Raw genomic sequence first — 72,089 nt, forward strand, 5'->3', positions numbered from 1 at the left:
ATTTCTTTGTAATCATTTACTTATATTTGGAAAAGTTTGGAGCAATTCCAGTGAGCTCAAAATCTCTATCTTGATGTTTTCCAAAGCCATGTCTGACGCTCGTTTAAAAGACAGTTCCAGACAAACAAAAGTGGTCTAATCTAACAACACACAGACACACACATTTTTGTGTCTCCTTTAAACACTCTGAGTTTTGGTTTACGTGCGCAACTTTGCCAAAACGTACTTGGAGTCCTGTGTTTAAGATAGCAAGATGAGATTTACAGTGTGAGTTACAGAGGCACCCCTTCCTATTAAGAACACATGCATTCTGCTTATTTATAAAAGAACTATCTTCTCAAAAAGAACGTGCTGGTGTGAAATACATTCACATGTCAATAGAAATAGAATTGTAAATAAACACGAAGGCTAGAAAAGCAGTTCTAAAAAATACAGACAAAAAATAAGATAATATCAAGCACATTCAGGATTGGTGCTGCTCTCTGTAGGACCCCAAATGAACCCTCAGTGTCATTAAAACTGACACTGTTTTAATTTTGGATGTTCCACGACATGAATGTACAGGAGGGGAAAAAAGGTCACAGCACACAAAGCAGTAAAACCTCATCCAACCTCATATGAGTTACTAAATTCAATTCAAATTCAAAAATTGCAGCCTGCGCTGTGAGGTATTACTCGGTGGGTTCCATAAAGACATAAAGAGGAACCCCCCACAAATAAGCATCTGGTATATAAACTGAAAACTGGACAGACACATGTCCGGATGAAGGAGGTAAAAATGAGATCAAAATTCTGTGAGTAATGAATATATGAAAGAACTTTTTCAACATTTCTGCAGCTGGAAAAAGACACGTAAATCTGCCAACTTAAATAAAGTGTCCAGGGTTGTGAGGTGTGCGCATAGATGTCAAAGCGAAAACCAGAAGATGTCCAGTGTGTGCTTCGTTTCTCATTTTATTTCTTTGTTGAATAGTTTGCTCGTTTAAAACATCTTTTCTCTATTCCTTGCTTATGGTTCTGTGAACTAAACTGGCTGCTGTAAACTGCATCACAGGGCACTTCCCGTGACACGCTGAGCATTTCTTTTTCCACTCCCCTGTTTTGACTTCTGATGCATTTTCCTTGTTACAATTACAGCTTACTGGACGTGGATATTCATACTAGTATCACCCTGTGTGCTTCTACTCCTTTATATCTGTATATATCTGTACATTTACCCCGTTACTCTTCACAAGCACCTGTACGCCATTGTGTCAATTCTGGCACAAAGAATGAAAGAAAATGTCTTTATTATGGCAATAATGTTGCCTCAGCATATTATTATTATTATTATTATTATTATTATTATTATTAATTCGCTTTTTGTCATTGTTCTTTGTTTTTTTTGTTTTTTTTGCCTTTTGTACTTGCAGGTTCTTCACATCACACATTGGACAATGAGACACAGCAGCAGTGACCAAAGCACAATGAGGTCAGCAGGTGGAACCAAGTGAGGGAATCTGTAAAAGGGAAGTAAAGAGTAAAGTCTTTCATTTTATTTATTTTGAATTTTTTATTTTGCAAAATCAGCTGGTAATGTTCTCATGGTGTGAGGATGTAATCCTCACCTTCGACACGTACACAGACACACTTGCTGCGTTTATCTTGCATGCCCTTCTTTTTCATTCATCTTCTTCTCTTGTTCTCCGTCTGTTATTGTGGATCAAAACGCATGACGATCATTTCAAGAAGGAAACTGATTCGGCTTAAGCAAACTTTTCTTTTACTCTCTTTTGTTAAATACTGGACTATTTAACAAAGGCACAAGGGGCACATTTAACGTGTTGACAATCAAATATTCATAATGTGTTTATAACATGCCAATACACAGTCCTGTGTAGGGTGCCGGTTTTTTCCAACCCACACTGCCATGCATACACCGTCAGATCACCACACATATGAGTGTTCAGATTATTGCACAATGTTATGATGATTGTGTGATTGTTCCCTGATTTTTGGTAAACTTTTTAAACCTGCCTTAATCAGGATTGAATTCTGAGGTCACACACAGGCTGAAAGAAGCAGGAAATGACCCCCCCCCCCCCCCCCCCCCCCCCCCACCCTACACACACACACACACACTTAAAGCATCTCATGAAGTCATGAGCTCCTGGTTTAGAAGAATATGTCCAACTCTCCCTATCAGCACCTCCCCTCCCAGCATCTCTTAAATCAGCTTACCTGCTGACACAAAAGTAAGAGTACATAGGCCCAAAATATACACACACTGGTTAGAAGGCAGTCTTTTGTCATTGTGTTTTGATGGAGGTTTGGGGAAAGCACAGGGACAAGGCAGAAATACTTAAAAAGGTCTTTTCAACAGTGAAGGACACTATACTTAAAAAAAGTCTTTCACAAACCAACTAAATAATTTAAGGAAAACAGAGGGATTCTGAAATTTTATACTGGAAAATATACAAAAATGTAGATTAATGATGTGGTGTGTGTGTGTTCCTCTCTTTTCCTACAGGGCTGTACTGCATGCGTCATTGCTGACATATGGGACCGCAAATGAGAAGCTGATTTGTAGTTTTAAATGTGTTAAACACGTCTGCGTCAAGCTCCACAGGAGATATCCCATGGAAATAATGTTTGTAAGCGTATTAAGTGATGCCAGCTTTTTTGTTTTGCAGTGCTTTTCCTGCTTAGACGTAAAATCACTGTTAATTCATGACAGCGGGCAGAATGAAATTTTCGTTACGAGTTAATGTGCGTCTGTGCTGTAGTGCTGGCTTTTCAGACGTAAGAGTGGATGTCTGCATGCCTGGATTCGAGACACTGCCGTTATGTGCAAGCGTGCAGTGAAGAAAACGTGCAAAGTTTCCCACAGCATCCTGAGATTTATACGATCACTTTGTTGAGATTTTGCATATACACTGTTATGTAAATGTCACTAAATACTTGAAAGCTACACGCACGTGTTCTGCACCTACGTTTGTGTATCAGGCAGAAAGTCTTCAGATAAACACAACAAGATTTTCATAGAAGCTATACAATGTTACAGTTTGCAGAGAAACTCACTTAGCATGGAGTAAGTTAAAATAAAAATAAGAGAAGTGAGCATTTCCAAAAAATAAATATGTCAATAAATAGATACACTCCCTTGTAAAGGGTGCCATAATAAATGCATTCAAATACGAGTTACCTTGAACACAAAACATTTAACTCAGGTGTAGATTTTTTCCATGATAACAGACTTCTGTTTCCCTTAATGTAACAACAGGTAAGATAAGACACACATAGCATGTGGACAAACTGTATCCAGTTATTACTGAGGTGTGTGTGTGTGTGTGTGTGTGTTTTGCTATACAATTCCGTTTTCTTCTTCAAGATTCTTTGCTCTGCTATGTAATTAATTTCTTTTAAAATTAATATTACATTTAGGCTCCGTCTCTTTCTTTCTTGTTTTCTCTTTCAGGTGTTTAAAAAGTCAGCGATATGTAAAACTTAAACAGATTTCCCGACTGTGATTTCATTTTCTCCTTTTCCCTTAATATACACCGAATTTCAATTTTGTGGTACATCATTAACTGTGTGTATTATTATCATTATTATTGTCTTTAAATAAAGTTATTTCAAGTCTTTATGCAGCAACATGGATGATTAATAAAAGCCTTGATCCTGCATCGTGTGTCCTCATTGAGTTTGCATGTTTGATTTGAGGAGATAAGCCTTTGTGTTCACATGTTGTAAAGAATTAGGAATTCACACATCAATGTGATTCTTTGCTGTAAAGACGCACATGGAACTACACATTAATAAAAGCCAGTGGACATGACGTATTGCAGAGTGTGTGTGTGTGTGCATGTGTAAGCTGAATCTGACAGACGTAAAGATTCAGAATAAAATCTATACTGATCTCCTGAAAAAATCCTCGAAAAGAAAAAAAGGAAAACGTAAAAGTTGATGAAAGAATGCGATGTTTGTGTGTTGTACAAAAACTAGTCAGTGTCTTAGAGTGCACGGACACAAATCTCATCATCTTGTCACACTTTTCTGTATCAAAAATAACAAACACAATGACACGTCTCTCAACATGTGGTGTTAAATTACTATGGTCCAGCACATTGTGTTATTAAAAGAAGTCCGTGTGCTTCTTATAAACATATTTTACTCATCGGGAGCTTAAAAAAATAATGAAAGAAAAAAGTCAGATATATTTCTCGATTATTTATCAGCGCTGCAGGTTTGACTTTCACTTTTTACCCACTCACTATCATGCCAGCCGTACTCACCATCAGACTCACGGTCACCACTTTAGGCACTTTACATGCGGGATGCTGGGTTAATCTAACTTTCATTCAGACTCCTTTGAAAGCTTAAAGCCAACAGTTCAGATCCATGTTTACAGTTGCTGCATTTCTATTTTTAGATGTCATGCTCTTATATAACGCTCACACTCACATTATGGACCACTCATGTCTGCTCCACTTGGCTGAACTGTGTACTCCGTATGTGTGTGTCTGTATATTAAGTTTGATTCAATTACACACATCATGTCTATGAAACAAAGAGGAGTTACAATCAGAATAATCACAGCAATAAAACAAATAATCAAACCATTTGTTTTTTTTGTTTTTTTTTTAAAAAAAAAAAGCAGAGTTAAGACTAAATATCTATCACAAGTGGATTTGTGGACACACATCTTTGAAATTAAAACACAGGATTCTGCATGGTGTCAATTTATTATTTACACCTCCATCTGGGATGCTAAAAAGTCAGTTCCCACAAATTAAAAACAATTGTTTTTCAAAATGTTTTGGGTGGAAATGTTGTAAAAGAGTTTTGTTTTGTTTTGTTTTTTACAAGATTGCTTACTATATTTCAAAAACATTACACGTATGTTTGCTAAACCCAGAACACTCCAAAAAAATGTAAGTTCTACTATTGCCATTAAATTGCCTTTCAAAACACTAAGGTGTAGACAAAAGCAAGCATAATGATAAAATGTAAATATTTTTATAAAGGAAAACAGGGAGAAAAAACATACACACACTTGGGGTGTAAAATTGAAATGGGTATTTGATATTGCATTTTCAGTCTACAGTATTTCAAACAATATGTAAGCACAGGTAAAAAGAATGTGTGTTTTCATTGACCACTGAAAACTGATCAAATCACTGTCCTCATTAAAGCTTTCTACGGTGTAATCAAGACACCGTGTTGAGCACTTTTGAAATTGCTGCCAGTGGACATAACAGTATATACAGTACATGTATATATGCAGTCTTAGGATGGGAGAACATTAAACATTAACATTTACAATACAAGCATTTTTCCCCACAAGAGATTAGAAACATAACTGGCACATTTAGTGTACTACGAGAAAATACATGAAATACAGAAAAGAATATGAAAACAAGAAAAAGAAAAGATGGACAAATTTGAGCAATTAATAGAACAATGCAAGCAGGTTCAGCTTCATCCTGAAAAAATAAATGTTTGTTTAAAGTGACACTTGGAGAAAAGGTATGTGCAAACGCATATACAGCTATTACACAAACAGAGAAAACACGTGAAATAACACAAGCATGGTATGGCTTGGAATACTTATTAAACCCCGATTGTACTATTAGTGTTATTATTTGTGGGAAGAAAAAAATATTCAGTATTTTTAACCAAAGAAGACAAAGCACACTAAGGGCAAATAAGAGGTAGAGTTAGGGCACTATAACGCTTACAATATTAAGGGATGAAACGTAAAAAAAAAAGAGTACGATTATAAATATTAGAAGGACGTAAAAGTAGAAACTGATATGATGTTACCAAGTTAGTAAATCCTTAAACCGTAATGCTTCATAGAGTGAAAACGGTCCCTTTTGAAATGTGATTCTTTTTTTTTTTTAAATTAAAGTTGTTACTTTACGCCAACATAACAGGTAGGAAGTTAAGATGTGATATAGAAGAATTTAACGCGTATATTTTGCAAAACATTGCAGCCGCATGACGGTCGTTTTGGGTCCAGCCTGTGCTGGAACAGTAGGTGGTAGTAACGAGTAGATTTGTTGCGCTGGGGGTTTTAAAAGCATTAAAAGAAGAAGAAGAGAACGGGCCAATCACAGGCCGTCAAACACTGATGCGGAAGTGTCCAACAGAGGAGGGGTTCTGGCTGACGCATGTATGTGCACTTTGAGCACTTTGTCATCACGTTAATATAGATACAATAAATTCAGGCACTAGTATAGATACGCAGTTCAGACACAGAAGTGTGTAGTGCAGCTATGTCGTTCAGCGGAGAAGCCGTGTTTCGGGCCGTGGAGGCACCGCTGTTCTGGCTCGGTGCTCTGACCGCGGCCTGGTTGTCTCTGTGCACCGTGTACCGACTGCTGTCCGGGTTCAGGGTGTGGGTGCTGGGCAACGGACGGCTCCTGTCACCCGCCAAACTAGGAAAGTGGGCAGGTGAGAAACTAATTGGGGAGACTACCAGCCAGTTTTATTCATTCAAGTAGTAATGGTACAATATAAAGGGACCTCTCCTGTTGTCCTGTCGGTTGTATTAAGTAGCTATTCTTTGTCTGAACAACCCCCCCTATATATATATATATTTAATATATATATATATATATATATATATATATATATAAATGTGCAAAATTATAGTTTTTTGTTTTTGATATGTAAACAGAATTAAACAGTAGAGCTTTAATCTTTTTTCTGTTTAACTTTGTTACAGTGTTATTCTGTAGTATAAGTATTATAAGTCACTTCCATAATAAATTATTTTATAACTCAGTGCTGTTTGACACATTAGTTGGTAACATTGCAGGGAATGTATTGTCATCATTATTACAGCTTATGTGTCAGCTTATTTGACCATCGTTTGAAATCAAAGAGGAAAGACGAAAAAACACCCCCTCCCCACACACACACATTTTATTGATTGGTCTGATGTCATGATACCTGGTCTATCTTTTTGATTTTGGATTGAAATGATATCTGATCCATATATGGATTCTGTGTATCTCTAATTCCAGGGTTGAATTTCTTTAAGGTCTCACATGTGCTAACAAATCTTATTTGACTGAGATTATCAGAACACCAGCTACAGCTAACAAACCGATGAACAGTGAGAGTAACTCCACTGAGGCAGAACACATGGCTTGTATTAGATGAGGTCCTATGCAAAAGCCCTGCTACTGCCCCTATAAAAAGCAATTTATATTTGCCAGTGCCACTATCCCGAGTCAGGTCAGGTCTTTGTTTGTTAGTCTGAGAGTCTGACCACTATTTTTGTCTTTTTTTTCTCTTGTATCATCCTTCGGTGTCTTAGGGAGAATATTTAGCACAAATGACCTAAAGTATGGCAAGTACCATTGCCTGATGTCCATGAAAAATGAACATTTTTCTCACCAGATTTGGTGCCGTGCAACTTTGGCCTTTTAATAAAACGTAGCTGGTGCCTTTCACTGTAAGATACAATCCAAATTCAAAGCAGGTGAAGGTTTTTGCATTTTATAGATGCAATTTAACATTTTTAATCACACCTCGTGTCTCTGTAGTTTATTTGTTTCTTAGGGTAAACTGGATTGCACTGGGCTGTAATGGTGCACCTAACATAATACAGAATGTACAGTGGACTACAAGCACACACGGTGCTCTCTAATGGACTCTCCTATTCTTTAAACCACTGGGAACGACTCATGCTGGGGTTGTTGCGGTGTGTCACAGCTGTGGCTGCTCTGTTTAATGTTTCACTCTGGTGGGGTGATTGTGACGTATCCAGTCGTCCCATATTGCTTCAGCATATACTCGTTACACACTAAGACTTCTTTAGTAAAGCAGCAGAAAAGCCTTTGATGCCTTTTTTGTTTAAAAGAAATACATAGTGTTGAAGGGATGATCAGCCCTTTTGTCATCACTTGTAAAACAGTTGCAAGTCTTATCATTGGATTATGGCTCGAGGGGATTATCAAGTCAGATTGAATGCTGTCCATCTGTCCTACCTGCTTACTGATTGAACCTTGAAATTTGAACAGACTGGCCTGCCTGGATTGCTTCGGTGTTGGCAAGTCTGGTGTACAAAGTTCACACCAACATCAGAGTTGGTAGCTCACAAATCTTAGAAGTTTTTTACACAATGATTTGTTTAGGCACCCCAGAAGAGCCCAGGACCTGTAGGGCCTGTCAGTAAAAAAAAACTACATAGTAAATGAAAATCCAAACCTGAAATTAAAATGCTTATAAGGCATCATAGAAGTGTTATCAATGCCTTTCCAATCTCTATTTGCTGATTATACAATCTTTTGATTGCATATTTATATTGTATATTTCTCTTTTTGTCTTGGACACGTTCTCCTGACTCCTTTACCATTTCCAACAATTCAAGATTCAACGCTAAAATCAGAGGACTCTACATCTTTCTCAGCCTTTGCAGCTCCAGTCACATCAGTGTGTTAGAGAGGAGCCAAATGTTCGGGGGATGTGAACCGACGACGCCTTTGATCTTTTTTTTTTTGTGCACGGCTAAAAATGGAAACGCAGAAGGGGAGGGAGGATATTTTTGGATTCCAGATGCAAAATGATTCAGAATATGCAATGAGGCAAAGGGAGCCCGTTAGCCTCGGCTACTACTTTCATTCACAAACTTTGTCTCACTGAAGTGGACTTGATTGAGAGGATGGCCTGATTATATAACGGGACTACAGCCATTCATAAGTTAGCTTTACATGAGACGCAGGATCCTCGTGATTCTGGTTCAGCGGTGCCTGCATTTCACTGGTGTGTGAGAGAGAGAGCAGGAGACTGTGAGGGAGAGAGAAAAGGGAAGCTGTGATGGTATTACACATCCTAATCATACGTTATCTGAGACAATGACTTATAAGAAATACAGCTGCCTTGATGCATTTTGTGACACTTGCTCAGCATTTTATTAGGAAGGTAACACTGGAGCGAGATAAGGATCAGAGATTTCAAGAAAAAAAAAGAAGCTATTTCTCAAACATTGCTTCAGATGACATAGTTGTGACACGTGTGACATACCAATACTGGATACAGTTTTGTTTCCACCCTAAACTTTTGATGGTTGCAGACTTTTATACAGTGCCGTTGATTTCACAGACGGCACAGTTTTGGCGATTGGCAAACTGCTTATAGGTTTACCTCACTCCGATGTGCCGGCATCAGATTCTGCTCCACATCAGTGCGATTCAATTCACAATTTGTGCAGATTTGCAACTTGCACATTTGCACTACAAGCCACCTGTCTTGCTTGATGAATCCAGCAGAACGCCTTTGGGTATACTGCTGGATTCATCAAGCAACTGGGGAGGTTCCTGAAGTCTGCTGAACTAATTCTCAGCTGTATGAAAAACATTTAGACTTTTGTTTTGCATTATGGTGCGTTACCCTGCTGGAAATAGCCATAAAAACATGGGGAAATCATGACAATAAGGGGTCACTACTCCACATTTAATCAATAGTTAATTATCTTTGCCTCACTTCGGCAGTGTTTATTGTCTTGTCTCTCTCCCATAACCCCCAATTGGTTGCGGCAGATGGCCCTCCCTCCCTGTGCCTGCTTCTGCTGGAGGTGTCTTCCTGTTAAAAGGGAGCTTTTCCTTCCCATTGTTGCCAAGTGCTTGCTCATAGGCAGTCATTTGATTGTTGGGGTTTTCTCTGTGTTGTTGTAGGGTCTTTACTAATGGTAAATGGCCTGTATTTGTATAGCGCTTTACTAGTCCCTAAGGACCCCAAGCGCTTTACACATTCAGTCATCCACCCATTCACACACTGGTGATGGCAAGCTACATTGTAGCCACAGCCACCCTGGGTCGCACTGACAGAGGCGAGGCACTGGACACTGGCGCCACCGGACTCTCTGACCACCACCAGTAGGCAACGGGTGAAGTGTCTTGCCCAAGGACACAACGACACAACATTCAACCTTCCGATTACAAGGCGAACTCCCAACTCTTGAGCCACGATCGCCCCAATATCAATTGCCCTGATGTGACTGCTTTTGCACTATATAAATAAAATTGAATTGAATTAATTGAAAAGGGATATACATGGTCAGTAACTATTCTGAACTTGATTGTGTGATTCATACTTTAATTGACTGGTTTTCTGGCCACAAAAGGTGCTAAGAAAACGCTGTTTCACCTCTAGCAGCATCCTGGACAGTCGAGTCCATGAGTTCATGCGTCATTTTAACCCTGCTTTCTGTATGATAACTTTTTATCCTCTGGTCCCAATTTCAGCACAAGATGGTTGACTTTCAAAATGCTGAAGTTGAGGCGTTAAAATAAGAGTGGTTGGTAAAATTCTCATTTTGTTTAACTTTTCTGTGAAAACAGTTTTGTTAAAAAAACAAAAACCAAAAAACAGTTATTGTCCTGATATCTTGTAAGGTGTCATCAAATCCTGCGCCCCAATGTTGTTCACATAGTAGCACTATCATTGGAACACCTAGCCAGTCTAACCTAGATTTGCCAGAGACGGCAGTTCCTAAAATAGATCTTGTTTTATTTGAGTGAAGGGAACATGCACTCAGCTGTAAAATGTTTTTCCTTTTTTTCCCCTGTTCTGACTGCAAATCACTTCATTCTTAAAACAACTAAAAATAACCCAGCCTACGTTTTCCTCATCATTGTGCCTCCAGACTCCCCCTGCACTCTCCTCTCCTTTTCCCTGTGCTATTTTTAGTTGCCCTCAGGATCCCCTGTACTCGTGTTTGTCATTTTCTCTTCTCTTTTGCTCCTCCACTCCTCCCTTCTGTTTGGCTCTGCTACAGCCCTAGAGGATGCTTGGCATCCCGGCATCATCTGCACTCAAGACAATCACACAAAGAGGAAAATGAGGAAAATGGGCACAGCAAAGGGCAGATAGATGGATGAGCAAAAGAACAAATGAAGAGTAGTGTTAAAATAAACTCTTTTAAGGTGGCATTTGTATTAGACATTCCAGAAAGAGCACAGAGAGCATTTGAACATGTACAAATTGAAAATTGCTGCAGCCATTGTGCATAAGTCGCTGTGTTAAAATCAAGAATTCATCCTGTTTTAAAAATGGGTTGAATTTCAATGGTCCTTGCTTCTGGTAAAACGGTAACTAGAAAATCCAAAATCTGTAACTTGTGTCTCACAGGGTGATGTCAGCAACTCGTCTTAAATCTTAAGGTACACTGAGCATAGCTTATTATTAGGACATTGTAATAAAGGTAATATATGGAGAGAATTTCAAAAAATTAACTGATGACTTGGTTTTAAAAAGGATTTGGACTAAATGTGTGTATCACAGAGTCTTGCGTTGGTGCATTCCATGATGTTGTCCGACATATAAGATGTCCTTAGAGCAAGAGTATACATACTGGGGACATTAAAGTTTTAAAATATTTAAATTCTTTCTGCACTCTTTATTTTACCTTGTGCCACCTGTACCACCAGAAGGAGGCAGTAAAGACCATAGAATATCTTCCAGACCACCATGACCTGTTGGACCACCAGTCCAACATGATCGAAAAATCAGGTCGAATATCCCTTTGTTGTGCGTTGTTCTTGGATCAACATTTTAATCAATCAACTATTCATCGAGGATCAACATTGCATCAGACCACTCACGCTGTTATGATGTCATAGCTTTGCAACATGGGAAAACACCTGCTGATGTCCACTCAGGAAGAAATCCAAAAAAGGGGCCGGTTAGGATTGGGGGTTGGGATGTGATCGCGGTTAGGGTTACAGGGCTATAGGTAGGGTGCGTCCATGTTGCAAAACTATAACTTTACTACAATGTAATTGGTCACTTGCAGTCTTGAACCTGGACCAACATTCGTTTTGTTGATCCAGGAACTATACCAACATGATGATATCAGTTTGAGCAAAAAAGACAGGGCCAAACTCCACAGTTTTGCTGATTGCCACTTACAGCTGTTTTTAAGGCAAGACGAACTAAATAGATCCCCATGCTATGGGGCTGAAATGTTTTAAATTGAGACTTTTAACATGTAGTGTTCAAAACCAATGGGTACCATTATGATGTAACATTAGCTACATACACCCATTTTTATGCAGTGCATGGTTACTAACAGGTGTTGTAACCAGGATTGCTAGATGTGAAAAATATACAAAAGGGGATTATGCACCTCAGATCCCTCTTTAACTGTGGACTGTTGAAAGTGCAATTGGGTGGAAGATGGTTAGTTTTGTTGACCTATAATTTTTGTCTCAGTTTTTGTCAATAACCTTTATCTTTTGTCTGACAAAAACAAGTCAATAACTAAATACAAACTAATGCACGAGGACAAAAACTCTGATGAAGTCTATTGACACTTTCATCAACAAATGAAAACAGGATGAAAATATTCTAGAGAGATAAAACTTAGAACTAATTAAGTTGTGTAGTAAAGCCGAAAAAGTTTGGAAGTAATCCAGTGAGAAGAAATTAGTTGTGCGGCGAGTTAGATGCCCACATTTGATATGCCCCCAACAAACAGGGAGTGGGTTCAGCTAGGTCCTATGCTTCTGGGAGAAGAAGAAGAGTTGACATATTTTGCATTTGATGTCAAGGGAAATAAAACCCTTTGTAAACCGTGTGGAGCAACCAGTAAAAACATACCAAACTTTTACACTTGATATGATATTTAAATAACTAAAACTGAAAGAACTTTGATGCCTAAATTATGTCTAAAACTAAATGATGTTTTAGTCAAAAGACTGTGACTAAAACTAAATCAAAATCTGCCATCAAAGTGAACACTGGTGGAACACACTGGAGGAACAGTCAGACAGTTCCCAGTGGAGCAGTACTTAAGCTTAAAATGGTCAACCCCCCTTTTTTAATCTTTAACTCGTACGCTAAATCATCAGTGTGCATTCTCGTGAGTAGTTTGAGTACTGGAATTGCAACGAGGAACAGAACATGACTCATTCTTTAGTTTAAAACATTTCCTTTCCACAAACCTTTGTTGACTATTGCTTTTTGATGGTACCGTGCATATCTTTTGTTGACTATGAATGGTCCCAGGTAGTGAAGTTTGTTCTGAACAGACTGCACTTACGTCGGTGCACCTTGCATGTAGTATTTAATGAGCCTAAGCGTCCTAAAAGCCCTAGTAGCAGACCCTAGAGGCCGAACTGCTCAGTGCACCCAACCACACTGATGTGGTTTGACCTAACCCACACAGCAGCATTCCCATCTTAAGTGCACTTTACTTTCAGAAGTCTAATGCAAAAAAAAAAAAAAGTAAAAAGGGACTAAATGTAAAAAATAATAAGAATATAAAATATAATGGACAGTTTCTGAAAACACAACGATATTTTACACAAAGATGAGGCAAGTATTCCTCTCTAAGTAGGGCCTGGCAGGTCATTCAGGGACATATTGTAACATTTCGACTCACCACGCAACTCCCCATCCGCTTTTTTGTTATATTTAGCCAGAGGTGTGATGAATGGTTCCTTCTGAAAGATGGGAATTGCTAAAAATAGGATCCTGCTGCCGCTGCTGTTTGTGCCAGGCAGTTCCAGGGCATCTGCTCGCTCGACTGCCACTGATGACAGAGAGGACCTCTTTCCCCTCACCCTCCCTCACTCTCTTTTTGTCCTCCTTAGTCACCTCAGCTGCTCCCTGTCAACCGTGTCCTTCACTGCATCTGTCTACACCCTCATTTAACTCTTTGGCTTTAAAAGTAAATTCCTTTTATTGTGCTCAAGCTTTTTGCGCTGGGTCATAATTAGCCTTTCTACACAGCAATTTCTTGACATCACTTGTCAGTTAAGTATTGTGTCATGCTTCGAAGTAGATCTCTGTGCTGATAAAGTTCCTGTAGGTGGCACTCTTTAGCTGTTCATCTGTGGTGGCTAGCACCGCTCAGGTTTTCTGCAGTATGTTTTTTTGCTTCTACGTTTTGACAAACGAAGACAAAACAAGTCTAAAGTGGAAGAGGCAAAATGGCTTCAGGTCCTCAAACTCACAGTGTGCATCTAAAGTATCTCTGATTGTGAAGTGGTCACTCGCTGGAATCCTTCACAACAGGACAGTCCTCTAGTACTTTTGAATGTGTAAATTCCTTTTTTACGTAGTGTTATAATTTCAGCTCCTTAGTACCAATAAATGAAACATTACTGCTACAATAAGCGACCTTGCTGTAAAGTGCTGTTTAATAGCATGGCTATACATGTCTGGCAACAGTTCGAGGAAAGCCCCTTCCTGCCTAAGCTTGACGTTGACCCCTTAGATGTATCTAGGCTCATTAAGAAATAGTTTTTTTTTTTTTTTTTTGTTTTAAGCCAACTTGACTGACCTGCTCTTAGCCTCCAGAATCCCTGGGATGAACACAAAAGCTGAGTGTGAGCACCAGTTGGTTGACCGCCCTGCACCGATGATCTTGTGGTGGAAATGGAGCAAATCCTAGGATCTAAGTTCCGAAATCTCCCTCAGCTTTGGAGGTTGTTAGAGAAGTGGATTAACCTCATTACTTGGCCCTGGGATGACATCAGTTACATTCATGCCCATATATTTGGCTACATAGCACATGTCTTCTTTGGTCTGTTTAAATGTGTTTTGCTTGCAACGCTCTGTTATAACAGAAGTCAAAGCTACGGCCCGTAGAGATTAATGTGATTAAGTCGTAATGGGTCAGTCTGTGATATATTTTCAATATGTTTTTCATATGTTTATCCAGTGAAATTGAGCATAACGGAAAGGCTGTATATTTTTACATGTGTACAAAGGATCTTATTAAGGTATGAGTAATTGTAATATAGTTTCCTTGCTAATTAAGTCTCTCTCTGTTTGTAGTTGTGACAGGAGCCACAGATGGGATTGGGAAAGCATATGCAGAAGAGGTAAGAGTCTCCCAGAGGTGTTGAGTTATGAACTTGTACTTGAAAATAGTATGTGCCTGTAATAGTAGATCTATAAACATGTAACACCTGATGGTGAGTACAGTTAAAAAGATATATTTAAAAAAATTGTTAAATTTTTATACAGAAAGTAACACATGGAGAGCCACACAAATGAGACAAAAGCATGGTCACTGAAATTTATTTATTTAGGAAAATGACCCAATATGATGCATGTGAGTTGCAAAGATTGATCTGTAACTGGTGTGACCATCTTGCACAGCAATAACTGCAACTAAATGTTGAGAGCCGGGGTGTGAAACACCAGGCTGGGGGGCCAGAATCGGCCTGGCAAAGACCCCAATCTGATCGACTATATGGCTTTGGAAAATGGGAAGAAAGAAACTTTAGGATTCTGTATTTTCAAGTTCTACAGCTTTTCCTTCTGATAAAGACCTCCTCCATCGTTAGTCATATTACACCAGAGTAATTCAGTAATAAATAAAACAATTAGATTACAGAAAAGTTCCTTTTTTTCAGTATCTACTATAGAAGTGTTTTTTTTAGTTTTTTTTTTACAATGAGTAGTTAAACTTCATTAGACTAATAGGCCACTTAAGATCAAGGTGGGTTGTATGTGGCCCACGGTGTAATATGAGTTTAGAGTAACTGCTGATCAGTCCTTCACATCACTTTGGATGAGTGAGTTGAGTTAAATGTTCAAAACATATTGAACTCGAGGACAGGTATCCTCACATGAAGCACTCGCTTCAGGCCATTCCACGATATCTTTTGATGAGTGAGACCTCGGCCATTCAAAACATATTTATTCCTCTTGTTCGTTTTTTCTTTTTTTTGTTTTTTTGTAGAATGACTAGTTTTCAGGACATCTTTTTATCTTGATGCACTGTGACCCAGTTTCTCTTGAGATTCCATTTACGGATGTCCTTGAATTGCACTTTCGAATTTGCTGCTGTATTTAAAATTTCACTGTTCCATTAATGACGGCAAGCTGTCGTGGCCCACATGCAGCAAAACAGGCCTAATCCGTGACGTTTCAGAGATGGAATAAGGTCCTGACGCTCGATTGCAGCAATTTTCCCTTCCTCTAAACCAAACGCCTCTCGTATACACAATGAAGTTTTTCTTTGCTCTTAGCTGCCCACAGAGCTCTGTTCAAACAGCCTTCTGGCTTGCTAGTGTGATCTTTAGCAAACTGGCTCTGGGCAGCAGCGTTGGTTTTTGGAGTGCAGTGACTTTCCTCTTGTGACCCTGCCATCCACGCCATTGTTGTTTAGTGTTAAGGCACACACTGGGTCTATTTGTTGGCGGACCACTGCTGTGAACAAAAGCAGTGTTCTTGATTTGAAGTCTGGTTCAAAGTGAATCAATGGAGTCCAAACACTTATTGTCTGTTTTGCATCAAGTTTTTGAGATACTACCTCACCTCAGAGACATGTGATATAGAATCATTTTCAACAAGAATCTCTTATATTTTCCATTAAATTTATTTACTTGAGTTTCCATTTTTAGAAACCAAATGACAAAAATAAAATCTACAAACTTTGCTTTTTAAAAGCTTTTTCATCTGCATTTGGTTCACAAGGTTGCATTTTCAGTTTACAATATTAATTTGGTATTAATTCAAAGTAATAACTTTGATGTCGTCATAATATTGCAGAATAGCCTAGTGCCAAAATGTAAAAGCCGATCAAAGAAGCAGTTGAATGTTGATCATAAGTATGGATGTAAGTGCAGTGCGCAGGTGTTTTACTTTGTTGACATATTTCATTTTTGTATTTGCAGCTCGCCCGTAAAGGATTTGCCATTGTGCTGATCAGCCGCTCTCAGGAGAAGCTGGATGATGTATCCAAGGATATTGGTGAGATATGCACATGTTTATATTATTTCAAAATCGTTTCACCCCTGTAAAATTTTGGACATTGTTAAATATTCCTCTCCTTAATGCATCGGTCACCCTGATTGGTGCAATGTCTGTGTGCCTTGGTGATTTGTGAGAATTGCTGCAGGAAGTAGTTAGGTGTATTGCAGCCAGTGAGTCTGCACCCTGCTTATCAGAATGATTTGAAGTAAACAAAAAAGCAGCTAAGGACAATATCTCACACCGATTCAGCTGAAATTATCTTCAGTTTATGTGTGAAAACATCTTTAGAGTCAAATTAAACCCTACCTGTGTTCCAGAGGCACCAGACTAATTTAGTTCATGTGTATGACCGCGACTTTTAGAGCCTCTTTTGTCCCGAATCTGAAATCTTACAGCTTGCATAATAATACACTAGGGCTCAGTAACAAAAGAATAAATTATACTGCACTGAATTTAGTGTTTTAGCACAAGTGATCTCTTACTGAGTAGCCCTTTGCTGGACTCTTATGCTTTTGGTTATGAGGCAGTAAAATCTTTTACTGGAGCTGAAAGTGAATATGTCCAGTTAAATGAAAGCGTCCTCTTAAGGGAGGGATAACATCACTGATGATTAATTTAGGGTTTAATACTTTGTTCCCCTTCCTTCCCTTTCGAAATGACTATTTAATAGTCATTTTTGCCATTCCTGAATGCTATTTGTGAGTATTGTTTTCTGGTATCTTTCATTGTGACTCAGATATACTAAATTAAAATGCATACTTCTGTCCTCAGCCAGTAAATGTGGTGTGGAGACAAAAACGATTCAAGCAGACTTCAGTGCTGTTGACATCTACTCTAAGATTGAAGGAGGACTCACAGGACTGGAGATTGGAGTACTGGGTAAGACTGCAGGAGGTGCTGAGGCCGGTTCCCTTTTCATGAGTGTTAATCAGCCTGTCACACGATATGTCAAATCTTATCTCAACCACATCTGACAAACAAGGAGTGCTGTGAAATCTACTCATTCAGAAGGGTTAATTTATAAGCCTTTTACTGCCCCCTGAAGACTGAAATGAGGAATAACAGACTCAACCCTGCATTCATAAAATACTTAATCTCTTTGAATAATTTGGCAATTCTGAAATTTTTTCTCTTGTTAACAGTGAACAATGTTGGGATCTCCTACCCTTACCCTGAGTTCTTCCTCAGCGTCCCCAATCTCGACACTGTAAGTTCCAAGTTTTCTGATTATTGTATTTCACATTCAAATTATAGTTAGTATGAAAATACATGAATGTTTGCCCTTTAAGGTTCTCCAGCGACTGCATATTCCACAGCATATATCGGCCCTCTGCTCCATTTCTGTAAACTGCTGTAGCGTTGAAGAAAATCTAAATTTTTTATTACTATTTAAAGTTAAGTAGATTAGGTCGCTTCACCTGCATTAGACAGCAGTCCAGTTTCCGTCAGTCTCACTCTCCTTAAATGGAGATCGGTATAGGTGGGACAGTTTTACACTCAGAGCAGTATTCTGCCTCTTAAAAGTGTTAAGTAGAAGAAAGGAAATTTGTTATTCATGAAGTCTTTAAGCTTTGTAAGTCATAAAATCAGTAATGGCTGTTGCTCAGGAATTTCTAGCTGAAAGCAGGTGTAAAAGAATTTGTAGAAGAATGCGCGTGGTATTTCTTCCATGTGAATGTTTTACTGTTACAGAATACATTTTTTTTACGATTCCACCCTATCATGTTATCATTTACAGCAGTGGCTCCTAAGTGATTTGCTGCACAACTTGGGATTTTGTGTCAGCCATGCAGTGCTTTTTGTAAAACAAATCGATTACATCACTGCTATCTTAGCCACTCAGGCATATTCTATAGCCTAACAAAAAATGAGAGGGATCCCAGGTATGCAGTTCCATTAACCCTTTAAAGCCGGTCGGAGCGGGCACGCTCCATTTTGCGTAACTATTTTTAAATCCCGGTAGCACTGCAACCACGTAAGCTAGCGCAATAATTTTTTTTTCATATGAAACCAGAGGAGTTGTACTTACATCTTATGCCATCAGCTTGTCCTAGGTCACAGTTTCCTTCCACATATAGCTTTGCAAAAACTGCATAAAAAGCACTTGCAGCAACAAAAACATAATATTCCAGAAACACACTTTGCCGATCTGATCAGCTGTTCGTAACACTTCCTACGTTGGAATAGACGTCAGCGCGAACTATTGCATGTCCGCCATTACCTGCCCGAAACCGGAAGTGACATCATTTTCACGGAAATGTAGTTTTTTACCTTCAGGGCCTATACAAGCATATACTGGTGTTTTTAAAGGTTATGTTTGACTTTATGACTTTCTGTATAGTTTCTGGGAGGCTTAGAACTCAAATCACACTGCTGGAAATAGTTTATTTTGATGCACATGCTGTTTTTTTTTCAAATTTGCATTATAATATTTATTTAAATTTTTCCTGCAGTGTATAAAAATTGGTGTATTTCAAAAATAAAACTATGAAGACACTCAAAATAAATTTTCTGGGGTGGGAAACTATTTTGTACAACTTTTTTGTATTTACAGTTTTGGGGGATAAGCCTCTTAAATTTCTCTAACTAAAAATATATGTTAAAAAAACAAAAACGATTTTCAATTTTTTTGTAGTCTATTGCACTTTTTTGCAATTTATGTAATTACTATGCACTTAATGCAGACATATTATTAAAATCTGGGCTATAATGGTTGTATTGATGCATAGCAACTTGAAATGCTCCCAAAAGTGGCACTACAACATGTAAAAATATAATATAAGCTCTGGCGGACTTGGTTCTATGGTAGGTCTTAAAGGGTTAATGGTCACATTTCTTATAGCATGATGCATCAAAGGCCGTGATTGACAGTAAGGACGAAAACAAAACAAAACAGTTAGCTAACAGGTAACCTTACACCTATAAAAAGAGATCCAATTTAAATAAATAAAAACCTTTTACTAGAAAATATCTTTTGGATTTATTCAGATCAGGGATATCAACAGCCTTTAGCCCGAGTGTGTCATCTGTCAGGAAAAGTTTGCTAGTGTTAACGCTGTGCCAAGCGAGTGGAAGGCCCGTTTGGAAACTACACGGGCCTTCTGAAAGAAACTTGGCTTGTTTCAAAAGATTGCTGGATGTGACCCAAAAGCAACAGGATTGTTGGATTGTGTGAATGTGTCTGAGCTGACAGAGGCGAGTCAGTTACACTAGATGTAAACGCACACACAGAGACTTTTTCTTTTTTACTTAAAAAGGCTTAAAAATGACAAAACAAACCTCATTTGCCAATAATGTTTACAATTCTACTTACAAGTACGTGCACCAGTGCAAAATGTAACCATCTGTACTAATCCACGTGTTCTTCTTGTTTCAGTTCATTGACACCCTGGTCAACATTAACATAACATCAGTGTGCCAGGTGAGTGTTGCTATATTCAAGTAATTACGTTTTTTTCCCCCTTAACAGGTTATCGGAGAGAGAAAAAAAACCTTAAAATGTCAGTGTGAAAACAAATTAAATCTACTAAAGAAATTCATGATTGCACTGCAGGTATTTCCCCCAGCAAGCTAATACTTAGTAAAGCCACCTTTAGCGGTAATTACAGCATTGAATTTGTGTGGATCAATACAGCTACTTGGGACATAGCTGAGATTTTTTTTTCTCCTCCAGTTTTTACTTAAAGGCACATGTGTTCAAACAAATGAAAAATAGCATTCAGGCATGTTTACAGAATTTCAGGGTGCTTTTTGATAGTCAGCGCGAATGCCTGCTGCAGACCGCTCATCTTAAATGTCTGGCTCAGTCCCAAACTGCACGCTGAGGACTCGTGATGCATAAATGTTTGTCATCCGTTTCCCTGTGGTGCGCTCACTGTGGAATGAGTAATTAAAGCCGTCAAGGTGGATTCAGGTGTTTAGGATGGTTGGTAAGAGAGATCTATAGTCAGGAAGTCCCACAGACCACCGAAGACCTCCACACATACACACACACACTGGCACAACACAGTGACTTATACCATAAGAAGTCACTTCTGTCCCAGTTCTCCATGTTCAGCAGTTCCCAGAGCAACAGCTACAGTCGACCCTCTCTCTTAACACTTAATTTATATTGTTCAATATTTCTTTAAACGGCTCCCTCTGCTATCATTATCATTTCTTTTCTCTTGTCTCTCCGACCAGCTCTTCACACAACAGCCACCCACACGCACACACACATTTACGAATGTGGATGAACTCCTCCATGTACAACCCACAAACAATAGCCGTTTTTGTCTGTCTCATGCTTTTATTCTGCATCACCCACTTCTAACCTTTTCTCTCTCTGTCTTTTTTCCCCCATTATCATTGTTTTCTGTTTCCAGATGACACGTCTTGTTTTACCACAAATGGTGGAGAGGTAAGTTGTTATACATCACCGTTGTCTGCGAATCTATGAAAGGTTCAACGCAGTGAATCCCGATCATTGATATGCACCTGTTTTGGAACCTGCTGCGAGATACGTGGGAGGCCGGTACGGTGGGATTGTGTAACAGGGCGCTTTGTTAGCCAACCAGCAGTGTGGTCAGTGAAAGATTAAACTGGGATTTCTGTGGTAGTGGTGAATGGATATTTAAAATATTAGATCTGGAAGATTCAGGATTCTTGAGAAACTTCTTCCTGGCAGCAAAAGAAGATATTGAAGCAAATCCCAGTCAAGGTCATTAGTATACAATCACAGACAGAAGAAATGTGGCAGAATGCTGGAATTATGTGAAAAGATGTTGAGATTTACCCGAACTTTATTATTATTTGACAACGCAGTGGGTCAAACGTGTCGTCAAATGACATGAGAATATTAGGTTTTTGAAAAGTGAATTGTTCTTTTTCTGGGGCTGTGAGATGTAACATACACATTCGTGCATGGAAGAAAAGATTTTTTGTTAAAGTTATAGTCCTAAAACACCCATTTGAGTGTCCTAATGGTTTGAGGTAATGCTAAAACATTCTGAGGTAGTCTGTTTCCTTCATTATTGCATCCACTCTGCACCAGTTCAACTAGCAGCAAAGCAGCCGCACAGCAACTTTCTACCCCGACCACAATGCTTGACAGTTTATGCTGTTTTCTTTAGCTTGAGTACCTCAGCATTGCTCCAAAACATATTTTTATAATTGTGGCAAAACATCTCAATTTTTTAGTCTCATCGGACCATTAAATGTTCCTCCAGCAGGCGTTTTCTTGTCTCTGTGGTCAGCTGCAACCTGTAGTTAGACTCTAGCCTCTTAGTCCATAGTGATTTAATTCAATTCAATTCAATTCAATTTTATTTATATAGCGCCAAATCACAACAAAAGTCGCCTCAAGGCGCTTCATAGATACAGAGAAAAACCCAACAATCATATGACCCCCTATGAGCAAGCACTTTGGCGACAGTGGGAAGGAAAAACTCCCTTTTAACAGGAAGAAACCTCCGGCAGAACCAGGCTCAGGGAGGGGCGGCCATCTGCTGCGACCGGTTGGGGTGAGAGAAGGAAGACAGGATAAAAGACATGCTGTGGAAGAGAGACAGAGATTAATAACAGACATGATTCGATGCAGAAAGGTCTATTAACACATAGTGAGTGAGAAAGGTGACTGGAAAGGAAAAACTCAATGCATCATGGGAATCCCCCGGCAGCCTACATCTATTGCAGCATAACTAAGGGAGGATTCAGGGTCACCTGGTCCAGCCCTAACTATATGGTTTAGCAAAAAGGAAAGTTTTAAGCCTAATCTTAAAAGCAGAGATAGTGTCTGTCTCCCGAATCCAAACTGGAAGCTGGTTCCACAGAAGAGGGGCCTGAAAACTGAAGGCTCTCCCTCCCATTCTACTTTTAAATACTCTAGGAACAACAAGTAGGCCTGCAGAGCCAGAGCGAAGTGCTCTAATAGGGTGATATGGTACTACAAGGTCATTAAGATTTAAAACACAATGCTGTTCCAGCAGATTCCAGAAACCACCGAGTCAGTGCCTGTGTCTGAGTTACGTCTGACCATCTCGCCTAATTTTGTCTTAGCTGAGTGTGACTTAGCTGAGGCTTAAGTTCTTCAACACTTAGCAAAGAGGTGTCACTTCCTTCTGACTTGTATGTGTAGAACTGATTGAACTCATGATCTTGGACTTTTCAGTTTTTCAAGAGAAGGTCCTAACTTTTGTAACTCTGTGCTCCTCTTTCTCATATCTGCACTAAGCTCCTTTATTTTTGTGTTTTACTGTGTTTTGGACGGTCTAGTGGGTGTAGTCAAGTAAACCTTTTGTTTTCTTTATACATCTCAGCTGTAAGAGTTGCAGTCACCCTCCAGGGAGATGTGGAAAACCAAGTTTATGAATGCGATAGCTTGAAAATAGACAATTCAAATAGACACCATGGGTGTGTCTACTAAAACACTTTGATGAATTCAAACCTGACTTTGACATCGAAGTTAGAGGTCGGAGGTCTTGTGGATGTGATAACATGAAAACAAAAAAAGGCATAGTAGGATTTTGAAATTGATCCCATAGTGTATCTACTAGGAGGCCGCGGGGTGCCACTGGCAGCCACCAGTATTTTTATCTTGGTAAACAGAAGCTACCAGTTGCATATTGGTTCCAAAACAGGAACTGAAGAGATCTTGGGCTTTTCATGTTAAGACATTTTTGGAAATTTTAGCACCAGTGAATTCATATATTTACTTCTGTTACTTACTGTTCACAATAGAACATAGAAAATATTTGAATGTTTAAGCAAAGAAAATGTAATATTGAAGCAAAAACAGGCTTTTGATGCCAACAGACCTCAAAAAAGTTGTGGTGGGGCAGCAAAATACTGAAAAAGTAAGTGACACTATAAAGAAACAGCTGGAGGAATTGATGGGGTTAACAGGCAACAGGTCAGTAACATGATTGATTGTATATTTAAAAAAACAGAGCATATTACGCAGAGTTTCTCTGAAGTGAAGCTGGACAGAGGAATAAGAATAATGTTCCCCAGTGTAAAATTGTACAGACTTTGAATATCTCATCATCTGTACCACATAACATCAAAAGATTCTGAGAAGCCGGAGAAATATCTGTGCAAGGTACAAGGCTGAAAATTAATATTGGATTCCCGTGATCTTCAGGCCCTCGGGCATCACTGGAATAAAAACAGACATGATTCTGTCATGGAAATCCCTGCATGGGCTCAGGAACACTTCCAGAAATCAATGTGTGAGCACAGGTCACCGTGCCATCCACAAATGCAGCTTAAAGCTCTATCAAGAAGCCATATATGAACATGATCCAGAAATACTTCTCTCTTCTCTGGGCCAAAGCTTATTTAACATGGACAGAGGCAAAGTGGAAAACACAGAAGTTCTGTTTTGAAATCACGGAAGCTGTATCCTCAGGATCTAGGAAGAGAGGTACCATCCGGCGTGTCATCAGTGCTCAGTTCAAAAGCCTTTCTCTCTCTGATGGTACGGGTGTGCATTAGTGCCTATTGAATTAGCAGCTTTCCCCATCAAAGCTGAACGATATATACACATTTGCTTCCATCCAGACAATGCTGGTATATTTCATCAAGACAAAGTCAAATCACCTCTTGCATCCATAACAGCATCATGGCCTCATAGTAGACGAGTTCAGGTGCTGTGATGGTTTGTCTGCAGTCCACGACTTTCACCATAACAAAAAAATTTGGAATCATGAAAACCAAAATGTGACAAAGAAGACTCGGGACTGTTGAGCAGCTGGAATCCAGTGTTAAATGAGAGTGAGACAACATTCTTCTCTAAAGGTCCGGCAGATGATCTCCTCTGTTTCCAGATGTTTACATTATGTTAAAATATGAGGGGATGTCTAATAATGGTAAACATAGCCCGAGCTCAACGTTTTTGAGATGTGCTGCATTCATTTTAAGATAAGATAAGACTTTATTGATCCCACAATGGGGAAATTTTTGCATCACCTCAGCTCAGGTACAGATATCAGAAGGAAATACAAAAATACAAAAAAGTACAATCAGTGAAAAAAAAGTAAGATAATACACTATATACAATGGTAGCATACACAGTATGTGATTATGGATATGGTTGGAAATATGGAAGACATAAACTATATAGCTTGACATAACTATTGTACCACTACTATTCCTATTTATAGACATGTACACACACCCACATGTACACACTAAATATACATATGTATACATATATTCCAACTGTAAACAGCGTTAGCATTAGAACGAGCTGATAATTTTCATGAAGCAGGAAAATGCTTGAGTTTAAACCTTGAACATATTTTCTGTCTCCTAAAGTGAACATAGCGGTAGCTAAAAAGCCAAAGGATTTAGACAGTTTCTGTAATGAGGAGTGGATCAAAATCCATCAATTACAACATCGTGTTTGGCTTGGTGATCAAATACTTTTCACTCAGTGACATGCAGAACAATTTTTATGTAATGTGGGTTTTTTAATTTCTAAATGAAACTACCATTAAAAGAGAGTTTTGATTTCTTTGGAAGTGGCCATAGCTAAAAATTCAGCGGGCGATCAAATGATTTCTCCTTCTGTGTGTCATATAGTCATTCAGCTCCAGGAAAAAGATCAGTTCACAGAAGTATATGACAACTTGGATTTCCTCTTTCATTCTTTGGAAATAGAAGTCATGATAGATGTACCCTAATAAATGTGGCGCTGTGTTGAGGCATATTGGTTTGTTTTCTGTTTTCAAATAAGTCCTGGCACACTCGGTGTATGCTAATGTGTCGTGCTGTTATAAGCCGGTGGGCCGCATGCTTGATCGTAGGCTGTTGTTGACTAATGTGGCTGAATAATTCCACAAGGGATAGGTCACGCAAACGGCCAGACATTATAATAGAAAGATGATTCCTTCATCGGTCTTTTTCTTTTTTTGTTAAATGAAATGTATGCAAGCACCGCAGGCTGCAGCTGAACTATTCCCCACATTGTAAACATTTAGGTATCTTGATGAAATCTTTGATCCTATCTGTATCTACCAGTTCCACTTTGATGTAGAGCAAGAACAGTTTTGGCTCAGCATGCAAGTACACATACTACCGTCTTCTTTTGTTACCTGGGGATTGAAGTGTTTGTTGCACATCTTTCTTTTCACTCGTAATTTGCTTTAAAAGAAGCACCGGCTTGTCTTGCTGTTTCTAGGAAGAAGGGAGCCATCCTCAACATCTCGTCTGCCAGCGGCATGTACCCTGTTCCTCTTCTTACTGTCTATTCTGCCTCCAAGGTAATTGCACTACATGGTTTATGACCTTTTCATAAAGTGTTAACTTAAGTTGGACTCAGCTTACCGTGTACTGAAGAGGAATCCATCTCATCTTATGAATTATTCTAATTGAACAGCGTACTGATAATTTATTGACGATGGTGATTGAAGTTTGTCCAATATTTATTTAGAGGAAGGGATGAAGTGTTTTGTTTTTTTTGTTGTTTTTTTAATTTTGCTGTTTTTATTCAAAATAAATGAGCCGGTGAGTAACTCGGGTCCTGAGGTAGTGTACCAATTAAATGTTTATAGGAACATGTGGCATCATAATGTTTTATCACGGTCTCATGTGCATTTGTTACCTTAAATACAGCCTGCTGTTCACAGTTTTCCTGGTTAATTTACTGCTGTCTTAATCCTGGGTCCCGTCCTGGCTGCTGTTTTTAAATAAGCAGCTAAAATTAGCCTTTGCAACATCTTGAGTTTGTCGTCCAGTTTGCTGATAATTTCGTCTGCTGGTACCATTGATATGGTCACTCACTGATTTCGTTTTTAATATGTTTTTAATAAAGTTTGACAGTTTAAAGGATCTTTTCAGTGTCACCTTTTTGCCACCTTTCTAGATCTTAGTGATATAATGACCTACATTTATTTCATGTAGGCATTTGTGGACTTCTTTTCACGAGGACTGCAGGCTGAATACAAGAGTAAGGGGATCATTATTCAGGTAAAGTTTATACCACTGCGAAAGACCCACATATTTAATATAGACATAACTGTAGTTATTAATGCAAATTTCATAGGACTTCAGGCCAAAAAAACCCACGTTTCTGAATACTGTATTGATACATTAGAGTTACACAACTTGACACATTGTAACTTATAATCTCATTGTTCTCTTCTTCCAGAGTGTTTTGCCATTTTTTGTTGCGACTAAGCTGAGTAAAATCCGACGGGCTACACTGGACAAGCCCAGCCCAGAACGCTATGTTGCATCTCATCTCAACACTGTGGGGCTACAGACCCAGACCAATGGCTACCTACCTCATGCCATAATGGTAGGTTCTCATGTGTAAATTGGAGCATCATTTATTCAGCCTTGGTATCATCTTTTTGCAGCGTGGACACCAAAGTTTGCACAGACATTAACAAGGTGTTGTAGGATTTTCACATTGATTTCATAGATTCATTTACTAAAAATCCAGGAGAAGTTTGACTTTGACGTATCATGTGACATATCATGCTTCTCTGTCTGGCAATGCGATGGATGAGTCTGGGTTTGGCGGTTGCTAGGAGAACGGTACTTGTCTGCCTGCATTGTGCCAAGTGTAAAGTTTGGTGGAGAGGGGATTATGGTGTGGGAATGAGAGAGTTTAGTGTGGAAGAATTTGACTGTTCTGCACAGAGTCCTGACTTCAACCTGATATAAAACCTTTGGGATGAATTAGAGTGGAGACTGCGAGCCAGGCCTTCTCGTCCAATCAGTGTGAGACCTCACAAATATGCGTCTGGAAGAATGGCCAAAAAGTCCCATAAACACTCCTTAAACCTTGTGGAAAGCCTTCCCAGACCATTTGAAGCTGTTAAAGCTGTGATAGGTTGGCCCACATCATATTAAACCATATAGACTAGGAATGAGATGTGAGTCAAGGTCATATATGGGTGAAAGCAGATGAGCGAATATTTTGGGAGTATAATGTGTTTTGAAAACACCTTTAGTTGGTGTAGGAGCCAAGATTTGTGTAACCAATTTAACAACAAAATCAAATACATTTCATTTGCACAGTACAAAATCCTCACTGTATCTGCAGATGGATTTGCTTTTAACGGCTGGCAGTAACTAACCATGACTAACAATATTGGGATGCTATAGCTGCTTTGACATTTGTGTGTACAATAAACCTGCTGCTGACAGTGACTCGAGCTCCGCTGAAAGTGCTTCAGTTAGTTGGAACTTAAAATGACTCGACAGGCCAGTTCTTACTCTGCAAATGGTAGTCTTAATGACAATAAAGGATAGGCGAGCACAGCTGGAGCACATAAAAGCAATGCTATTTTAACACAACTGGTTTCTCTGTAGTAGTAATGGATCTGCTGCAGCGTAACACTCACGATAACGAGCGAGAATCGTACTGCAGGTAGTCAAGGTATGTGATGGCAACAGGACTGAAACCCCATCAGGCGGCAGTTTCACTTTATACAAAATAGCCTCCTACAGGCTCATCTCCATTCACTGAATTAATGTTGTGTCAACAGTTGCTAAAGCATCTGTCAAAAGGTAAACATCCTCTGAAATAATGGAGTGGGATGCTCGGCTATCTTTTCAGTATTGTCTGCATCCTAACACTGCAATTACTCTGCAGAGAAATGAGCATCAGAAATGAGATGGAAACACAAACATAGTTTTGCTTTTCTTTTTTTTTTTTCGGAGGCGTCTTCGTTTTTAGCAGAGGTCACTGAGAGCAGCAGTCATTTTCTCTTTACAGTTCCTTCATGCTGTGCTTTACACCGGTGAACTGTGTGACATGAATATCAATGATCTTGTTTATTGATGTGCATATAAATAAGAATAGGGTCTATTAAGAGCATACAGGTGGTCAATACATTCTAATCAGCATAAGTAAGCTTTCATAAAAAAAAATTCTTTTTTCTTTTTTGTGGATAAGATAAAGTCAGCACTCTTTCCTGCCTCCAGCCCCTGTATGAAGTGCAGAGAAAAGGTTTGCGTGTGCAGAATCAAAGGCTGTACCTGAGTTATAGTCGCTTCAATGTTGTCTCATTACAGCTCCCTCTTGGTAGCCCTGTTCTGACCATTTGCAGGTTTGCAGTTGTTATTTCACCGTGAGCCTTGAACTTAAATTGTATCGGCTCGCCCAACTTTCACATTGAGTGTCATCACTCTTGGTGAGCCAGGTCTGCGGCTACAATCGAGAGAGAAGAGCCCACATTCCAGAAACTGTAACTGAAGTTACCAGGGCTTGTCAGTATTACAGTATATCATAGTGCTTCCTCTTGTAGCACAATTATTGATACGCTGGTGCCAAATAACAGTGTTGTTGATAATACATCCAACCCAGTCAGTTACACTTACCCGTGTTATGACTGTGTGACTCTTCACTTAAATAGTAAATGAGGGAGAGTGAACAAAAGTTGGACTGGGCAGCAAGGAAAAGCTGAAACTGAAAACTATTAGAGATACTGACATAACAAAGCAGTGCATAATACAGTAAATGCAGTCCCAGTCAGAAGTTTGGACACACTCGTGTAATCCTACTTATAGTGACGTCACCTGGGTGATTGTCTTGCAGCAGTACATCAACATGTTAATCAAAGGCAATGTATCGTAATAATAAGCACTTGGAAGTAGGGCTGGGCCATATCATACCGTTCACGGTAATACCAGTATAATGTTGGGCAACGAAAAGAAAATGAAATATCGCGATAGAACATGGGTAAAACACGCACGCGCTGTACCTTTGTTTTCATACGCACATGGCAGAAAAAGCATGACGGCGACAGAGAATGAGAAGGGTGAAAGCGGATCGTTGAATGAAACAGATGAACCAGAATTGGTTTGTAAAAATGCTGAAACTTCAGTGGTGTGGAACTGGTTTAGCTTTCGTCCGTCAGATACACAACAAAGCACTATTTTTGGTAGCGCATGCTAGCGGGCCGTCATTATTACCGTGTTTTTTGGAAAATACGGCACACTTAAAATCAATCCTTTGATTTTTCTGAAAATCGACAGTGCGCCTTATAATCCCGTGTGCCTTATGTATGAATTCTGGTTGTGCTTACTGACCTCGAAACGATTTTATGTCATACACGGCGCTCGAAAATCTGTCAAATGTTTTAGTACGACTTTGCTAAGCTAGGAACCCGCACTGCTTAATGGATTGTCGGAGCATTACGACTATCGTAGGCAGGCGCCTCGCGGATTGATATGTACTGTGCTTCAACATAATATTACCGTATTGTGTGTGTATAACCTCTTTTTAAGCTTTGTGGATATTCTACATGGTTATGCTGAGGATATGTCGGCCAATTTCCACTGGAAATGCCTTTTGGTTAAACTGTCAGCAAGGAATTTGCATTTGCACTGTAAAATTTTTATATAACTTTAATGCGCATAAAAAACAGCTGCTTGTTTAAGTGAAAATATATTGATGTGGGGTTTTTTTGCACTAATAAAGTTGTGGAGTTGTAAAGTGTTTTGTCTAGTGTCAATTATATCGTCAGTTATATCGTTATCGCAAATTTTCAAAAGTGATAAATATTTTTGGTCATATCGCCCTGCTCTACTTGGAAGTTACTGAATGATTCCCATCCCTACTGCGAAGTGTGAATCCTTCCCTCGGGATCAGAATGTAAGCGGGTCGTCTGAAGCATGACGTTTTGTGGCAGCGGCGGTGACTGAACTGTTGTGTATGCCCGCTTAAAAGGGACATCAACGCAGTCGTTTTCACCCGACGCATTTGCCAGATCGGTCTCTCTGCAACTCATTCATCCTCCTCACACAAGTTGAGGGTTTGTCTTTGTCACACAGTGGAGGAGGTCCAGTACACGCTGCTCACTGGCACATACAGATGGCCGTAGTGTGATTTTCTTTGTCCTAAAGCTGACACAAAAAGTCACACTGGCTTTCCATGATTACAACCCCCTCGGTTTTAATAATATGTCATTTTAGATAAGAAATGAATTTCAGCTTTAAAGTAAATAAAGCATGAAAAATGAAAAGGGGGAAAAAAGGAAATTACTAGTAATTATCTGGATGTGTTTCTAAGTCTCTGAAAGGCTCTATTACTTAAACTGTTCCTTGATTGTAAAATAAGTTTACTGTAATCATAATTGAAATCAGTGTGATACTGTTGTCTTTAAAGGTAAGGTAACAGACTTTTTGGCTAAAGCAGAAACGTTTAATTTGAGCTGCCTGTTAGTATATGATGTGTAGCATGCAAATGAGATGAATTTACCCATAGAGTCAAAGGGGAGAGAGATAGAATTTTACAACTGGCTCTAAAGGAACCATGGGATTGTCTGTGTAGTGTTTGATGACATCAGTGAGAAAAGATTTGCATAATGCTGAAATGGTTTTATGATCTTTATGCAAAATACACAGTTATTGCAGGGACTTGTACTAAAAGGCGTGTAGTTCAAGCATAATTTGAAAAGGGCACAGGCATTAAAACGGCACAATTGCCGGAATTTTCCTGCGCGCAAACGTGCTCGCCACATTTGTTGCTCCTGTGGGTTGGAAATTAATAATGAATGCTAATCTGTTATTTGTAAATGCCACCAGCTGACCATGTAATTTCCCTCTGTAGGGTTGGGTGACTACAGCTCTGCTCCCAGCCAAGATCCTCAACAGCCACGTGATGGGGATGGGTCTGTCCCAGCGCGCTCGTTACCTCAAGAAGCAGAAGCAGGGGTAGACGGATCGGTGGAGGCCAAGACAGAGGGATTAACGACTCGTCCGACTACCATCATCATCATCACGGACCCGAGCTGAAATGAACGTGACAGTTTCTGGGCAAACATCTCAGTTTTGTCTCCCTCTGATATTTGCTAGCTCATAGATGATGTGAGGCAGTATCTGGCCACATTAAAAGCATTCAATCCAAACAGTTGTGCAAACAATATTGATTAAAGCATTGCTCTTTACTAAGTGAACAGCTTTAATGAATGGGACACTAATGTTAAAACTAAAACCAACAACAACAACAACAAAAAAAACGAACCATCTGTCTGCAAAGCGTAATCAAAAAATGAACCCCGCGGGAGAAGATTTAAAAGATTTGGACGTGTCTGTTGTTTCAGACCTCCTGTGAGTTTGTGGACTAGCTTCAAGCTGCTTAATAAAAACTGGAGGCGCTTACTGTTTTTGAAAGCACTTAGTGAGTTATCAAGACTTATGAAAAGTTTATTTTTTCAACCATTTCTACTGTGATGTTAAAAACTTCCTTAATTCCATCATTGTTGTCGTCTGCAAACGCACAACTTTCTGTTGAAAAGTACCACATGCTTATTGAAAAACATCCTTTTTTTTTTTTTAAAACTTCCTCTACTGTTGATGGGATAGCGAAGGTTCTGCTGTCATTTAACCCAACTATACATTGCGTGTATAAACTTGAAGAGCATAGAGGGAGAGTTTGTGATTGTTAGAATACTAAAAATGTGTTTTGTTTACAGTCGTGATTGAGTTTCCGTGTCATTCTCACAGCACACTTGAAATTCCAAAAATGTATTTTATTCCACGATAAATGAGTGGGTGGCTTGTTTTTTTTCTATGCAGTAAGTGGGTCACATCAACATTTATCTCCATCTTTACAGACGTTTTATTATTTTTTCTTCTCAGTCTTGGATTCGCTGAAATGTTGTACCCCATGTACAGATGAAGTAAAGCAGAAATAAGTCTAATCTGGCATTTCTTTGACATTCTTTTGTGATTTTTGACTTCATCCAGTATGGCAGTAGTGGTCTCACATTTCACTTACTTTGTTTGGAGTAATCTAAATGTTGTTAAGGTGTACTGTCGTTGCAGACGTCAATAAAAATGCTTTTCAACTAACTTCATCCAGTCGTTGAAATTCTATCCTCGAGGACAGAGTCCTTTTTTTTATTCATTTATGTTGTCCAGATGTCCTGTGTTCAGTCACCTTTTTTACCCCTCAGCCAAAAAAGGCTGATAGGGCATTGTTGTCATCCCGCTGGGCAGGCAACGTGGACACGCAAGTTTGTGAATATGATAAATCGAGAAGATGTAGGATTTTCAAATTGATACCATAGGTGTATCTACTAAAAATCTTGGGTGAGTTTGAATCTCAGTGACCTGGATGTCATGTTTCTGAAAATCACCTAGGATTTTCACATTTATAGCCATAGGTGTATCTAGTAGGAAGCTGAGGGGTAGCACTGGTAGCCACCAGTATTTTTTCGTAACCTGCATTTTGAATTGTGTATTTTAGCCAACTAGCCTCTCTTCCACTTATTCTTATCATGGTCGTAGGGAGGCAGGAGCCTATCCTAGCCACCAAAGGGCGAGAGGCGGATTAAACCCTGAACAGGTTTCCAATCTGATGCAGGGCTTAAACACAGCAAGACAGACAACCATTCGCGTTCACATTTACACCTAGGGGCAATTAAGGCTCACAGGTTAACCTAACCCCACTAATTGCATGTGTTTGGACTGTGGGAGGAAGCCGGAGCTCCCACGGAAATACCAGGAGAACATGAAAACTCCACATAGAAAGGCCCTGGCCAGATTGCAGACTGAAACTCGGGACCTCCTTGCTGTGAAGCGACAGCTGACTACAGTATGCCTCATGTATTTTAAACTATATTAATCAAATGTGTCAGTTAGGTCTTAGGTCTTTGTAGTTTTTTAAATTTTATTCTTTAGGATTTATAATTGGACAGTCATCAGGTACCAAAAAATTGCAGTTCCTGAAATGCCCACTTGAGGCTGCCTTGAAAAGAGAGTCGACCGCACTGATTCCTATGTTAAAATGCCAAACTTTACATCATGTTCAGACCCTGGAACGTAAAACAAGTTTGGTCTCTATAACTGAACACCTGCACACTTGTGCAGATAGGGATTTATTTAGTTATATATATATATATATTTTTTTATTTTTTTAAAGAGAGGAAAGTCTAAGATGTTTTGTACATATGCAGAGGAAGGATATAGTGAACAAAGTATGGCAACCGTGGCAACCCCTAAATGGAACAGAAGAAGAAGATAAATTGCTACATTTTTATTAAAGCTTTAACTCTGCATCATGTTCGCACAAGTGGACCTTTCAGCTGTGGTTATCGTGTATTTCCTTGCTGTGTGGTTAATTTCACTGTCCAATAAGTCTGAGGTGCAGGTTTCCTCGGTGGAATTCTTATCTTATTAGTGTGGTATCTGTGCATGAATTAGCAGGCGTCTGTGCACACAGCCTATGGATGTACCCTGCCTACAAGGCTTACTAGTATTAATCTGATCATTTTCAAATCCATCATCTTGTCTAAATGTGGTCACTTCTGGCTCCAAAAAAGCCAACCACAAATCAGTTGGTAGCCTTTTATGAACAGCCTGTGGTTAATGTGTGTGTGTATCACATACCATCACACCTAAATGTAAAAACTCTGTAAACTCTACTGTGTAATGAATTTGTCTTACATACCTATATTTAACACTGTGCGTGCTAATTACCAGCTCACATAGCTTCCTAAAGTGGCTTTTTACCATTTTTGTCATTTTTCACTGTCCATACCAACGTGCTGCTTTTTCACTGTTCTGCCTCTTCCCTCCCAAACATCACTGTCCGGTTCCCATGCCAACAGTTTCTGGGAGATTATTCCGGTGCACTGGTATGGAAGCTGCGGAAATGTGTCATCACAGAGAATGTAGGAGGGGAGAGGAGCTCTGTGTGGAGGGATGCCCAAAGGAAGAAGCGAGTGGGCTGCGGAGATGTATATAAAGAAGATCTCAGTGGCGATCAGACTCCACTGCTTACTCGCACTTTGTAATTTCACAGCAGAGTTTTAAGAACGACGAGCAGATTGGAAAAGGAGCTAAAACAGGATCTCTCACATCATCTTATCAAGCAGAACCTTCAGAGAGATGTCAGCCAGCTTTTGCTGATTGACTACTTCATATTGTTATAAATTTTACTCTTTTTTTGTTTTCATTTATTTTTGCATTTTCTGTCCCAAAACAGTCCGGGCTGATTTGACACTCAAGAATTTTTCAAACAAAACCTTTAAAGTCGTACATGCTGCGCTTTTGTCTCCCTTAAGAGCTTCACTGTCTACAGCTCATCATCCTCACATTTGGGCCACTGTTCACCATGGCGACCAGCATGGACACGCTCCCTGCCCATCTGCTGCCTTTGGTGATGGAGGAGTTTCCCCAGTCTCTGGCCACAGCTTGTGTCTGCAGGGCAGGACAACGTGAGCCCCGCCTCCGCTGCGTGCAGTGTGGCATCATCGAGGAGGAGGAGGAGGACTGCTCCACCCTAGAGGAGGACCAGGCCCTGCGCTCGTTCCTGCAGACCGTGGAGAGCCTGAGGAGGAGTACCAGATGAGCTGATCCAGAGGGAGTTCAAGCACGACTGTGACATGTTTGACCTATTTGGCTTCCCTACAACCCGTTTGGACCAACAGATGTCTACAGTGTTATGGATGCAGACTGTGCTGACATGAAACCTCTTTGGGTGGTGGTTTTTTCACCATCATTGTTGGAGAACATACAGTACATGCCAACATGGCAGCAGAGACTGCACTGAGTGAAGACATTGAGAACTCTTTGTTATCATAGAGCCAGTTCAAAGGTACTGGCATATTCATATATTTTATCTACACTGTCAGAACAAATGACCTTTATTGTATTTAATATGTGCACAGCTTTACCATCACCCTGCCGCACTGCTATTTGTCATGAACACGATTAGCTTCCTTGTTGTTTGTGTTCATACTGCCTGCTGTTAAGATTTTGAATTTCATATAAAAACTTTATGTTTGAACCTTTATTGTGTTGCCTGTCTGTAATTAATATATAAAATTTCCTTACCTTATAGTAGAAGCTGTGTTTTGAGGAGGAATGTTGATTTACAAGCTATTAGGGTTTTTTTTTTCAGGGCTAACCAGGCGGTGGCACTATTGACACACTTTCTTTGAGCTACAAAGCGCACAGTATACTGTCCTACTCAACAGCCCAGCTTAACGCCATATGCACAGCTGAAATCTTTAAATTATCCGTGTCACTGCAGATATAACTCAACTTTATCTTTGAGAAATAAACAAAAGCAGCAGTTATGAATTGTGAAGAAACAGCTACACTGCTGCAACACACATATAAAAATGGTTTTCACCTCTTATTTTTTCCCATCATGTGACTGATTTCTTCCCGCTTTGATTATCAAAAAGGTTCTCTGCACTATCAAGCTCCGGCTCTGCTTCATCTTTGCACTCTCATAAATGTGATAGTGTTTCAAAGGCAAAAACAAACCCTTAGTAAAGGAGCTGTTACGCAGAATGAATGAATGAACAGTTGTTTGAATCACGCATGGGTTCACTTGCTGTTTCTCCATTTCTCAGTGATTTTTTTAGAAAATAGTGAAGAAAAAAAAGTTGGTTTTTTTTGAAAAACACTCTGCAGATGTCTGCTGTATAAATGAATTCAATTACAGATACTGTATGCCATCTGGAGCCTGTTTAATTTTTGGTTGTTATGTAAATATCATTTCATTGTGGAGGAGCTTTTTCAGATTTCTGCATGCTGGCAAACAACTCTTTTAATTCCCTTTGCTCCTCACTTAATGTTGCGATCACTGCAGTGGTGTTCAAGTCAGACGCTTCCTTCCCAACAAAACTTTTCCCACCAGACTGGAGGCCGCAAATATTTGGTTTTAAATCATTCATATTAAGAAAAAAGAATTACTCAAAGTAAAATAATGAATATTTCCATTACTCATTCATTAAAAGCTATGTGCCTCAATAAACCCTTAGACTGTCATTGTAATTTGAAAAAGCAATGGAGGTAATTATATATACATACACAGGCTGAAAAAGAAGGGTTTCATGTGATTCTATAGAGTCCTGTGAAAAGGAAGAGGATAGAAGAGGAGAGGAGAGGAGAGGAGAGGAGAGGAGAGAAGAGAACAGTTTAAGTTCGAAAAGTTGCAGGAGATGACCATAATCCAGAGCACTATATTTTGAGAAAAGCCTATAACAACAAAAATAAACTCATACCAACTTTTAAGCACGGTGGTGGAGGGATGATGATTTTTTATGGGCTTGTTGGGCACCTTGAATTCACCGTGTTGACCATGAATTCCTCTGTGTACCAAAGTATTCTAGAGCCAAATGTAACATCACCAGTCCAACAAATACAACTCGACTGAAAATGGGTCATAGAACAAGCGAATGGTCCTAGATCTCCAATAGAATGACTGAAAAAGAAAAGAATCAAGGTGTTACAATGGCCTAGTAAAGGTTCAGACCTCAACCTGAACTTAAATGCTATGAGGGGGTCTTATAAGGGCAGTACATGATGCTGTAAAGAAGATTTTGGGCAAAATTCTGGAAAAATGTTCCAGTGGTCACTTTTTTGCTAGGCTTAGAGATATATAAAGACTGACATTATGTGGAAAAGAGCTCAGACTCTGTGCACTTCTGAGTCCACCTTAGGACAAATCACCAATCTGTTATAAGGCTAACACAGACAGACAACCACACTTACCCTGACATCTATAGGCAATTTGGAGTTGCTGACCTGTATGCAGTTGTGCCTCTGAGGAAGGAAACCCACACATGCAGTACAAAGGGTGAACATGTAAACGCCGCACAGACAGCTTCCTTCAAATTCCGACCTTCTTGTTGAGAACTGACATGACAAATATTGAGTTTATTGAAGCATTTCTGAAATATTTTTGTCCAGTGTCCCAAGACACCCTGCCACAGCCAAGCTCAGCTTGCGAGACAAGAAGGACACTGCACAATCACACGTCATGGCTGGAAAAACATTCACCGACAGCACAGTGCAAGCTGCAGGGTTTTTAGAACTATTTGTCCCTGTGGAATTTCCTTGTTTAGGGTACTGAAAGAAAACTACAAAGTCCTCTGCTAGATTAGGGTTTTCCTCTAACTATAAAGTGGAATTAGGACAGAATGTACCAACAGCGTAGCATTTTGTAAACGTAATAAATGGTATTCTTGATATATGAAGAAATTTGTTCACAGTAGAAATAAATGACCATACTGATACACCTGTATAAACATTAGGTGTACTAGAAAAATAAAAAGGTTTAAACATTTGAGTTTAAAAAATTAAAAACAATTAAATGCACCTTATTTGACCTTTTAATAAATAAAGAGAAAAAAACATTATTAGGATAAATGGAATAGATTTGTACTTTTTGTAATAACCCATTTTTGCATTTATTAAATTAGTTGCACACAACATTTCTATGGTTACACTTAGATATGGTATTTTTTTTTTTTTTTTTTTTTTTACCGCTGTTGCTGTTTTTCTGGCATGGAGTTCATTTAGAGTAAACTAATGGTGACATTATTGTCTGTATTTTTCTTAACATCACTGGGTTCATGTTATGCCAGGTCATGTGTAATTGACCACTCTAATAGGATGCATTTCAAAGGCTAGTTTATCTGGTTTTAGCACACTACAGCACAAATGAAACTTAAACTAACACAGCAGCTTAAGTTTAAAAAGTTTTTATAGTTTGATTTATAGTCATAGATTGTGTGTGTTTGTGTGTGTGTGTTATGTTGTATTGTTAAGTTTGATCAATTATTATTCTTATTATTTTAAGCGTCCATGTAGACATTATAAATGACTTTGACTATAAATACTGTGCTGTGTAGCATTCGTGCATGCTACATTCTTTACTTTTTCCCATATACTCTCACTTCATTAGGTATGCTTATTCAACTACCTGTACACACAAATATCAAATCAGCCAATCAGATGGCAGCAATTCAGTGTATTTAAGCATGTAGACATAGTTAAGATGACCCGTCGAAGTTTAAACTGAGCATCAAAATGGGGAAAAAGGTTATTTTACTGACTTTGAATGTGGCATGGTGGTTGTTGGCGCGAGATGGGCTGGACTGAGGTTTACAGAGAATGCTCAAAAAAGAGAAAATATCCAGTGATATTATCTGGGTGAAAATCTCCTCTTGATGCCAGAGGTCAGAGGAGAATGTCCATACTGCTTTGAGCTGATAGGAAGGAAACAGTTATGCAATTAAATACTTGTGCAGAAGAGCCTCTCTGAAAGAACAACATGTCAAACGTTGAAGCAAGCAGAAGACCACTCGTATCAGCTAAGAACAGGAAACTGAGGCTACAGTTTGCACGGACTAACCATAATTGGACAATGGAAGATTGGAAAAATGCTGCTGGGGCTAATGAGATTTCTGCATTTGAATGGTAGGGTAAACATCAAGAAAGCATAAAAATAATAATAATAATAATCAGAGATGGGCAGTAACGCGTTACTTGTAACGCGTTACTGTAATCCGATTACTTTTTTCAAGTAACGAGTAAAGTAAGGGATTACTATTGCAAAAACGGTAATTAGATTACCGTTACTTTCCCGTAGGAACGCTGCGTTACTGCGTTACTAAAACCGTGATTTTCTTGCGAGAATGTCTCATGACAGTGACGTAAGCGAGTGCGATGTTAGTGACAACAGCTGTGTGCAGATCAACAATGGATCATATATCGAGTGCGGGGGAGAGTATGAGCGTGCAGCGTTTAAAGCGTGGAAGTACTGACCTTATTTTGAGTTTGATTCCGTAAAAAGTGACAAAAACATTAGTGTCCGCTGTGCGTGGGAAGAAAACTTCTTTTTACAGCGAAAAAACCCCCCCTAAACTTCCAAGCAAGCACAGAGTAGCTACGACGTAATGAGAAACTCACAGAGAAACTGCGGTATCCTTCCACTGACCGCTGCGGCACACCTGCACCAGGATAAACCTCCGCCTACTCTACTCCTGCTTTACAGGTGAAAATAGAGCAAAAGGACCGCTAGTCTTTGACTTTATTTATTTTCTGCTGTGTTTTATTTGCATCTGAAAGAGTGAGTGTAAACACACACACAAATATATATATATATATATATATATATATATATATATATATATATATATATATATATATAAATATAAATTAAAAAAAAAAAAAAAAAAATATATATATATATATATATATATATATTTTATGTGCTGGAATGTGCAGAAAATAGGTTTAAATGTTAAACTAATTTCTTCCAGTCAGAGAATGGTGCATATAATTAAAATTTTGCTTCATGCATAAAGTTAAAAGATTAAAACTAACAAAACAAGTTTTAAAAAGAGACTTTTCCATTTGATTACATTTTGTATGATGGATTATGTAGAAAAAGTAGAATTGGGCTGAAAGATCTATCGCTTTATCACCTATTCAGGTTGTAAATCATGTTTTTAAAAAGTAACTAAGTAACTAAGTAACTAAGTAACTAAGTAATTAATTACTTTTGAAAATAAGTAATCAGTAAAGTAACGGGATTACTTTTTTGGGGAAGTAATCAGTAATTAATTACTGATTACTTTTTTCAAGTAACTTGACCAACACTGATAATAATAATGGATTGCGTTTATATAGTGCTTTTCGAGACCCTCAAAGCACTTTACAATTTCACTTCTAGTCTGTTGCAGACCTGTGGTGGAGGATATTTTCTTGGCACACTCTGAACCCCTTAATATCAACTGAACATCGTTATTATAGGTGCACAATAGCCTGTGTCTCTTCTTTTCTTCTTCTTTCAGCTGCTTTCTTTTGGGTCGTGACAGTGGATCACAGTGGATCTCTCCTTATCTCTAGCATCCCCTTTTGTCACATTATGTCCTCCTTCAGTCCATCCATGTGTCTTTTCTGTGGTCTTCATCTTTGTCTCCTGACTGGCAGCTCCATCTTCAACATCCTTTTCCAATATATCCTCTATCCCTCTGCACGTGGACAAACCATCTCAGCCTCGGCTCTCTTCACTTTGTCTCCAAAACACTCATGCTGAGCTGTCCCTCTGATACACTCATTTCTAATCTTGTTCATTCTATTTTTTTTCCAATGAAAATCTTCAACTCTGCCACCTCCAGTTACACTTCCTGTCTTTCATCAGTGCCACTGTCTCCAAAATATACATCATAGCAGGTCTCACAACCTTCTCCTTTCACTCTTGCTGCTATCTGCTGGTACATTTCCATCTCTATCCTTAACCACCTAAACCTGTTGTACATCCTTTCCAGCTTGATTTTGAAAGCCAAACAGAACAAGTCCTTTTCTCCTAGTTTAGTATCCTACCTCACATAAAACTCACTATAACCTTTTTACTTTGTCTCTGCCACCTTTCTCTTTGCTGTATGTCTAGCATCCCACTACTCCTGTCTACTTTCACCTCCCCGACTATCACTTTTTCTTGGCTAACCTTCTTTCCTGTGCTTCCTCTTTCCACCACCGAGTCTCCTTGCCCTCTTTCCTTATTAGTAGTTTCTCTTGTCTCCCACAGCTGCAATGTCCCAGTCATCCGGTGAGGTTTCCCTACCACCCAGAGCCTGTCTCTACTCCTCCCTGGGCTCTCTGCAACATTCTTTCTTGGTTCTACCTTCACTCGCTTCCTCTTCTTGGTTTCCACAGCCATCCAACAAGCTATTGTCCAGTGGTGCTTAGCTATATTCTCCCCTGACACAACACCTTACAAGCTCCTATCTCTTTCAGACTGCACCTTCTGCATAAGATGCAGCCCACTTGTGTGCAGCAACCTACATGCAACCATTTTCATTCTTTTCACAGAATCAACCATCATCTATCTTGCTGTATTTCTCTCAACACCACACCTACCCAACACCTCTGCTACCTTCAACTAAATGTCCACTGAAGTCTGCTCCAATCACCAAAATTCCCCTTTGCTTTTATCTGACATCCAACCTGTGGGGCATACACACTGACAACATTCATCATTACCCCTTTGATTTCCAGCTTCAAACTCACAGTCCTCTCTGACACTCTCTTCACCTCAGAAAAACTATTCACAGAGTCTTCAATATAGCCTATACTCTATTTCTCTTCCTATCTATACAGTGGTACAGATAGGAGTCCACCCCTGCCTTGCTTGTCTTCCACATGGTCTCCTGAACACACTACATATCTACCTTCCTACTCTCCATCACATCATCCAGCTCTCTCCTTTTACCAGCCATAGCTCTTACATTTAAAGTCTCTTCCCTTACCTCCAAACTCCTTTGCTTCTCTCTCGCTGCCCCTTTCTGCTTTCTTTGTTTTTGGCCAGCAGTAGCACAGTTTCCATGGCACCCTGTCAGCCAGCAGCACCAGAAGCAGTCGTCGTTAACCCGGGCCTCAACTGATCCAGTATGGAAATCTCATTCTTTATGCCAAGATTTCAAGCCAGATGCCCTTCCTGATGCAACCCTCTCTTTTTATCTGGTCTTGCGTCTAGAACTATGAGTGCACTGGCCCTTAGCTCCCCTTGGCTAGGTTTACAATAGCAATAGTAGGCCATTTTATTTGTACTCATTTTATTTGCAGGATTTTTTTTTGGCCGAGTTTAATGTTATTAGAGCTCTAATTGTTTGTAATGTGCATTAGAATGCACTGCTGATTCAGCTTAGTAATTATACATAAATAGGCTAATTATGTTGGGGGTAGAAATGATTTTGCACAGCTTTTCCCCTAACCTGCTTCTTACTGTTGTTTGAGGAGGATTTCCTTTTTTGCTCATTGTAAACTTGAACGCTGTGTAGAGATTAATATTGTACATTGGTTTTAGGGATGTGGGCATACTGCTGTCTTGGACTCTGATCATTATCACAATTTACACAAACCAACTAAAATGTGTGCGTTATATGGGTTATTCTTTCTTTCTTTCTTTCTTTCATAGTAGCTAATATATGATCTAAGAAAGAAGAAAGGACATTTAAATTTACAAAAAATGAATAATATTTATGAAAAATTATTGGTTAAAAAGTATGTGTGAGGTCATTTGACGATTGAGTCAATAATTTTTAATCTCTTAAATGAAAATAAACATTTGTATAATGATGAAAGAATGACTGGATTTTATTTTTTAAGGAAGACTTTTTATTTGTATAGTTTTTCATGTTGAAATTTTATTTATATGATCATGTATACTACTGTGCAAAAGCCAGGAAAGGAGCCAGAGTTTTTGTCATTTTTAAACACACCTTGAGCAATACTTTAATTTTTTTTTTAAAAAAATATTGCTTTCTTTCTACCCTTCACAAACACATATAATTCATTTCCCCTTCTTTAGTTGGTTCTACAGAAAATGTGTGTGTGTGTGTGTGTGTGTGTGTGGGGGGGGGGGGGGGGGGGTCCCCAGCAAGGATCAAATACAAGATCTAAAAAATGGATCTGGACCTTCCTTTGATCCATCGACTATTTGCCAAATTGTCATCAGAAATGGTCTCAGTGGGTGGCTGTTAAGAAGACATTTTTAAGAAAGGCAAACAGGAAGAGACATGCCAAAGTCAGTATTCCAGGTAATATAAAGTAATACAGGCAATTTTATTTGGATCAAATCACCATCAATATTGAAAGAGCAGGTCAGAAGAGAGGTACAGTGAGTGTCTACAGCCATCTGTAAAACACGATGAAGGCTCTGTAATGGCCTGGGGCTCATTTTTAACAAGCATTGTTGGGGATCTTGTCAAAATTGATGGAATTATCAACGGAGAAAAATACCATTAGATGTTGATGAATCATGCAATACCATCTAGAAAGCATCTTCTTTCTACAGTAAAGAAAAAAACATTCCCAACAGTCGAACTTCCAGTGTGAAAGACTATCAGTCATGGATTGACCTTCCCAGAATCTGAAGACTACTTAAAGAAATAACAAGACAATTGTCTAAGAGAGTTCAAGCTAATGACTTGTGTGAATGAATTGTATTTCCATGTTTCCAAGAAATGAGCAGAGCTCGTGACTTTTGAAGATTAATGTATTTAAAAATGACAGAAAGACTTGGTAAAATAAGCAGTAACATCTATGGGAATACACATTTCCTATTTACAGTGTACTGTAATGTGGTTTTAATGTCTCTGCACTCCTCATACTTACTGACCAGTAAAACTACTTGAACTCAGTGAAACTGTGATGCATTTCTATACTATTCTTCGTATCTTAATTACATCTTGGCTGCAGTGTGCTGCTTTGACCTTTTCACTGCTCCTTCATTCAACTGCAGTCATTGTCAGCTTTGTATCCGTCTATTGGTGGTCATCAGCTGCTTATAGCTATATTTCATGAGGAGATTGCCAGCTCCAAGCCTGAGGTTTTGTGATTTTAATATGTATAAGCTCATAATAATCAGCTGCATAACTGATGTGTCTCAGCCTGCCTGCTACATATGAGGTGGTAGGCTAGATTTAGAGTTGTCCTTCTCGTTTCACTAAAAAGTATATTCCCTTGTGGTTTTAGGCACCCGGAAAGGGAATGGTGGTTATTGCCTCTGGCTAATTCTCTAACTGTGCTGCAAAAAATAAAAAATAAAATAAAAAAAATTGCAGCAGCCACAGCTGCTCTCTTGTTGCATTTCATAAACCACCATATAAACACACCTTCACCTCAGCATCCACCTGTAGGCTCTAAGTCTAAGTTTCCCTAGGGGGATTTTATTATCGTCACTCCCCAGTTGCTGCTATGCTGAGGCTTGCTTTCGCTTGCAGTGAATGACAAGCTCAGTCTCCAAATATCAACTCTCAACATGCTCTCTTTTTTCTACTTGAGCTGGCTGCCTGAAAAAAATTATACATCTTAAAGAGGAAATAAATATGACCTTTTTTCTATTTCTTTCACAGTTTTGATGAAGAGTTACACAACAGCTGCTCAAAAATCCCACTTTACATTGGCTATTTTGGTGATATCCTGTTCTGATGCTCATTTTTTTAAGCGCTCAGAAACACTTGTTTTAAATGGCCAGTAGCATACAGTTTGGTTGAATGTTGAGGAAAATCAGCAAATGATGGTGTAGGAAGTCAGGAGCACTCAAACATTTCACTACAGTGCTCTATCTAATGCTTTTTCCTCACAATTTAAGGTAGCGCATAAAGGCAAGATTTTTTTTTTAATATTTCCAAATTGTAAATAGATTTTGTTTAGATTACCATCTGTAATGAATCAACTTACACACATTCACAATTTACTCTTCTGTACTTTGCGGCTCATAGCCACACCACCATGAAAGTGATTTGATCTCAGAAGCTAAGCATCAGGCGAAGTTAACGCTTGGATGGGACACCACTTACTGTAAATTAGCGGATCAGTGGTGTAGAGTTTAGCTCTCAAGGGTTCATGGCCTTCTTGTATGGAGTTTTAATGTTCTCCCTGTGCCTGTTTGGGTTTCTCCAGGGTACTCAGACTTCTCTCCACAGTCCAAACAAGTGTTAGCTGGTTAGCTAGTTGGCAGAGATGGGACCACATCTGAGGGGCCAAAGAAATAACTTTAGAGAGCTGACTAACCTGGAGAAGCGTCTAGTTGCTGTCTGAGATAATGCCAATGCAGTGGGCTCATTGGTCAGATCTGTTTATTTGGATCTGAAAGAATCGAAAAATCCTGCTTGGTTCAAAAAACATAAATGCCACAAATTCGTTCAGTGAGAATAGCTGCATTAAAAAAATAGGTGAGTCCAACAAATATTTTTAATGCACAAAAAAAAACCCCACACATCCGTTGTGTAAAGATCTTAAATTGCCCATGTTATGTACATAAAGGGCTTGATGGTTTCTGATTATGATCAAAACCTTTTGCCCCTTTACCCCTTGCCCCCATAAATATGACATTTGACAACCTCCTCTTAATCCTGAGTTTTGGCACTTCTGTTTAGCAATAAAGACACCTCTTTATTGGCCCAGGGCTGGAATATGCTCCAGGTTTTTCCAAAGGTATTCCTAGTAAACTGGGCACTCGAAACTGCTCAGTTGAGGAGAGAGAAGCAAGGGTTACCCCTAATAAGCATCCAGTTAAAAGACACATTTCTGTGTTTAATAATGTGCCACATTAATGAAGTTCACTGGAAACAAAAAAGAGAAGGGAATATTGCCTCAAGATTAATTAGCAAAATATCTACCAATACCTATCATCTTCCCATCCCATGTCCAAAAATCAAACCTCCTTTTCCTCATTTCCTGGCTCCAGTTTGCCTGTGTACACAGAAGACCTAAGCTGAGTAGAGGAATAGATACAATGCTACTGACTGCACTGTGTGTGAGTGTGTGCGTGTCTGTGTGTGTAGTGCGAATAATTATATTTCCAACAAAAGGTTCTGTGGTTGTATTATAACTGAAAATCGGAGGCACTGATGGGTAGCATTATAGTAATTTTTCAAGAGGTCTTCTGTGGTTCTCTAAATATTGAGAGGTATGCATCCCCTGTATCCTTCCCCAAAACCCAGTCTACGAATTCAGTCCTTCTGAGAGCCTGCCTTCTCATACTATTATAAATCTCCAACTAATTATGTCTTGACACAATCATGGGGTCAAATAGAAGAGCAGAATTGATTTTTGTCACCACAGGCACAATTTGTGCCATTCTCCCACGTTAGCTGCATGCAATTGTGTTGGCTGTGGGGATGACGAGCTGAAAATAACGACAAACAAATAGACATTGTACAAACTTGTGTGTTATGGGCACCGATCCTCATTATCCAAGCGTAGTTTGCTGGCTGAGCGCATGTACGTACATGATTGGCCTTGCCCTTCCATTTCACTTGCAATGCTGCAAATCGGTGCCATGTTGGTGGGTTCACTTTCAGGCATGACATGCTATTAAGGGGTTATTTGTATAATTTACCACTTCTAATTCCAAGGCTCAGCCATATTGGCAGGAACATTCAAGACTAAATTGAGTGTGAAGATTGAGAGGAATTAATGTCTGCTGGACTGTGAGCCGAATGCGTGCCTTCAGTGGGCTCTTGGCCACCACAAGGACAAGAGTCTGAGCAAGATTTGTACGTTAAAGGTTGACTTAGCAAAGTCAATAATTGAGCTACTCCGTGGGACTTTGCCCGCCCCAAAGCAATCAGCCATTCTTTTTTGTTAGATGAGAAGAGAGAGGCGAGCAATCTAATAGGACTATAAGGCTTGTAAGTGGAACAAAACAAAAACAAAAAAAGAGATTTATTCTTAAAGGAACAGAAGTTTTAACCGTGTTCCAGACTGCTACAAAGGCCTTTGAAGCCAGATATTACTAGTCAATGCTGTTTTGTTTTGTTTTTTCGCTTTCCCATTTGAAACACTGCCATATGATGTTTTCCTTTGTAACAATGCATAATAGAGTTAGAGTTCTTGAAAATAAAATACAGGAGCTGAATAGTGCTTAAACAGGCGGCGCAAACAACATATCTGCTTCAACTGCAATAAAGATTGGTTAATTTCATTTTAAATGCGGATTTCATAGTAGAGATACTCTACAGTCTTTCTGTGTGATTCAGCTCAGTAGGTGATATTATTAAAAGAGAAAACCTGAAAAAAATAATGATAAATGGTTCAATCCGTCACGGTCAGTTAGATAGATTCACACAGCAGGCCAACATTGAAGTCTGCATTGAATTGAAGTTAGTTTAAGGTAATACTGCACAGCTAGATATTTGTTTTGTTTGTATCTGGGACTCTGAATCGATCAAAATAAACTTAGCTTGAGGTGTTTATTTAAAGTGACCTCATTAACTGCAAGATGAATTTTGAGCATTCCTGTCCACTGTGAGTATCTATCTATTGTAAACTTGGTGGAAGGGGTTACATGAATAGGATGAGGGACCTATTCAAATTTTTGATACCAACTATCCACATTGATGGTTAAACAACTGTAGCTCAGTGTTCCAACATTTGGAAGAAGGGACTGCTCTCACAGATAGAGATTGACGAGGTACAACACACATGCTATGGCAAGGGGGAGCCAGAACGACAGGTCAGGGGGGAGATGGCATCACCCCCACCCGAGATTGGGTACCAAGCATGCAGACTGGAGCAGCCTGGGATCGAACCACCGACCTTCTGGTTAGTGGCTGATCCGCTCTGCCACCTGAAGCAGTTACAGTAGCAGGAGACAACACTGAACAGGGAAACAGGTTCAATTCATATAGGGTCACCAAAATTGGACAATAGAAAACTGGAAAAAATGTGGTCTGGTCTGATAAGTCTTGATTGCTGTTCCTCCTTTGTTTGAGTGGTGCATGTTGTTGTTGGAGCAGTGGTGGGAGATAATCTCACACTTTGGGCCCCTTCCAACTGATCTTCATGCATACACGACACCACACCTTCATGACCACAGTGTATCCATCTTCTGATGGTTCCTTCCAGCAGCATAAAGCTCAAAGTCACAAACATCAAATCATCTCAAACTGGTTTCTTGAACATGAGAATGAGTTCATTGTACTCACGTGGCCTCATCAGGCTATTTCAATGTAGTGATGCATTCATGTTAATATGGACGAGAATCTCTGACAAACGTTTCTAGCACCTTGTTAAATCTATGTCATAAAGAATAAAGGCAGATTAAAATGCAAAAAAAGAGAGAGAGGGCAGGGGTTTAATCCCGTTCTTGCAAAGGTGTAACTTCTAAAGTGGTTGGTGAGTGCATATTTAGACATCAGCAGAGCGCATCACTAAGATAACTTATAATGCAAACGGCTTTGTGCAAATTCCAGTAAAATCAGCCACAAAAACATGCACTGTTCCCACAAGGATCCCCTAAACTTGTTGATGTTACTTTACCACTACATCTCAGTTTTGATATAACCCCCCCTGCCTCCCCCAAAAAAAAAAAAAAAATCAAAGAAATAAAATCAGACTGGTGCAACAATCCTTTGAAATAAGAGAAAATGAGGAGAAGCGATGCAGCGTTTAGAGACGAGTACACTCACTTTGCTTTCTATAATGAAAGACGCCTTACATCATGCATCTGTTTTCTGATTCTTAGCCATAAAAGAGAAGAGTGAAAAGCAAAGTGAATAGAAGGTAACTATCTTTAGGTGAGTGTAGTTACCAGTAATGAATGAAAAAGACCGGTGCATAGTGAGTGTGCGAGACTTATTCACTGGATTCCCAAGAGAAAATGGAGCAATATACTGCAAACGTTCCAATTACCTCTAAGCAGAGCCAACTTTGTGATTAGAATGTCTTTACCATTTTAGAGTGATGACATAGTGCTGTATCAATATAAAGTATGGCCACAGTGCCTTAATGACAGAGCAGTGATAAGACTATTAATTTATGCATTTACACCATCTGCAGTTCACCCCCACTAATCTTCCTTTCCACAGCAGCATAAACAACGCTTCCATTTTCTGTTCGCTTAGGTTGATTGTATGTATTTATTTTTAGAATGTGTTGAGTGCAACACAAATGTCAATTACCTCTTCCTATTTTAGTCATGTTGACATGCTGAGTATTGTGGAATGTAATTGTTCATTAACCTATTGTTTTTTTTTACTTTACATTAGTAGTCCCATTTCCTCAAACTATATGCATATCGCCTCTAATTCAATCTGTTTTTTTCTCCTCCAGCTTTAACAGCCTGAACTTCCCCCAAGAGATAAGCAGTTTTATCTTGCAGAACAGGTGTAAAAATGGAGGCTTAAAAGCCAGAAATATCAGCCTCTGCACAGAAACTGTTGAGTCATCAATGTTGATCATATCTGTCATATCCTCCCAGGTAAATTATGGTTATTATGTGCTATGTGACGGGAAAAAATCGTGACCGCTGCAGTTATACACTTTGACTTCAGCTTGTATAATCTCCAGTGTAATGTCCAGTGTCATCGGTTGGTTGCTCATTTCAAAAATGCGTCTGCAACCGAACACAACTGGATTCTGATACATGAGTTTGGGTCTTTTTGAGCCTAAAAGCGTTGTTGGTACAATCACAAGCACCTGATTGAGCAACCCAAGGCAACGCCAGATCAGCTCACTGGCTAAGCAAATTAAAATTCCCATGCTTATTTTTAAATGGTTGGAAGGGACTTTTACACAAAAAAGACACTGACAACAAGCAAAATAACTGTTAGTGATGTAAAGTAGGCAGTAGGCAAAATAAACTTAGCTTGAGGTGTTTATTTAAAGTGACCTCATTAACTGCAAGATGAATTTTGAGCATTCCTGTCCACTGTGAGTATCTATCTATCTATCTATCTATCTATCTATCTATCTATCTATCTATCTATCTATCTATCTATTGTAAACTTGGTGGAAGGGGTTACATGAATAGGATGAGGGACCTATTAAAATTTTTGATACCAACTATCCACATTGACGGATGAACAACTGTAGCTCAGTGTTCCAACATTTGGAAGAAGGGACTGCTCTCACAGCTAGAGATTGACGAGGTACAACACACATGCTATGGCAAGGGGGAGCCAGAACGACAGGTCAGGGGGGAGATGGCATAACCCCCACCCGAGATTGGGTACCAAGCATGCAGACTGGAGCAGCCTGGGATCGAATCACCGACCTTCTGGTTAGTGGCTGATCCGCTCTGCCACCTGAAGCAGTTACAGTAGCAGGAGACAACACTGAACAGGGAAACAGGTTCAATTCATATAGGGTCACCAAAATTGGACAATAGAATACTGGAAAAATGTGGTCTGGTCTGATAAGTCTTGATTGCTGTTCTTCCTTTGTTTGAGTGGTGCAGGTTGTTGTTGGAGCAGTGGTGGGAGATAATCTCACACTTTGGGCCCCTTCCAACTGATCTTCATGCATACACGACACCACACCTTCATGACCACAGTGTATCCATCTTCTGATGGTTCCTTCCAGCAGCATAAAGCTCAAAGTCACAAACATCAAATCATCTCAAACTGGTTTCTTGAACATGAGAATGAGTTCATTGTACTCACGTGGCCTCATCAGGCTATTTCAATGTAGTGATGCTTTCATGTTAATATGGACCAGAATCTCTGACAAACGTTTCTAGCACCTTGTTAAATCTATGTCATAAAGAATAAAGGCAGATTAAAATGCAAAAAAAAAAAAGAGAGGGCAGGGGTTTAGTCCAGTTCTTGCAAAGGTGTAACTTATAAAGTGGTTGGTGAGTGCATATTTAGACATCAGCAGAGTGCATCACTAAGATCACATCCTGAGATCCTGAGTTAAGCTTCTCTCTACTTTGAGGCAAGTGGCCTGGGTCAGCACCAGAGCATGTGAACTGGATGGACAACCCAGGGATATCTGCCCCTCCTGCCAGGTTGTCTATCAACTCATTGTGCTATTTTTTTAAAAAAAAACAAAAGATAGAGAGTTCATTAATACTGACACTAGTGTGCACAGTTGTGCTTGCAGTCACATAATTATTAAGTAATGCACAGTAAAAAAAAAAAAAGCAAACAAAGGAATTTGAAACAGAACTGCAAAAGGAAATCAAAACACTAAATTCAATCATAAGCAAACTATTCTGAACTACGTCATAACCTGATATGCACAATAAAAATCATATACGCATGGTACATTGATAGCTTTATGCAGCTAAAATCATAAAAATATCTGTCTCAAAGTGTCTCTCAAACCAGGAGAGAGGTCCTCTCTGTGTGCAGAAGACTTAGTCCGCTGGGACAACTGGGGTCAGTGACTGTGAGTGCAGAATGTCCTTGGCACATTTCTATTTGTTTTGCAATTTGTGAGTGAAATCATGTTTTCAGGGGCCGATAGTGCCCCAAAGACATACGGGGTACTTCCCAAAATCTGACTTACAGAGACCCATATGCTCATAAATCAGTATCCTCCTCAGCCATGCTTTCCAGGATTGCTGGAGATATATGGGGCTATTATTACAGGAAAACTATTTGTGTTTCACAATCTGCATGCACATGCTTAGATGTGTGTGGAGAGTTGTGTGTGTGTTTCTGTGATCTGTGTGTGCATAATCCGATCTAACCCATCAAGTCTGTCACACAGATATTCCAGCTTCAGATTTATTTTCACCCTTCTCCTGCAATTGTGACACTGAAAGGATGTGAACAGCTGAACATGATCAGATCAGCTACAGTGGGGTTTCATGCAAACTGGCACTATAATTAAACATGTAAATCCTAATGCAGTTTTTCCACAGCATAAAAGACTGTACATTGATGTCAGCACAGCATGCAAGAACCACTGGCTTTGACAGGGAAGCAAAAGATAAAAGGTAACATGTGTTTCAAAGGCTTGATTAATATAATAGTGTGGATAAATGTTTGTTTTTATCAAGTATCACATGCTTATCACTTCTGCAGCTGTTCCGTCACATTATTGTCTCCACTAAAACCAAATGGAAGTCCATTTGGTTTTGTGATTATTTTTCCTATTGACACTGGGTTTTATTCAACTTTTTCACTGTGTTTATTTTTTATTTTTTGTACTTCTGTTGTTTTGTGTGCATTTTTCTACATGTTTGTGTTTTCTTAACCTCTAAGAACCGAACTCTTTCTTGGCATGCATTTTTAATTTATCTTTGCTATTTAGGCTGATTGGGACCTGATGAATGTAAAACAAAGAATTTCGTGATTTTTTTTAACCTGATTTTTGTTTCTGAGAAAAATTAAATCCACATATGAGGACATTCAATTTAAATTTCAATAGAACAGTGACAGTATAATGTCCTCGTAAGTGGATATCAGGCCCTTGTGGAGCAAAAGTTAGTATTTTGGTCTAGACAACCCAAAATGTGATGTGGACCCCAGGTCCTAGGAGGTTAAGTTGCAGTAGGTTTTACCTCACAGGTCCACCGTACACATCACTGTCACAAAGTGCATGACTGAGGACCCAAATGCAGATTCTTGACACAAACTGCGTAAAGTCCACACACACACAAAAAAATATCTAAGCACAATCCAGGCAGGTAACAAACACAGAGACAACGACTGAGGGAAAAATCACTATTTATACAAAATAAGGGAAATCAGGGAACAGAATGCAGGAGGGTAATAAGACACAGGTGAAGATAATCTAAAACAATGAGACAAAAGAGAAAATAAAACTAAACATTGAAGCAGAAAAGGCAAAGGGCCACCAAAACAAAACAAAGTGAGAAACAATAACTAAACAGAAACACAAAAACATGAATTACTTTAACATAGGCAGAATGACAGGAAGGTGAGATGGAGATCACTGAGGGAACAAATAAACACAAACAGAAACTGGAACAAAGAACTAAATACTCAAAAGGAAAAGCAAGTACAGGAAGATCAAAACATAGATAAGAACCAAACACAGAACACATAATAAACACAGATGATGGTCACATTCCTGTATTCATCAAGTGTCCTACTGTGTCCCGTTGTGTTAAGCTAAAATATTCAGTAGTCTGTGAAAATAGCTTTTAGCCATGTTATGCAAACATGAACACAAATGGTAAGAGAAAACCAGGAAAGCTTTCTTTCTAAAGACCCACTGCCACAGTAAATGAGACAGTCATAATCACCTGTAACTGGACAGTTCTCAAAATAAAAGATTACACTCCCTAAGAAGTTTGAAGATTCACGTTCACACTCCTTGGGTATAACCTGCCAGTCCAGCTGAAACTGTAGCAGATTCTCCAAATGCACTTCAGAGCATGGTGAAGGGTACTGCATACATGTGAGACAGATCCTCTACACCCAGTCTTCACACTTAAACTTTTAGTGTTTTACATTGTTATTAATGCGAAACACAGAGAACGAAGAGAAGCGTCTTACTCACGATTTTCCATTTCTGGATCTGAAATTCTACCAAACTGTTTGTTGTCAGCAGAGTTAAGTATTCAATGTCCTTTGTAAACACTGCAGTCATACCAAAAGGATTTTCAGAAGATGATTCACTTTTTATTAGTTTTTCCAAACTCTCTATTAATTTACTGTTAAGGAGAGTAGCTCAGTTAGGCCAAACTTAGATATAATATCAACCTAGGAGAAACAACAATGTGCTATTTCATTTTAAAAACTCTGAAAAAAATTCTGAGAAGCATTCGAATCAGATTATGCCCACATGCGTCTCAACATACAAGTGTGGCATGGATCAGATTACGCACATATGGATATAATATGCGTGAATGGATTTTGGATATGAATACACTCTCCACACACATGTAAATACAATCACATTGAAATACCCCCCGCCCCCAAACTTCGATGCAGGAGCCAAACTTTTTCATGACTTTTGAAAAAAAAAGAAAGTCTAACAGTATTTTGGGGAAAAATCTGCCGAGGGGGCAAGTGACCTTTTTGAGCAGGACTGAACCTTTCACTTCATCTGTAATGTTTACACTGCAAGCGGTTAAAGCAGCGGTCCCCAACCCCCGGGCCTCGGACCGGTACCGGTCCGTGAGTTGTTTGGTACAGGGCCACGAGAGTTGAGGCTCAGGTGTGAAATGTATAGTTTTCAGGGTTTTTATCGGTTTTCAGCGTTATTTTGTTATCGTTTTTATCGTTTACTCGGTTTTCCTTGGTTTTTTCATGTGTTATGAATTTTTTTTTTTTTTTCGGTACCGGTACTAGTTTTATTTTGTTGTATTTATCCGCGATACCTTAAAGGCCGGTCCATGAAAATATTGTCGGGCATAAACCGGTCCGTGGCGCAAAAAAGGTTGGGGACCGCTGGGTTAAAGCATCAACCAGTGGAAGTGAAGGACACTGCTGACTTACATAAAACAGGATGGTAGATATATCAGAAGTTTACTTGTGGAACCTGAGACTGGAATGTGGCTAGCAACAAAATCATTAGCTACAAATAAATGAGTGGCTTTTGGCTTTAGGCCTTATTGTAGCCAACAAAATTAAATGTGTGTGTGTGTGTATATTAGACATTACTCATTGCTTTTCTTGAAAGTAATGTAGTATGTTACTTAATTACTCACTAGAGAAAGTAATTAATTACACTACTTGTTACATTACTTTCTCGTTACTCTGAAAAATGACCTGAAATGCCACATGTCACATAACTATTATTTAACAATATAAACCTGAAGCTACAGTCCCACACCGACAAAAATGTGTATCCTAATGAGGACAAACAGACAAGCATTCTTTCAGTGTTTATGGGTGAACACAAAGCTGACAACACAAAGCAACGCGGAGAACGAGCTCAACAGTACCTGTTCCTGTTTCTGTGACTGCTCATCTGTTTGTTACATGTTGAAGTTCAGGTTCTGACTGCTGGGCTGGGTTCAGCATTCACTCAGCTTTAACATCACTCTGGGTTCTCGGCTAGCTTTGTGTTAGCATGCTGTCTGTGCAGATGCTTGCGAAGAGCCAAAATTGTGTGTTAGCAGTATAATGCTGTTGTGTCTGTCCTGCGCCCACTTTGGACTTTACTATCACGCTGTTATTCTTTTGTGCAATAAAAATAAAAGTAATGACCATATCTCCACTTGTCAAAAGCCTTCTCACTGCACTGCTCCACCACTTTCCTCCTTGCACACTAACTAAACTTAGCAGATTGTTACTGAAGTGCACAGAAGGTAAAAAACAAAACAAAACATTTTCCTGTGATCCACCTGGCATGCAGATAACTGAAGTGCCAGTGTAACTATAATGAGATTACTGAATTTAGTACAGTAACATGTTACATGGCTGCGTTACTGAAAAATGTAAAATGATTACACTAACGCATTACTCTGTAACGACTGTGTGTTTATCAAGCTTCATAGAATGTATTTCCCAAGCACAATTATTACTTTATTAAGTAAAGTGAAATACTGTGATGGAAAAGATCACAGCGCAATGCTGATTCTACCACTAAATTAATTTACTGTTTGCCGCCTCCTCCATGTATCCTGCCAATAATCCCACATGTACACTTTGTTGTGCTGTTTTTTTGTTGTTTTTTTAACTTTGGAATACAGTCAAAAAATATATATATACAATGATTCTCTGTGATACAGAGGTTACATAAAGATATGGTGCAGAGCAGAAACTGTCCACCTGCCAAACTGATATGAATCACACAACATGCTCAAGCTCTACATTTGGCAAGGATTTACACAGCAGCTGTTTTTTTTTTTTTCATTATTTTCTTCGTCCTATTTGGTGACGAAGATAATCTGCATAATTTGAATATATTTCCATGGTAAATGGAGACAGACAAATGTTTTGTTTTTTATTTTTTTCTGTTTTTTCAGGAGGTTACACTTAAGCTTAGAGTAATTTGTCAAGACTTTGAAAATGCCCTCCTTTTTAGCTAAAGCTGTCTTTAGAATGACTTTTGTTTTCACGGGATGCAAACTGTATTCACATTTTTCACGCTCTCTGCATTGTTTTTGTTTCTTTTATTGTAAAAAACAAACAAAACAAAAAGCATTCCCTTCGGGATAATTTTCTATTTTTGTCTGAACTACATATTCCGCTGATTCCAGCTACTTTTGTAACTTTGTTTGAAATAAAGAACGATCCCAAACTGGAGGTGCTATTTTTATTAGCTGCATTACATAACCATTTTAAATGATATGCATATGTGTGTGTATATGCGTGCATGTGCGTGTCAAAAAGCACAGTGCTTTTATGCATCATGTGACAGTGTGGATTGTCTTGCCTTCAATATCAAAACCCACTGTTACCCTACAGAGCTCTTTGTGTCTACATGACAGCAGCCTATTCATCAGAGGTTGCGTGTTTCTGCCGAGTTTTGTTTCAAGGAGATTATAATAATACCTACAAAGAATGTCTATTGATAGTGTGATTGTACAAGTACAGTAAACAAACTGTAATGCCATTCAAATAGCACACTCCCAGGTTTGCTAGTTTTGTCTCTAAAGAGGGAACATTTGTGATGACTGATTGTTTCTCCCCTCTTTTGCCAGCTCTCTCTTCCTCTTTATGCTTTGGTGACAAATAACCTTTTCTGCTTCTCACACTTCACCCAGGACATGCACCCCCGCACACTCCGAGCCCAGTCAACATACTCTGTTGTCAGTCACCGTGAGTCCTGACATACATGCATCTCTTCTACGCTTTCATGTCTTTCCTCTTCGTTATTAAAATACAGATTGCGCAAAGTGACACTTTCTCTGCTTTTGGCATGATTGGTTATGTTGAGTTCTTGGAAGAAAGGAAACAGACCAATTCATCTACATGCTAAGAGCATACATGCTTTAAATATTAAAGTCTGCAGGGGAAGGTGAGTCCCTAGCTGTCTTATGCAGACCTGACAGGAGGCTAAAAACTTGTGCCCTAAAAGCACTATCGCGAAAGTTCTACTTATGATCGGACTTTCTTTTTTCTTTAGAGCACTGATTCCATTCAGACATGGCATGGGACATGGTTTATTTAATAAAGTGGATTTTTGTATTAGATTAGACGGCCAATTTTGAATGATGCTGCGCTGGCACAGTCACAGTCTGTCGTTTAGCATGAATTACAATGCAGAGATGTTGACAAAAGCCATTTTGCAAGGTCACTTGTCACAAAGGATTTAAAAGAAACTCAAAGTGATTGATTGACCTCCCAGAGTATGGAGACGGAAAGAAAGAGGCACATATCCGACTCCGCCTGTGCTGTTAAACTATGCTGTGTGTGTAAATGAGTCGTTGATAAATTAATAGTTATTTGTCATTCAACAAAAGTGACTCATTGGCTACTTTACTAAGCGAATCAAAGATGGCATTTTTATTAACATGCCCAATCTGTAAACTCTCGATTGTAACTTTGCAGCTCAAATCAAATATCGCATTTTGAATTTCATGCTTTTCGCTGTTTAACGATAATGAAAAGTTGAGTTCTGAGAGGTTATCTTTGAATTTACAGATTTGGCTTTTCGTTATTATGTCATTAAGAAAATATTGATAAGATTAATACAAAACAAACCAAAAAAAAAAGGATCTGTCACTTACAATTATGTATTCATTACTTACATCACTTACATCTCCCATGTACCACAGAAAATGGAACAAAAAGAGAACAAATATAGCCCATGTAAACAAAAAGAAAGGCAAAAGAATGAATTCAGGCCAGTTAATTTGCACTATGTGGTCTGACTGTCAGGGATGGGGGCACAAATAAGACTCAAGCCAGCAAATTAAGCCGATTTTACTTACTTTGGTTCCTTCCTACACTTGGCTAACCCTTCTCTTTTAGAAGACTAGTTTTTCCCTGGCTCTTGTCAAGCTCGCCCCTTATCCTTTTCAGCAAAGCATGGGCGCTATTCATCAAGGACACTGTAAGCGTTCATCACACGACCGATTATTCCTGCATTCTCACATTCCTGTCCTTCTCATTTGATCTCCATCAACGAGGTCTTGTTCTCTCTCTCTCTCTCTCTGTCCCCTCTTAATTAGCCTCCATGCAGACACACACACACACACACACACACACACACACACAAATGCACACGCGCACACAGAATGTGATAATGAAGCAAGGAGGAGAGAGATTCCAATTTGGAGTACAGCTAACCCTTCAGAGATGCACTATTTAATTCTTAATTCATCCTGCAAAGGCCACACTGGAAGTTTCAGTGTAACATCAGTGTGCAGTATAACATTGGACAGCCAATCTGCAACCAAGTAAGAAAAAAAATCAGGGATAGACGAAAAAAAAAAAAAGGTACTTATTCAATACAATTATAAAGATGTAAACTCTTGACTTCATTAACAGCTTGACAATTAAAAAACAACTCAACAAATAGAAAAGTTAACTGGGAGCCCTAAAAACACAGTGCACAGATCACTTCATTAGGTACACCACTTCAGTTGCTCGTTTACGCAAATATCTCAACAGCCAGTAACATAATCAGTGTATTTAGGCAAGTAGACATGGTTCAGATGACATGCTCAAATTCAAACTCAGCATCAGAATCGGGAAGAAAGGTGATTTCATTTACGCTGAATGTGCCAGACAGGCTGGTCTGAGTATTTCAGAAACTGCTGATCTACTGGGATTTTCCTGCACAACCATCTCTAGGGTTTACAGACGCTGGTCCAGTGTGAAAAAGAGAGAGCGAGAAAAAAATCCAGTTCTTTTGACTTGTTAAAGTAAGAGGTAGGAGGAAAACCACCCTAGTGCTTTGAGCGGAGGGGAAGGCAAAAACAACCCAAATAACCACTTGTTACAATCAAGCCATGCAGAATAGCTTCTCTGTATGCACAGTACGTCCAACCTTAAAGCAGATTGGCTAGAGCAGCAGAAGACCTTACCAGGTGCTTCTCCTATAAGATAAGAAGAGGAACCTGTGGCTGCAGTTCACACGAAATTGCCAAAACTGGACAATAGAGGACTGGAAAAATGTTGCCTGGTCCAGTGAGTCTCGATTTCTGCAGTGAGATATTTGGATGTAAGCCACATAAACGCATGGATCCATCCTGCCTTGTATCAGTGGTTCAGGTAAGTGGCGGTATTGTAATGGTTTGGAGAATATTTTCATTGTTTACATGTCACATCAGTTGCTGAGCCTGACTACCCCTTTATGACCTTAATGTCACCCTCTTCTGTTGGCTTCGAGCAGGATAACGCACCATGTTACGAAGCTCAAATAATCTCAAACTGGCTTCTTGAACAAGACAATCATATCACTGTACTCAAGTGGGCTCTGTAGTCAACAGATTTCAATCCAGCAGAGCATCCTGAGATAAGAAATGGGCAGTAATGAGTTACGTGTTACTGTAATCTGATTACTTTTTTCAAGTAACGAGTAAAGTAAGAGATTACTGTTACTTTCCCATAAGCACGCTGCGTTACTAAACCGTGATTTTGTTTGTGTCTCATGACAATGACTTAAGCGTGTGCGGCGTTCGTGGCAACAGCTGTGTGCAGATCAACAATGGATAATATATCGAGTGCGGGGGAGAGTATGACTGTGCAGTGTTTAAAGCGTGGAAGTACTGACCTTACTTTAAGTTTGATTCTGTAAAAATTGACAAAAACATTAGCGTCTGCTGTTCACTGCGTGGGAAGAAAACTTATTTTTCCAGCGAAAAACCCCCTAAACTTCTGAGCAAGTATCTAGCATGCTGCCACAGGAATGTGAAATTCACAGAGAAACCCCCGGATCCCTCCCACCGACATGACCGCTGCAGCACCGGGCAAACATCCGCCTGCTGTACTCCTGCTAAACAGGTGAAAATAGATTTACGAGCGACAGGACTCTGTGCCGCTGAGTCTTTGATTTTATTTATTTTCTGCTGTGTTTTACTTGCATCTCTTTGAAAGAGTGAGTGTAAATGCAAAAAAATATTTTTATTTTATATGCTGGATTATGCAGAAAATAGGTTTAAATGTTAAACAAATTTCTTCCAGTCAGAGAATGTTGCATGTAATTAAATTTTTTGCTTCATGCATAAAGTTAAACAATTAAAACTAATAAAACAAGTTTTAAAAAGAGACTTTTCCATGTGATTACATTTTGTATGACGGATTATGCAGAAAAAATAGAATTGGGCTAAAGGTCTATTGCTTTATTACCTATTCAGGTTATGTATTGTTTTTAAGCTAAGTAACTAAGTAATTACTTTTGAAAATAAGTAATCAGCAAAGTAATGGAATTACTTTTTTTGGAGAAGGAATCAGTAATTAGTTATTAATTACTTTTTTCAAGTAACTTGACCAGCACTGCCTGGGATGTGGTGAAATGTAAGCTTGGTATCATGGATGTGCAGTTAGCAAATCTGCAGCAAATGTGTGAAGCTATCATGTCAATATGGACAAAAATCCAAGAGTGTGTACCTGATCTGCCTTCTCAGTTATATTTGAGAAAAACTTATTTTGTCCCAGATTAAGTTTCTATGATGATTGAGAGACATTTTAAAATTTCTCTAAGTGACGTATTATCTTCCTCTCTTCCTACAAAAGAAGTTGAAAGAGTCATCACCCTGGTAAGCTACTTGAATGAGGGTAACATCCTTGTCAAAGGATGCATTTTCCTTTCCTAATCCTAACCAAATAGTGATTGAAAAAATGTCTTAAAAAGTCCTAAAAAACTGGACCTAAATCTTCTTGTGGGTGAAAATCCACAGTCTGGCATATGGCACTACAATTGCCTTCTCTTTCCAACTGTGGCCTTTATCTTCTGTCTTATACTGTAGCCATGTTGCTACTACGTCAAAGCATATTTGAGAATCTAGTTCACTTTCATGGGACTGTTATTGTTGGAAAATAGGGTAAGCCTAAATTCTATTTATATCAAAACATTACAAAAACGAGACAAAAAAAATGACATACTGAACTGAAGGCTTCGTTGTTTATATCACTGTAACTGTCTGGTAAAGGGAAGGACAGTCTTAAACCCTTACTGCTTCTTCACTTTTATCTCTAGTCAAGCATTTAGTTCAGAATATCGCTCTCATTTGAATTAATCCTTCTACAAACATGCTGCATGCATGGATCAACCACAGTGCACTTACATTCTCCCTAGGGGAGACAAACTGATAGGATTGATTGACAGACCAGGAGGGTGTTGCTGTGGCATAATTTATCTCTGAATGGCTGCTACGGAGTTCACATTGTGGAAGATAATGTCATTTTGCGCCTAATAAGCTAATGGATCCTAAATCCATTTTTTATATGAGCTGAACGCTATTACCGTAATGGTGATGCACGTAGGGATGGAGGGAATGGCAGCAAATGTTATTTGAGTTTAAATCCACTCAAACCTCTAACATGTGGTGGATGGATTATGACAGATGAAGAGACAGAGGCAGCGTTAGCTCTCCAGTTAACTCTGCCCATGTGTTCAGCTTTTGTTTTTTTCAGAGGGATTAGAATGTATGGAATTATTGGAATTAAGGAACTATATAGTTGATTGCTTATAAAATCCCGTATCACTTATTAATATGAATGCACAAATACGGAAATTAAAATTCATGATCTTCCTATATGCAGTAATAGTGTATCATGACAAAAACCATGTGATATAAACAGTTGCTCTAATGACCTTTCCCAAAAATGCTTTGTCTTAATCAGATTTAAACTCTGTCATGTCCAAGAGGCCATGTATGAAATGGCCATTTACATTGTTATCATATTGTAAAATGTTATCTGAGTCTTGACATTTATAGGTTCTGACCTACTCCTATTCAGCCTATATATCAGACATTTTGGATCATACTGATATGATAGCACCATGATGCAAATCCTATTTTCCCACCACATCCCAAAGGTGGATTGAGATCTGGTGACTGTGGAGGTCAGGATTTCAAACTCCCCCACTCTGACCCGCTCTGCACTGACTCAGTATCCCATTCTCAGCCCTGCAGTAATGACTTTTGTTTTCATCTAACTACAGTCTATACAGTCCTATATATTTATTTATCAATCGCAACCAGCTAGCTCTGGCTCATGTTAGAGCAGGTTAAAATTTGTGTAAACAATTATGTTGCTAGGCATCCCAGCATGCCGCAGTCGTTGTTTGATATTAGTTTTATGTACTTGGTGGTTCTAGGTAAGAGTGGCTTTTTGATTGTTCACCCCCCACCCCCCACCCCCCACCCCCTACACACACACACACACACACACACAAACACACACACACCGAAATTCAATATTTGATGAATAAGCCCATTTTACTTAAAGTCATGAAAGATGAGAGGATTTGGTTCTACTTTAAAACAGATGCCAAAAGATCAAAATAATCCTGTTGGCTGTTCTAATCTTAACTAAGCATCTGTATCATAGAGTGCTAGAATAGAAAGCCTAGAAACATATACATAGATTAGAATTGGATGGTTTAGGATATGTTAGCTTGGTGCCAGGACTTGAAAACACCTTCCATAAATGATTTTAGTCTTGAAATATTTCAGCAGTTGACTCGTTAGTGAGGTCTGTTTCAGTTGTTGACTAGAACACTAAACACAGTGCCTAAGCACAGAATTTTGGTAGCTATTTATTGGCAGAATTTCTATAAATGTAATAAAATTATAATTAATTATTTTCATAAAAAAACTGAGTAGCTCAGCCATTTCCTTCGACAAAGATGCCAAACATCCACTGATTCCATCTCTTCAACGCTGATGGCTTTCTGCTTGTCTGCTTGTCTTGATAGTAAATTGAATAAGCAATGATTTGAAGAGTTTGAAGGAAATTCTAATAACAGTTTTCACTGTTTTATACGATTACACAATTAATCAAGAAAATAATCAGCAGATTAGTTTCAGCCCTAATTTTTTAGATTTTCACACTAGATTGGCTAACTGGCACACAGACTGTTAAAGCTGATGAGACTTGACCAAGAAGAATTTGTTTGTTACTGTGCAAGAGAGAATAATTAAAGAAAATTATGTTTCTCATAGGCCATGACAAATGTGCCTAATTCACTCTAGTATTTTGAGAAATGTGTGCAGAACCTTCTAAAAACACAATTATCATGGTTAATCTTCCTAATTTCATGAATTGCCACTAAAGTCATGCAACCATGATTACCAGCTGCGACAGAGAGCCTGCCATTGTTTTTCATCGTGTGTGTGTGTGGTAGTGTGTGTCATCATGGCAATATGCAGTCTTGGAGACTCCTATTGTCAACGGCAGCTTTGACTTTGTCAGCAGCACAGCGTTGCAACCATGCAAAATGCAGTTATAAAATGTTTGACTGCTTCCCTTTTAAGATCAATATTAAGGATGAGCTTGAAGGTGGGTGTAGTCAACTCATTGGTGCTGCTTGTATTCTGTGGTGTAACTGAGCACAGCACCACTTGTGGGGTTATTTTGTTTTTTGGCTGGGTGATGAGGTGTCCTTGTTTCCTCCAAACATGATGCTTGGCATTCAGGCCACAGAGTGCAATCTTTGGATTATCAGACAGGAGAATTTTGTTTTTCATGGTCTAAGAGTAATTCAGGTGCTTTTTTTTTGTTAACTCTAGAAATGGAGTGCTGCAGAAATGTTTATCCTTGTAGAAAGTTCTTCTCTCTCCACAGAGCAATGCTGGAGCTCTGTCAGAGTGACCTTTGCGCTCTTCGTCACCTCCCTTACTAAGACCCTTCTACTCTGACTGCTCAGATTGGCAAAGGAAGACTCAAGTTCTACTCTTGAGTCATTTACAGATGATGGAGGCCACTGAGTTTTTGGGACCTCCAATGCTGTAGAATTTTTTGGTGCCCCTCCCCAGATCTGTGACTTGATATAATCGTGTCTCAGTCTTCTGACATTCAACTATGGGACCTTATGTAGACATCTATGTGCCTTTCCAAATGATGTCCAACAAATGAATTTACCACAGGTGGACTCGAATCAAGTTGTAGAAACATGTAACAGATGATCAGTGGACAAAGGATGCACCTGAGCTTCATTTTGAGTGTCATAACAAAGGCTTTTAGTGCACTATATATATGTATATGGCATGCAGAATTTGTAGGTTAAAAATTACTTTAACCCATTTTGAAATAAGGCTGTAATAAGAGAAATGTAGAACATATTTCCTTAATGAGAATCTGTGAGTAATATAGATTCTTAGAAGCAGCTTTATTCCTGGCTTGCATTTCTGTTGGCTGCAAGCAATTTTAAACAATTTAATGTTCGATAAGCTTTAATATATGATCCTAAAACAGAAAAGCTATTTGCACTTCTTGACCTTATCAAATTTGCAAGGGCCAAGCTTACATTTCAATTCTGTTTTTAATATTTATTCTTTAGTTGCTCTCAGACTGTTAAGCGCCACAGTGGCTGCAGTTGAAAGAATAAGGCTAAAATAGTCCTACACACATTTAAACCTTAATTTAATGGAATATGCAATTGTAACATGTCAGATTCTCCCGTGTCTTAATGATAAAGCTGTAATACTGATAAGTCTATTAACTTGCAGTCGGCATTTTTGCTGGCTTTCCTTTCCGGCTTCAAATAGGCTAGACTTTAATAATATAGTACTTACCAAAGTGCTTAAAGCACACACAAAATCACACAGCACTTTTAATAGCCTATCATACTTTTCCTCTCACACACTGACACACCTGTGTTGTCTGTAGCTTTAACCTCTCCATATTTTTCTAATATTATAATTTTATCTTCATTTATAAAATCAGTTGCTACACCTGCCAGTAGACCTGTCGATGTGACTGTGATTGGTCATATCGACAGGTTTCATTTGAATGGTTGACTCTCCTCGTGGGATGGTCAGCGTTGGGAAAGACATCCTGGGTATGATGAACTTCGAGATCCCCTCAGCCAACTGCTTCTGCAATGCACCGTCTTCCTCTCCAAGGAGATCAACTCTAAGGGCTCCAGCCAAACATCCTGATAAGTTCATTCATCTGCTATCGCTCACATTCCTGTACTAACACATTCTGTCACAAAGCAAATATTTGTTTTTGTTCAGGTCTTTTGATTGAACACCTCGGAGACTGCGACTTTCCAAACCAAACACCACCAATATCTCCACAGTGTTCATAGCTACCCTCCTGACACCGCTGAACATGATAATATCTTTTATGAAGCCCATTCTCACATCTGTTGCTGTTCACCTTCTTTGGTGTGAAATCAAAGGAAGTGTCTTTTGTCGCAGTGGTACGCAGTGTATGCAAAATCCTAAAGGGCTTATAAAAGCCTAGCACGTTGAAACAAATGTGGAAAGACACAAAAAGACTTCCAGATAAACAAAAAATGCAAATGAATTTGATAAAGGATTAACTTACAATTACTCTCAGCCACCCATACCCTCAATACACATTCACCAACACTCGCACACTGTCACAAAAGCGATGATTTCATTTTCTGCATCAGAGACTTTCAAATTTGTCTAACCTCACATGACATTTTATGTAATTTGTTGTCATCATACTAACCTTAAATATGCTGCAGTCTTTTGTCATTTGGATTCTACTGTCCCTTTTAATCATGTTGGTTTCTTAATTAGTTATTAGTGCTTCATCTTGTGTCCGAGTCCTGTTTAGTAATGTGTGCTGCATTTCCTCAGAGTGTTTTCCAGCGTTTCTCATCAATGTTAAGCTGATCAGCTGTTTTTTTGTGTGTCCAGACAAACTGTATATGGCCTGTGACAGCTACAGCCCATACATTTTGTGTTTTGTGTGTGTGGTTGAGAGGCGGTCCTTTGCTTATGACATTAAATTATGAATTGTAGCACATTTTTTCATGCTCTTCTCATATCCCGTTCCTCATATGTTGGAGCAAAGATGGTGCATTACATATAAACATTTGTGTGCTACCTGCGTACAAATACTTTGATATTTGGACCGAAATTGAGTTTCACCACAGAATGCATTTAGTCCTTGTGTCTCATTAAACATGCCGTCGGATATGTAATAGTTTTTATATGAACAGCCATTTGGCTTGGCTCATTATCATCATGCATAATAATTTCTCTCTGTATGGCTGTATAATGCCAGCAACTATGAGGGCATGCTACAGGAGCATGACAACACATTGATGCCATGATATAACATGCAGATGAATTGCCACTGGATTTTGTTCTTATTGTTTTTTTAGATCATCTTTCAACATCAATATATTTTTCACACTGTAATAAAAACGTTTTAAACCATGACTGGGCAATTTTGAAGGGAACCTTTAGAAAATAGACTCAGCGGGCAACTCCCTCCTCCCTTTGGAATATTTTAGCGATCATCATCTCATCATTAACTGACCTGCCCCATAGCTTTTATACTTATCTGTATTTGTATTGATGCTCTTGTCATATTAGCCAGTTGACTACCTTTTAGGGGGACATACTAATGCATCCCTGTGAAAGAGTACTGTCCTATTCATGCAGGATTAGCTTTACTGGAGGAACAAAAGCGATTCACCAGCCTAAAAATAAAAACAAGCATAATGAAGAAGAAGCAGTATGAAAGCGCAAACCTCCGCCAAGGCAGCTCATTCTCTGGGCAGTATTTACTTTTATAAGAACAGTATTGTGTTTCGTATATGCTCATTTTGTTTCCTTTATTCTTTTTAAACATACTTTAGGAAGTTTGTAGTGCAGTAAGAGTAACTTGAAGAGGTAAATGTGAAAGAAAGGGAGATGTGAAATATAAAAGTGAGCTTGGAGATCAAATGTGATATGACATTTGGATACAAACTATATGTGATATTTCTAACCCTCATATACCAATGAAAACAAAGACATTAGAGTTTTAAGCATAATTTGTTCTATCGAAGTTTGACTTTATTTGACCTTCTCTCACCCCAACCGGTCGCAGCAGATGGCCGCCCCTCCCTGAGCCTGGTTCTGCCGGAGGATTCTTCCTGTTAAAAGGGAGTTTTTCCTTCCCACTGTCGCCAAAGTGCTTGCTCATAGGGGGTCATATGATTGTTGGGTTTTTCTCTGTATCTATGAAGCGCCTTGAGGCGACTTTTGTTGTGATTTGGCGCTATATAAATAAAATTGAATTGAATTGAATTGAATAGAAGAGGTCAGAGGTAAAACAACAACAACAACAAAAAAACAAACCCTGTCATTGTTCTACATATTCCCTATATGGCTGTATATTGTCAATACAAACAATTGGAGTAAGAAATATACCTTTACATAGTTTACACACACGAAGCTTGAGAAGTACGAAGGGCTCAGAGAAGAGCTGGAGAAGATATGGAGGGTGAAGGTAACAGTGGTCTCAGTGGTAATCAGAGCACTGGATGGAGTGACTCCCAAGCTAGGCAAGTGGATCCAGCAGATCCCAGGATCAACATTGGAGATCTCTGTCCAGAAGAGTGCAGTCCTAGGAAGAGCTAAGATAGTGTGCAGTACCCTCAAGCTCTGGTAGACAGACCATCCGCAGGGGCGAGAGGGGAATTTATATTTATGTAGTGAGACGTGGTTTGTGGCACAGCTGCAGGGGAGGCTGACACACTGGAGTTCCATCAGTTTATCATGCCTCCCCTGCATAAGACTTGCCGGGATCTGAGCTTGGGGTTGTTGTGTGTGTTTGGGACACAGCTGAAAAGCTGGATAGAACCAGAAACCAAATGAAAAGTGTAATGTGGTCGGGTCTGTCATCATCCCTATGACACAATATATATTTATAGCATTATTATCACTTTAGACCAATCTAATAATCTTGAAAAAGAGGTCAGAGGACAACCGTGGCATAATATTGGCTTCATTGGGTATTTCTATAATTTAACAACAGACAGCAAAATGTTGCAACAGTATTCTCTGCAACTCCCACCTTTCTTCTGACCTGAGATTTGCTGTGATGGCAATTCTACAGGTCTGTGAAAGAAGGTTTTAACAGGACTCAAATGCAGTCCTGTAGTCTGGACCTTGATTCTTTCCTTTTTCAGCCACTCCGTTGTAGATTTAATGGTATGCCTGGGATCATTGTCCTGATGGATGACCCACTTTCAGCTTTATCTGTTGAACAGGTGGCCTCACATTTGACTCAGGAATACTTTGGTGTACAAAGGGGATCATGTTTGATTCAATGACTGTAAAATGTCCAGGTCCTCTGGGTGCAAATCAATCCCAAATTATCACCTCTCCACCACCGTGCCAGATGGTATGAGGCATTTTTCCTGGTGCGCTGTGTTTGGTTTTCACCAGATCTAGCACTGTGTGTTATAGACATATACTTTTTAATTGGTCTCCTCTGTTTACATGACAAAAGTCTTGTCAGATTCAATTTTGCAAACCTAAGCTGTGCTACCATGTTCATTCTAGAGAGAAGAATCTTTCTCATGGTAATGTGTCTTGTTCTAATTCATGCTGTCATGAACTGTAACATTTAGCATGAGGCCTGTAGAGTGTGAGATGCAGCTCTTGTTTTTTTGTTTTTTTTCAGCTTCTCTGACCTTGAGAGAAAAGGGCTTGGATGTCTATTCCTGGGAATATTGTGTTAACACAGCTGAATGCTCCAGACCAGCAAACTCCCACAACGTCTGTTTTTTATAGAGGTGCTTACACGTTGATGATCAATTGAATGTATTTGATTAGGAACCCTTTTAAAAACATTCTGTCTGGTGCCAACAGATGATCTGCTTTATCTTCTCTCTACGTACCGTCTCTGTGTTTGTGCTCAAACACAAGCTGGGTAGTGGGCAAAGCTGAAGGAAGGCTGTATTTTAATCAACTGCAGGTCTGGCAATGAACAGATCAGATTCTGATTTTCTTCATTACTAAAAGAATGAATAGTTGCCAATAAAGTGAAAAAGCCACAAGCTACTAACAACCCACTGTCTGAATACTCACATTAAATTAAACTCGATTTTCTTTAGATGATAGTCAGCCAGCATGCGACTGAAAGGACACTCATAAGCTAAAGTGTCAGGGTCCCTGTGCCTACCCGGTCGGCTCAGTATGGCTACACATGTTTTTATATTCTTTTTTGTTCCTGCTCTCTCCCTTCCCCTCTTTCCCTCCTCCCTCTGCCTGGGCGGAGCTCACCTGTGGGCTCCTGCCCTTGGCCCACGCACCTGGTCGCAATCACGCACCTGTGGCTCATCACGAGTGTTCCAGCTCCTTTATAAGATGGCAGCTCTGTGTTTCTCATCACTGGACCGTTGCCTACCCTGGTCAGTGTAACCCCAGCTCAGTTACTTCTAGAGTGTTTTCACAGCGATTTGCCTTATAATCCCTTCGTGTCTCTGTGTACAGATTCCCTGCACCAACCCCTGTGTTACCTGAGTGATTGGAGTGTGAAGAGGAGCGTGAGGAGTGGACGGAGTGTGTGTGTGTGACTTTCGGCATCTTTCCCGTTTGTGTGTGGACCCCCGGAGCCCGGCTTTCCCCTCACTTTTGTAAATAATCACCTGGTATATCATAATAAAGACTCTTGTGCTTTCAAAACCTAGAGCCTGCGCGTGAGTCCGTTCAGTCCCGTTGTGACATAAAGAGACATTTTCTTCACTGTTAGGCATAAAGATTCTTTCATGCATGTGTAACACAGTAAGGGGAATTGTTGAAAAGAATATATCAATGGGCCAATAGGCTCGACTATAGGGCTTTGGAGCGTGATGTCACGGGGGTGGGCGTGGAAAGGATTTTGGTCTGATCCGCCACTTTCGGGGTCAAAACAAAGCTCAAGCGAAGGGAGCGAAGGAACACAGAACAGCCACGGTTCGTATTTGCTGTGTGGTCGGCTGCAATGTTCGATTGCACGACCGGCAAGAGAATAAGCTTGAAAATGGTTTATCTTTTCATTCTTTCCCAACCTGGAAGCAGGTTCACCTTTCACCTCGCTGTTTCGCGGATTGGCCTAAAATTCATATCGCAATATAATTTGAAGCATGTGCGGTAACGATATATATCACGATATATTCTTTTCTTCTGTATAACGTATTTTCCACACTATAAGGCACACTTAAAATCCTTTAATTTTCTCAAAAATCGAGAGTGTGCCTTGTGTATGAATTCTGTGCTTACTGACCTCAAACCGATTTTGAGATTTTTGCAGAAATCTGTTAAAAAATTAAGTTTTACATCCATGCATCCATGAAAACAGAATTTATTAAATTTAACGGAGTTAGAAGTTAACAGGAAGTTAGCTCGCTAGTTTACACCTAAACATTTCATACCATGTTCTGACTGAGAGATTTTTGAAACTAATTAAAACGTACAGCTCTGCTACCACTTCCAACATAAATGAAGACAGAAAACTAAACAGCAGTGACGTTTGCAGGGTTACTGAAGTTGGACTACCTGGTAATGTTGTGCTACGTGATTGACAGCTATGTTAGCATAACATTAGCACAGTGAAGCTGGAGGATGAACGCCAACTTTTTTTTCCACTCGATAAAAGTTAACGTGAGGGATTCTGGTGGTTAGGGACAAATGCAATCGCATAGCAGGATGCTATACACGGGCAAACTTCAGTCAGGAGAACAACTGAGATTATTCATCCACAATACAAGGTTAGTTATTAATATACTGCAACAACATGGGAATAGAACAGCTGCGAAAGAATTCAACATTAATGAATCAATGTTACGGAAGTGGAGGAAGCGCAGTTTTTGGCTTTCCGCATATTTCAAAAGTGCTTCATCTCTTTGCTGTGACTGTCGCCCGCCATAATTTGCAGATGATAATGGTTTTAGCCACTGCGATGCTTTCGACCAAAACAGGCGCAGCTTGATGACATCATCAACATGCACTATCACAATAGAGCGATATAGTCAAAATCTCTATCGTTGGCCAAATTTATATAGTTTCTATCGTATATCGTTTATATTGCCCACCCCTATTTGCATGCTTTTTTTTTTTTTTTACATCACATTGTGTCCTGCGTCCTGATCACTGCAGACGATCTCCTCCGTGACGTCTCTCCTGTACAGTACAGAATCGCTGCACCGATCGCTAGCAGTGTGACTCTAAAGTGCAGTACTGTATGTCCACGATGTCCACGAAATGTTTTGCACCGTCTAAAAATAAAATTGGCTACTTGATTTCACCTATCGCTGGTTATTTTTAGAACATAACACCCGCGATAAACGAGGGGCCGCTGTTTACAGATACTGAGAAATATAACATTTGAATCCCTTTTCTCTTTGTAACTCAAAAGAACCAGCCAACTTTAGTGAAATAAACCATAAGGTTGACAAGCACAGGTTAAAGACACTTTACAAAAGTGGTAAAAATTAAACTTACAAAAAATGAAAGAAAACTAAAACACATAAACTACTAAGACACTAGGCCAAGTGTTACTTTTGGTTTTCAATGTTTGGGTTTCAATGTTCGGGTTTCAATGATCGGGTGCACCCTAGTAACCCGACTCCTAAACTCTTATAGAAACAGATTAGACAAATCCAATGTACATTCAAATGAAAATCTCACACTCTTTTCACATGTGGAGAATGTTCTACACAACAGCTTATTATTCAGAGTCCCAAATAAAAAATGTCCAAGGGGTAAAGTCCCAAAAATTTCCAGGGTGTGAAAGAAAATAGGGGTGAGAGATTGTCAGTCAGTGGTCTCATGTATAACCAGCTGTGTGTGAAAGTGTGAGTGATACAGTCCTACCACACCGCAAGGTGCAGCAGATCATCAAATGGAAAAGAAGCGAATCTCAGTCTCTCTAAGTCCAGGTGGGAAGGCTCGCCATCTATTTCACCAGAAAAATCCACCTCAGGAACAATTCAGCATACAAAAAAAAAACCTGACCTGTCAACAGACAGGGTCAGAAGAGCAATTCAATTATTAATTATGCTGTTCTAGCTATAATTCACAATTTAGGAATTTGTTGACATCATACTCGACATCAATTTGCAATTAAAATACTCAAATTTGCAAAAATAAAACATCTCTCTTACACAAACTATGCATTAAACCAAGTAAAGTCAGTGCATATGCAATAGTGATGGGATTTACGGCTTTTTTTAGAGATCCGGCTCTTTCGGCTCGGCTCACTAAAAAGAGCCTCTTTCGGCTCCGAACCGGCTCTTCAGGTTGTTTTGTTGCTTTAATTATTTAATCATTAACAATAATATAAAATTATGCAGAAAAGGAATTACTAATGTAAAAAAAGTGGTTTTATTTATATATGTTTATATATGGCCCCTAGAGACAAAGCACATACAAACTCTAAAGCATATACAAACTCCAAAAAGCACGTACAAACTCCAAAACACATTTCTAGCGTTTACTGAACTTCCAAAACAGAGCTACCCAGATCACTTAAATTACACAATTGAAAGCATGTGTGTATTGTTTGTGTATTTATAAACAAGCACTCATATTTATTCAAATAATTAAAAAAAAAAGTTCATTTACCTGTTACTACCACACCCCAAATCCGGTTGTTGATACTTCCTGGCTTGTGTAGCCACTA

The 72,089-nt window shown here is 39.1% G+C and overlaps 1 protein-coding gene across 1 annotated transcript; it reads left to right on the plus strand.

Annotated features, from left to right (window-relative positions):
- Positions 1-6,112: 6,112 nt before the first annotated feature.
- On the plus strand, positions 6,113-32,496 carry hsd17b12b (hydroxysteroid (17-beta) dehydrogenase 12b). Its single transcript, XM_006793781.3, has 11 exons — positions 6,113-6,438; positions 14,779-14,825; positions 16,629-16,704; positions 17,479-17,586; positions 17,850-17,914; positions 20,084-20,128; positions 21,072-21,106; positions 25,868-25,949; positions 26,590-26,655; positions 26,837-26,986; positions 31,253-32,496. The coding sequence occupies exons 1-11, from the start codon at positions 6,261-6,263 to the stop codon at positions 31,358-31,360; spliced, it is 960 nt and encodes a 319-aa protein (XP_006793844.1). The 5' UTR covers positions 6,113-6,260; the 3' UTR covers positions 31,361-32,496.
- The last annotated feature ends 39,593 nt before the right edge of the window (positions 32,497-72,089 follow it).

Source organism: Neolamprologus brichardi, chromosome 1 (genome assembly GCF_056152115.1).
Source record: "Neolamprologus brichardi isolate AB-2024 chromosome 1, ASM5615211v1, whole genome shotgun sequence".
NCBI classification, from domain to species: Eukaryota; Metazoa; Chordata; class Actinopteri; order Cichliformes; family Cichlidae; genus Neolamprologus; species Neolamprologus brichardi.

Bases quoted from the DNA above. Each gene is read 5' to 3' on its own strand.
- hsd17b12b (XM_006793781.3), top strand. From the start codon at position 6,261: ATGTCGTTCAGCGGAGAAGCCGTGTTTCGGGCCGTGGAGGCACCGCTG. The intron at 16,705-17,478 runs GTGAGATATGCA...TTCTGTCCTCAG, and splicing joins TGATGTATCCAAGGATATTG to CCAGTAAATGTGGTGTGGAG. The intron at 26,987-31,252 runs GTAGGTTCTCAT...TTCCCTCTGTAG, and splicing joins ACCTACCTCATGCCATAATG to GGTTGGGTGACTACAGCTCT.